Source organism: Cynocephalus volans, chromosome 8, assembly GCF_027409185.1.
Source record: "Cynocephalus volans isolate mCynVol1 chromosome 8, mCynVol1.pri, whole genome shotgun sequence".
NCBI lineage: Eukaryota > Metazoa > Chordata > Mammalia > Dermoptera > Cynocephalidae > Cynocephalus > Cynocephalus volans.
In genome coordinates this window covers 61323021-61395109 of record NC_084467.1, presented here as the reverse complement: position 1 = coordinate 61395109, position 72089 = coordinate 61323021, and the positions used below count along the sequence as shown (strand labels likewise).

Below are 72089 nucleotides of genomic sequence, written 5' to 3'. Positions count from 1 at the left end.
AAATCTCTTTGCCACAAGTAGTTTTGATTTTACTCTCTCTGACTATTAAAAGTATGTATATACAATATATTTATAGATGTGTATCTCACTCAGAGGATGTGTCAGATAGATATGCCTACCCAGAAAAATGATAACATTCACAAGTCAGTTATCGACTTTCCCTTAAAACCCGCTGAGCTGGCTATTTGTCATTTGGCTCACAGCAACATTCCCAGCCTTCTGGAATCTTCTCTGTATCACAAGATGGCTGGGAGCCTGCAAATTACATCTCACAGACTTCCTTGCCAGCTGCTTTCAAGTGAGGTTCTGCCAATGGGAGGTACTGTTGGGGGATTGAAAGGCAGGAGGGGGAAATCTCTGTGTATTTTCTTCTACTTCTGGTAATGCATTGAAGCATTAATGAGAGGCACAGGGCAAGTGCAGGCTCTAGGGTCTGCTCGGGCAGTATAATTCCACAGCAGTGGTGGACATGGTGCTCCATCTGGCTCAGCAGCATGGTGCTTATGGGCTCTGGGTTGAGCAACAACTGCATCCTCTACATCAGGAGACTGTAGACTCCTGGGTTCCTGCAGCTCAGTAGGGGTATGGCTCCTAGATGCCTGCCAAGGGTGGTGATAGCTGCAGGAGCAGCAGCAGCAGTAGCAGCAGCACAACCTCAAAACCTCCCCAGTACAGCAATCCTGGACTCTGAGTAACCCATTTCCTCTACTGCTCTTCCAGCCACACAGAGTAGGTAGAGTAACTTCACTTTCTTCTCTTCACTCTTTCAGTCTTCCAAAAATTTCATAACTAATTTCTTAAATGGTTTCTTAGTTTTCCTGAATAAACACTTATTAAATGTCCTCTCTCTTTCTTGGTAGTCATGAGTAAAGAGAAAACAATACAGACATACATTTTTATTAATTTTTCATATAGCCATGTACATACTTGCTGAATGCTGCAAAATCTGATAATTTAAATAACTTACAGAGGCAGAATTAGTAAATCTCTGAAGTGAAAAACATTAAAATGTTTCAGAATCCAGGTTTAACATGATGGATGAAACACAGACATTCAATCCTGAAATACCACTAAAATAAGACTAAAGGAATAAAGAATGTATAAAACTGTACGGACGAAGAAAATGGAAGAAGGAATGAGACAACACGAATAGCAGACAAGATACCAACAGAATTCTGTAAGATGGAAAGGACATGGACTAGTGGAAATGATCAGCACAGCTCAGAAAGCTGAAGCTAAAAATTCTAGTAGCGAACCCTCAGAAAGGCTCAGGAAAATATAGGAACCAGGTAGCTCTAAAGGCAGCAGTATGGGACAGAGTAGGGCTGAACTTCCCTGTAGTCTTTATGCACTACTAACATACTTTGCAATTTGCATAATATGAAAAGATAAATTTTAGCCCAAGTCAGGGTAAAACTTCTCTTAATTTTGAATTGGGTGAACATCAAATTATTCTGATTACTAACGTATTCTTTTAGATCTTGTTTTGATTATTACTACCACATAATGAATCACACTAGAACATAGTGGCTTAAAACAATGGTAATCATTTTATTATCATCTCTCTCCGTTCTGGGATTCTGGCTTGGGATCTCTCATGAAGTTGTCTTCAAATGACTGCGGTTGCCTAGAGTAATCTCAATGGCTTCTTCATGCCCATGCTTAGCACAGTTGATGCTGGCTGGAGTCTAGGATCTCAAAGGAGGCTGTCAGCCTGAATACTTCTTCATGGCCTTTCCACATGGTCTGGCTTTCTCACAGCATGGCAGTTGGGTTCTATGAGCAAGAATACCAAGTACGCTAGGCAGAGCTTTATCTCCTTTTATGACCTCAGAAGTCACATAGTATCACGTCCTCTATGGTCATGGGTCCCCCAAGTCCAAAGGAAGGAAAAATAGATCCCCACTTCTCAATGGGAGGAGTGTCAATGTCACACTATAACAAGATCATGTGACACAGGAGATCTTGCTGCAACTCTTTTGAAATATGTAATCTGCCTTTGTTCCAATATAGAGAGATCTATATCCAAATAATGTTGAATAACCATTAACTATCTTCAGAAGGAGACATGCTTAGACCAGCAGATTTCAAACTGGGATGTGTGTACTCTGGGTTAAGGAATAATTTTAAGCTCTATATCCTGTTTGTTAATAATAATAATAATAATAATAATAATAATAATAATAATAATAATAATAACAACATTAATAATAATTTCAAGGAAACAATTTCTAGATCCTAAGCTTAAAATGTACTCTTTCATAAAATTTGAGTGCCAGAGAACATTCATACTAGTTGCTCTTATCCTTGTCATGTTTTAAAAAAAAAAAAGATGTGTGCCTGTAGTCCATTTTACCATTTTACTATGGCACATTGACTCTGAATGTAAAGTCACCAGAGTTCCAAACAGTAGGACAAATTCGAAATATTGGTGTTGGTGTTGAAAACGGACAAGACTCTAGTAACCGAATAACAAAATCTGGAATTAGTTTCAATTCTTTGCCTTTAACAAAATTGAAAGAAGACCTAATTGAGATGACAGCTGGTAGATCATTAAAAATAATTTTTGATGATAGATAACTATGTGATTTTTGGCATGTAACTTGGAAGGAGTTCAAATACTTGAGTGGCATTGCTAAAACAAAACTCCTTTCAATCCCATCTACTTATTTATAGGAATACATTTTCTCAAATCTTACATCCATAAAAACAAAAATAAAATAGATTGATGCTGAGCTTTGTCTTCTTCTAGCAATAACACTCGTCGACAGATATGTACCTTTATTGAACAAAAAATAGCCCAACCATCAGAATAGTGAATACACTTCTAATACATTTTATGTTTATTATATCTAAATGTAAAATTATTTCTCTTATTTAGGTTACTTGTGTATTAATAAGTATAATGAAAATTTAATTCAGAAGAAATTTTAGCACTTGGAGTCTCATGGCCACAAATTTTTTAATTACTTTTCTATGTGCATACCTATTTTTATGGCAGGAAAAGGATGATCACTAAAAGACTTTCAGGTAAAAACAATACTTTATACTGGGATAAAATTCCATTAGAAAATGGGTATAGAAATAGGAGTTCGGGAAGAAAAACTAAATAATTACTAACCATTACAGATAAACTTGCTCAACTTTTTAATACGGATTTTGGTAGGAATCAAAATGCAAGTGTTTCAAACAGTGATGAAATTTTTATGTCAATACTTACAATTTGCTTAAACTATATATTTTAATGTGATTTAAGCTTATGATGAGGTCAATTAAAATGTATTAGAGGTCAATTTAAAAATGCATGAGAAGAAATAGAAATTTTCAAAATTTACTTAGACCATTGATTTATAACCTTAAAATAACCACCCAAAATAACATGAAATTTGAGCCTAATTTAATGATATTTTACTTAAGAGTTAGTTTTGTTGTTAGCTGAAAGAAGGAGCTTCTGAACATTTTCATATCCTGTTCAACTCTACAGTTATCTTTATTGTACATTATGCATGTAACTGTGAGACATTGAGTAGCACAATAAAAGAAGAAAATCTTGGTTCATTAAACCTGGCAGAAAATTGGTATGATTGAATTTTACGAGTGTACTTTGAAAAGTTCATGGAAAAGTTCATATTATCTTTCAATTCTATTTGTCCATGAACTTCTTGAACTTTTGCCTAAGATTAATTAGATCTGAGATTTCTGGTTTTACCCAGAAGTTTTTTTTTTATGTACATGAAAGAACATACCTATAATTAAATATCTCTTCACTGTTACATGTTTGAAGAGTATGGGGCATATAGAAACACCAAAATAAATGCTTGTCCATTTCTTTTGGAGATTATTGGTGATGTTTGCCAAATATAAGACCTGGAAATTCAGGTATGTGCTTCTAGCTCTCTTCAGTGTCTCGGTGCCCCCTAGTGGCAAGCTGTTACACCGTGCCTCAGCTACTCTTAATGATATTATTTATCCCAAGGATCATCATAGTGCCTGGCACAGAGTAGATGCTCAATATCTGTTTTTTAAATGAACGAAAGAACTGGGATACATTCATTTAGTGAGTCAATCGGTAAGCCTTTTCCACTTTCAGAAATTCTCTATTAAAGTGTAAATTTGCATTCGAATTACATCATCTGAACCAGTGGTTCCCAAAGTTAGCCTGTACTCTGACTGTTTCAATGTCACCCCGTGTGTGTATTACAAATTTAACTTCCTGAACCCAACCCCATACTACTAAGCTACATACTTGAGGAAGATGAGGTCTGGGAATTTTCATTTTTAAAAGGTTCCCAGTTGATTGTCATACACAAAATTGACAGGAAGGCAGAGAATCTGATTTGGAAACAAGAAAAACAAGAGCAGATTCATTCAGAAAATGAGGAAACAGGAAATTCAGGCAGTCTCAGAGGGAAAATAGTCTGATCAGGGCACCACTGCTGAAAAAAAAACAATGTTAAACATTTGTCACTGTGCTCAAGATTCAAATGTGATGGAAGGAGTGACTGCAAGTCTATCCTGGGTCATGTTGGAAGCCCTTGTTTAATGTGGGGTCAGAGCCATGATCAGTAGTTCCACTAGACTGCATCTGATCAAGAAGAGGTTTTTCCATAAACATAAATCAAAATGCTGCTAGAAATTAGAAATATTTTCTAGGAAGACAAAAATAAAAATTGCAAATACAAGACTACTATACACTATGAAATGGAGTGCTGCCTAAGCATGTACCCTGTCAACAGAGAACCAAACACTAGACTTTCACTCAACCTGAACACTATAGAGAGGATTCCTGCATCAAGAGTGATTAGATAAGCTTGAAATTTTTCTCCCATTCTGAGTGTCTGTGGCTCTGTATTAATAATGGAATTCCAAAATCATCCAACTTGGTTGTTAAAAATCAGTCAAACATTGTTTACAATCCTTTAGAAGAACTAAATAACTGACTATATTTGTAAGTTTTTTGCTGATATAGATTTTAAGTTGTGTCTAATGAAAGAATACTAGGTAATGCCTATTGTAGGAAAGAATAATCAATAATCATCTGCTCAGCTCTTTGTCCTTTTAACCAGCCTGACTCCTTCCACCCATCATGTGCCCACTGTTCCATAAAGGAAAACCTCAGTCATCTTATCCCCTACCATTGTCAAGTGAAGAAATTGCCAAGTAACCACTGTTCACTCCCAAATGGCTTTTGCTCTTTTCATATGCTATTTTTTGACTAAAAATTTTTTTGCCAAATTTTTGGCTCTGCAAATCTAATGTCGTTTCTTTCTTCTAACAGATTTAAAGTTCATATTTGCCATTTCCATGGGCTCACAGCATCCCCATAGTCTTAGGTAAGAATTGCCTACTCTTCACCATCCTAAAACCTAATTAATAAACCCTTTTCTCCAAATTGGTTCATGTGTGCTGGATCATTCTCCAGCCCCCCCCAAAAGCAGGAAAGTTTAATTATGCTCATAAATCTGTGACATGGTTGAATATGGAGATGTTTACTATTTAGTCAGGAAGTAAACATTGAGAAAACATCCAAATAACTAAATAATCGCATACCCACATTATTTTTCAGAAATTTAAATATATATGTGTTCAGCTTTGCTGACTCATGTCATTATTCTTTCAGTGATAGAATGGACATGGTACTCTGCTCTAAGAAAAATACCTCATTACCTTTCACAGTTCTCTGAGTTTCATAGTGTTGCCTAAAAATATCTTTTCACTAGAAGAGCCTAGAACAACACTCGAGAGAGTAGTGTTTTACATCATATTGATCTTAGTCAGTAGACTCCAATGGGTGATTGAGTTGCATGCTGCTAATAAGTCAACAAACATTATACCTGTTCTCACCTGCGTTTTAGTCTTTCGTCTGTGTGCTGAGTGATATTTAATGTTAAGCTAATGTAACTGTTGCCTTTTCTCTCGGGTTTGTTTTGGATTATTTTCTTTAATATATTTACCAATGATCAACCTCTTCAAAAATTCATACATACTGATGATTTATATAATATATCCAGAAAAATAATTTTATTTCTCTCAAGAAAAATGTTACATATGCATTGAGTCAATTCTTAGATTATGATAGAAACCAACTTTTTGACAATATAATTGAGCTGTAGTTGAAGCTTTTATCAGTGCCACAAAGAAGTCAAACGTAAAATAGGCCCGTAATAGAAGCTCACTGGCTATTCACCTGAATCCTGTTTGCACAGGGGGTGATATTGGTTCAAGTATTATCAAAGTAAATGAAAAGAAGATAAAAGGTAAATCTTATTCCATTAGATTAACTACTGAAGATTGGCTGGTTTCAGGTAGTAAATTAACTTGATAATTTTTAGAATCGCTGTTGTCTAATGCCAAGGTATACGTACTTAATATACAGATAATACTCACCTGGCAAGAATATAGTTCCTGATTAACAGATGAAGGATAACAGAAAAATCTACAGCCAGACACAGAATGTAATCAGGGCAGAGGCACTTCCAAATGGCATGGAACCTAGCATTAGATTTGATTTGATCTCCTTCAGGTCAGTGGCTGTGACACTATGAATGTCCTTGAGCCTACATTTTTTGATCTGTAAAATAAAAGTAGTAACACCTCACTCACAGTGTGGGGGGAGAGTAATGGGAAATAATAGATGTAAAAATGCTTTGTAAATTTTAAAGTGGTCTTGAAATATAAGATACTATTACTTCTGTTTCCTATTAGTGCCACACCATAAGCTATCAAGGCATAGTAACTGTCCTGGAAAGTACATATTTAACACAAAACATTTGTCAAAGCAATCCCATTGGAAGAAGCAATATAAACAAACTTAATGAGTAGTCTTATGCTTCTCGATACCATGATAGGTGAAACATGACTAAAGATATTAAACAAAAACCTCTACTAAAAAGGCTGTGCAAAAATGCACATAGAGCCTGTGAGATTCATTCCATAAAAACTCATACAGACAGCTGAGCCCAGCAATGCTTAAACTGTTATCCAAGCACACTGTCTCAAAAATTAATTAATTGGAGTTACTGTTGCAACATCAATACAGGTAACTGTAGTGCAGTGCTGATCCTGGAGCACCTACATATTTTCCAAATTCCTGTGAATGCCCAATTAAACAAAGAACTTGCTACAAAAATGGAAAAGCCACTGCTTCTATCAGTGAGAAATGTCTAGAGATAAAGAAAATGTCTAGAGATAAAGAATTAGTTATAGAGGTGAGCACACAGAATAACTATCACTTTAAAAGCTATGTGGACTTAGGCTTCTCAGAAGTCCCAGACCTGTCATTCTCCTAGCTACTATCACTCCTTACACCAAAGCTGTCAGGTTTGAATAATAGAAAAGATTCTGTTGCTTTCTCTGGATACTAAGTTCACCAAGAGGAAGGCAATTTAACTGTCCTACCATAGTCCTGGCTCTTTCTTTCCTGACAGATTCAACTTCTGAGAATGATCTTCCACAACAATGATGAAAAATGGGAGTTAGAGGGGAAAAATTGTCACAAATTTGAACTAAGGAGCCAGTAAAATAGTTTAATAAGGTGAGTGATATAATTTTAGAGTAAAAACAATTTTCCCGAAACCAGAATTTTCTCCCAACCTTCCTTAGTTGGTTAAGACTCTACTGCTCTTTACAGACAAGCGTGTTTGATCACCCTTACAACATTTATCCCCACAATTCATTAGTTGCCAAAGCTTATTATTTATAGGTAGACTATACGGGAGTGATATCTCATCTTCTACTTTTTAGTCCCTCTGTTAATACTCTATTTAATTTTCACCAAGTAGATTATATTTATAAAATTGTTACAATAGCATCTCAATTGTCCTTTCTCCTCAAATCTTTCTTTCACTCGAATCCATGCTGCACTACCAGATGTATCTCCCCTGTTCATACATTTTCCAACTCAAACTCCTTCAGTGGCTCAGCACTGCATACAAATTTCATAGCCCAAAAGAAGTCAGAAGTCTGAAAATACCAAGTGTTGGAGAGGTTGTGTAGCAACAAGAATTCTCATATATTACTGATGAAAGTATACGGAAAGGATCATTTTGGAAAGCTGATTCACAGTATCTATTAAAGCTAAACATACACATATCTTATAACTCCCAAATTCCACAAAAACAATAGTACTTTGATAAATTGTGGTATATTCATACACTAGCATATCATGAAACAATGAAACTAAATGAACTACAGATACATTCACTGGCATGCATAAATCTCATCAACAGTACTGAGTGAAAGAAAATAGACACAAAATGATATACACTATCTAATGACACATATAGAATTCAAAGTAGGAGGCACTAATTTATAGTGTTAGAAGTCAGTGTAGTTTCCTTCAGGGAGAATGAAAGGTGTAGTGTTTGAGAGGGGTGTGACTAGGGTTTCTGATACGTTGGAAATGTTATATTTTGTGATCTGGATAGTGGTTTCATGGGTGTGTTAACTTTGTAATAATCTATTGGGCTATACGTTTATGTTTTGTGTACCTTTCTGTAGAATTCTTTTTAAATAGAAGTTCTTAGCTTGGCCCGTAAGATTGACCATGATCATCTCCCTGCTTGCTTCTCCAAACTCACCCTCAAGCGTCCTTCCTAAATATTATGCTCCAACTATATTGGTTTATTCATACATCCCAGATAAGATTGTACTATTTTTTATCCTGCTCTTTTGCTTATGCTGTTTCTCACTGTAAATCATTTCTTACATTGCTTTATATCAAAACCCTATCCATTTTTCAAAGCTCAGATATACCTCTTTTACAAAGTCTTCCCTGATTTCAACAAATGCTGTCTCTCCATCCTCTGAGTTACAATGACAACTTGAACCTCTCTTATCAACTTCATTTTACTCATCCCTGTATGACAGATATTTGTTCATTTGTCTTATCTTATAACAGGTGCATAATTAACTGGAGATCCAGGAATTATATCCTATACATTTTGGAATTACTTTCATTACTTCACATACTGCCAGTATATAGTGCTAAATGGGCAATTGGATGAATGTGTAGATAAATGAACAAGCAAATAAGCCATTGAGTCAGTTCATTATAAAACATCTGTAATCTTATAGACCTCCAAGGGGACCCTTGGATCGAGTTTCATCCCAGCTCAGGAGTATGGGTACATCTTCCAGTGCCCTCTAGGTTCTGGCCAACAAACCAGTAGATGAGTGTGGAAAGTTATATAATGTTTTGCATCTTACACACCCCCAAGTAAGAGATGAACACATTGAAAGCCTGGAATTGGTGATAGACTAGCAGCTCAAGGCAAAATTGTAAAATGGTTAGTTGTTTCTTCCCACCTATCCTCCAGTGCTCACGTCTTCCCTCACTGCCACCTCCACCCTGTTTTCTTACTCTCTCCCCTTCATTTTCATTTTCAGAGGTTAACAGAAACAGAACCAAGAGGACGAGTGTGCGTATTTTATATTTATGTGTATTTATATATACACACACACACATGCACATACACACAGAGATTTATTGTAAGAAACAAGCTCACACAATTATGAAACTGAGAAGTTCCAAGATCTGCAGTCAGCAAGCTGGAAACCTAGGAGAGCCAACGGTGTAGTTCCAATCTGAGTCTGAAGGCCTGAGAACCAGGATCAGGCTTGAGACCCAAGAAGAACCAGTGTTTCAGTTTGAGTCCAAAGTCAATAAAAACTGATGTCCCAGCTCAAGAAGTCAGGTAGAAAGAGTTCCCTCTTACTCACAGAAAGGAAAGCTTTTTTTTGTTCTATTCAGTGCTCCAACAAATTGGATAAGGGCTACCTACATTAAGGAGGGCAATATGCTTTATTTGTTGTACTGAGTCAAATGTTAATCCTATCCAAAAACACCCTCACAGATACACCAAGACTAATGTGTGACAAAATATCTGGACACCCTATGGCCCAGTCAATTGATAATTTTATTTTTTAACACATAAAATTAACCATCACAACACCTATAGGATTAAACTTCTTCCCCTCAAAGAAGACCCTATGATAATGATCCAGATATTCCCATTAAAGGAAGACCCTGAAATGATCTGGATATTCTATCCAATTGGCCACAATGCTTGGTACAGAGATGGGAAAGTATCACAAAGTTAATGGGATAATGATAACAATGGGTAAAATATATTGGCCACTTACAATGCCCCAGCACTACTCAAGTAATATTTACGAATATTATCCCTCTTAACTGTCACAAAAACCTATTGGGACATATGCTCCTGAGAAAGAGAAGCTTTTGACTACTCAACTGGATTGGTAACATAAAGACGTGATGACTAGAACTGTCTTATCCATTATGCTCATAAGGAAAGTCAGCCTGGGAATAGAAGTAACCCAAAGGAGGCTCTTGATATCAGTTGACCTCTGAATCAAGGTGCATGTGAAGCCAGCTCACCTGTGAACTTTTCAGTTACATAAACCAAAAGCTTCTCTATTTTGACTGGAGTAAGTTTAAGTTGGGGTTATGTCACTTACAACAGTAAATTTCATAGCTGATGTAAAAATTAACACCAGAAGTAGGGTGTTATAAGTAACAAACCCTAGAATGTAAAAATGACTGAGCCTAGGCAAGCAGTAAGTAGGAAACTGAGAATCCCTAGTTGCCACAGTCATAGGATCAGGGATGTGCATGCCACCCAAGCCAAATTATTACTGTGTGAGGAGATCCTAGCCAGGGCTTCTGAGAAAAAGAAGCTTTGACCCTTCAAACAGGGTTGATGTTAGCCACAGAAAGGAGGCCTGGCTAAGGCGGAGATGACCCAAAGGAAACACAGCCCAGACACTGATCCTGGCAATATCTTTTGAACCCTGAGTCAAAGTGTATCAGTCTGGGTCCAATCAGAAAATAGAAACCAAACAGAGAGACAAGCAGGAGAAGATTAAATAAGGAACTACTGAACTATGATAAGAAAGTAACTGTAAGATATAAGGAAATTTTATATGGTACACTATGGCTAAGGGAGAATACCCAAGGAAAGACAAGTTTGGAAGGAGGCCCCCTCCCCAAGGCTATGGTTCAGACTTTCCTGGAGAAGGTATAGTTTGCAATTAACTGGTTTTCCCATGCAAGAGCTCCCCTGCAGTTGCTGGGCAGTCAGGAAGCAGCTCTCTGGAAGGCAGGTAAAGAGCAAGAAGTCAGTAACCAGTGTAGGTACACAGAGGGGGTGGAAACATTTTGAGCCACAGACAAAGCATGCAGGGCCTACATCAGGAGCAGAGGTGGTTTAGTAAGAAACCTCTGGATCACAGGGACCTACAAAGGGAAATAGGCACTGATGCAGACAGGAAGACTTTGGAGTGCTAATTTCCATGTCAAGAGCACAGCAGGAAGGTTATTGCTAGACCAACAAGCAAGATTGCTGAAGAACCATGTTCTGGCACGTGGCTGAGGTAGAGTTTCACCAGATGTCCTTACACCCACACTGCTGGCCCAGGGAACAACAGACAGACACCACAGGAGAGCCCTTCCTGTTGCAATGTCCCTTTAGTGCCCTCTACTGAGAAAGCATAACACAAGTCTCACTTTAAAAGAGAAATACTAAAAGAAATTGTTATCACAGAACATATATTGAAGAGTGGATTTGGAGCCAAGAGGCAATAGATAACTGGCACACAGGCTGAGTATCAGTTTTGAAAGCCAGTGAATTTTCCTCTAGTTTTAGACATTTTCAGCCGGATTTTTTGAATACTGCAACTAAAAGATTGCTGACATATATATAGGGGCCAGCCCTCAGACTATCTATATAGCTAAGCAGAGTTTTTTATTGATATTTGCATGCTTTTTTGACAGCCTTTCTTCCACCATTTCCCATCAAAATCTTTCTGTCCTGTTCCCTTTTTTTTTTTTTTTTTTCAGACAACATATCTTTATTTGAAATGCCCACATGGCAATTTTACAAAATTGACTGTATATTTGGTCACACACATCAATGAAAATATTAAAAATAGCCAGGCCATATTATCTTTCCTAATGTAATAAAACCATAAATTAATAACAACAAGAAAAAAGCCACTGACTTAAGAACTAAACACACATATACATAACTTTTAAACACTTGTAATTGTGTAAATAAGGAAACAAAAATTAGAAGTCATGAATATCTGACAAATACTCATAAGCAAACATGTATATCAGTAAAGTTAAGATATGACTTTTTTTTTTTTTTTTTTTTTAAATTTATTTATTTATTTTTTTTTAAATTTTATTTTGTCGATATACATTGTAGCTGATTAATGCTCCCCATCACCAAAACCTCCCTCCCTTCTCCCTCCCCCCCTCCCCCCAACAATGTCCTTTCTGTTTGTTTGTTGTATCAACTTCAAATAATTGTGGTTGTTATATCTTCTTCCTCCCCGCCCCCCGGTTTGTGTGTGTATGTGTGTATGTGTGTGTGTGAATTTATATATTAATTTTTAGCTCCCTCCAATAAGTGAGAACATGTGGTATTTCTCTTTCTGTGCCTGACTTGTTTCACTTAATATAATTCTCTCAAGGTCCATCCATGTTGTTGCAAATGGCAGTATTTCATTCATTTTTATAGCTGAGTAGTATTCCATTGTGTAGATGTACCACATTTTCCGTATCCACTCATTTGATGATGGGCATTTGGGCTGGTTCCAACTCTTGGCTATTGTAAAGAGTGCTGCGATGAACATTGGGGAACAGGTATACCTTCGACTTGATGATTTCCATTCCTCTGGGTATATTCCCAACAGTGGGATGGCTGGGTCGTATGGTAGATCTATTTGCAATTGTTTAAGGAACCTCCATACCATTTTCCATAGAGGCTGCACCATTTTGCAGTCCCACCAACAATGTATGAGAGTTCCTTTTTCTCCGCAGCCTCGCCAGCATTTATCGTTCATAGTCTTTTGGATTTTAGCCATCCTAACTGGGGTTAGATGGTATCTCAATGTGGTTTTGATTTGCATTTCCCGGATGCTGAGTGATGTTGAGCATTTTTTCATATGTCTGTTGGCCATTTGGATATCTTCCTTAGAGAAATGCCTACTTAGCTCTTTTGCCCATTTTTTAATTGGGTTGCTTGTTTTCTTCTTGTAAAGTTGTTTGAGTTCCTTATATATTCTGGATATTAATCCTTTGTCAGATGTATATTTTGCAAATATTTTCTCCCACTCTGTTGGTTGTCTTTTAACTCTTTTAATTGTTTCTTTTGCTGTGCAGAAGCTTTTTAGTTTGATATAATCCCATTTGTTTATTTTTCCTTTGGTTGCCCGTGCTTTTGGGGTCGTATTCATGAAGTCTGTGCCCAGTCCTATTTCCTGAAGTGTTTCCCCTATGTTTTCTTTAAGAAGTTTTATTGTTTCAGGGTGTATATTTAAATCCTTAATCCATTTTGAGTTGATTTTAGTATACGGTGAGAGGTATGGATCTAGTTTCATTCTCCTGCATATCGATATCCAGTTATCCCAGCACCACTTGCTGAAGAGGCAGTCCCTTCCCCAGTGAATAGGTTTGGTGCCTTTGTCAAAGATCAGATGGCAGTAAGTGTGTGGGTTGATTTCTGGATTCTCTATTCTATTCCATTGGTCAGTGTGTCTGTTTTTATGCCAGTACCATACTGTTTTGGTTATTATAGCTTTGTAGTATAGCTTAAAGTCAGGTAGTGTTATGCCTCCAGCTTTATTTTTTTTGCTCAGCATTGCTTTGGCTATTCGTGGTCTTTTATTGTTCCATATAAATGTCTGAATAGTTTTTTCCATTTCTGAGAAAAATGTCTTTGGAATTTTGATGGGGATTGCATTGAATTTGTATATCACTTTGGGTAGTATGGACATTTTCACTATGTTGATTCTTCCAATCCAAGAGCATGGAATATCTTTCCATCTTCTTGTATCCTCTCTAATTTCTCTCAGCAGTGGTTTGTAGTTCTCATTATAGAGATTTTTCACCTCCTTGGTTACCTCAATTCCTAAGTATTTTATTTTTTTGGTGGCTATTGTAAATGGGCAGGCTTTCTTGATTTCTCCTTCTGCATGTTCACTATTGGAGAAAAGAAATGCTACTGATTTTTGTGTGTTGATTTTGTATCCTGCTACTGTGCTGAAATCATTGATCAATTCCAACAGTTTTTTTGTAGAGGTTTTAGGCTGTTCGATATATAGGATCATGTCATCTGCAAACAGGGACAGTTTGACTTCATCTTTTCCAATCTGGATGCCCTTTATTTCCTTCTCTTCTCTGATTGCTCTGGCTAGTACTTCCAACACTATGTTGAATAGGAGTGGTGAGAGTGGGCATCCTTGTCTAGTGCCTGTTCTTAAAGGAAAAGCTTTCAGCTTTTCCCCATTCAGGATGATATTGGCAGTGGGTTTGGCATATATGGCTTTAATTATGTTGAGATACTTTCCCTCTATACCTAACTTATAGAGGGTCTTTGTCATGAATGAGTGCTGAACTTTATCAAATGCTTTTTCAGCATCTATAGAGATGATCATATGGTCCTTGTGTTTGAGTTTATTAATATGGTGTATCACATTTATTGATTTGCGTATGTTGAACCAACCTTGCATCCCTGGGATGAATCCCACTTGATCGTGATGAATAATTTTTCGTATGTGTTGCTGTATTCTGTTTGCTAGTATTTTAGTGAGGATTTTTGCATCTATATTCATCAAGGATATCGGCCTGTAGTTTTCTTTTTTGGTTATATCTTTACCTGGTTTTGGTATCAGGATGATGTTTGCTTCATAGAATGAGTTTGGGAGATTTGCGTCCGTTTCAATCTTTTGGAATAGTTTGTAAAGAATCGGTGTCAATTCCTCTTTGAATGTTTGGTAAAATTCTGCTGTGAATCCATCTGGTCCTGGGCTTTTCTTTGTTGGGAGCCTTCTGATAACAGCTTCAATCTCCTTTATTGTTATTGGTCTGTTCAGATTTTCTACGTCTTCACGGTTCAGTTTTGGGAGCTTGTGTGTGTCCAGAAATTTATCCATTTCCTCCAGATTTTCAAATTTGTTGGCGTACAGTTGTTTATAGTAGTCTCGAATGATTCCTTGTATTTCAGATGAATCAGTTGTAATATCGCCTTTTTCATTTCTAATTTTTGTTATTTGAGTCTTCTCTCTTCTTTTTTTTGTTAGCCATGCTAATGGTTTGTCAATTTTATTTATCTTTTCAAAAAACCAACTTTTTGATTCGTTGATCTTTTGAATTGTTTTTTGGTTTTCAATTTCATTCAGTTCTGCTCTGATCTTAATGATTTCTTTCCGTCTGCTAACTTTAGGATTGGATTGTTCTTGTTTTTCTAGTTCTTTAAGGTGAAGTGTTAGGTTGTTCACTTGCCATCTTTCCATTCTTCTGAAGTGAGCATTTAATGCAATAAATTTTCCCCTCAATACTGCTTTTGCAGTATCCCACAGGTTTTGGTATGATGTATCATTGTTTTCATTAGTTTCAATAAACTTTTTGATTTCCTGCTTGATTTCTTCTTGGACCCATATGTCATTAAGTAGAATGCTGTTTAATTTCCATGTGTTTGTATAGTTTCCAGAGTTTTGTTTGTTATTAATTTCTAGTTTTAATCCATTGTGGTCTGAGAAGATACATGGGATAATTCCAATTTTTTTGAATTTACTGAGACTTGATTTGTGACCTAATATGTGATCTATCCTGGAGAATGATCCATGTGCTGATGAGAAGAATGAATATTCTGAGGTTGTTGGGTGGAATGTTCTGTAGATATCTGCCAATTCCAATTGGTCTAGAGTCTTGTTTAGATCTTGTGTTTCTCTACTGATTCTTTGCCTAGATGATCTGTCTAATATTGACAGTGGAGTGTTCAGGTCCCCTGCTATTATGGTATTAGTGTCTATTTCCTTCTTTAGGTCTAATAGAGTTTGTTTTATAAATCTGGCTGCTCCAACATTGGGTGCGTACATATTTATGATTGTTATGTCTTCTTGATGGATCAGTCCTTTTATCATTAAGTAGTGTCCCTCATTGTCTCTTTTTATGGTTTTTAGTTTAAAGTCAATTTTGTCAGATACAAGAATAGCCACTCCAGCTCGTTTTTCTTTTCTGTTTGCATGGTAAATCTTTTTCCATCCTTTCACTCTTAGTCTGTGTGAATCTTTATGGGTGAGGTGGGTCTCTTGTAGGCAGCATATAGTTGGGTCCTGCTTTTTGATCCAGTCAGCCAGTCTGTGTCTTTTAATTGGGGAATTTAAGCCTTTAACATTAAGAGTTGTTATTGAAAGGTGTTGATTTATTCCTAGCATTTTATTGGTTGTTTGGTTGTCTTAGGTGTCTTTTGTTCCTTGCTTTCTGATTTACTGTTTGGTTTCTTTGTTTGTTGGTTCCTTAGGTTGTAGATAGTGTTTTTGTTAGCTTGTTTTCTCTTCATGAATGCCATTTTTATTGTACTAGCGGGTTTAGATTTTTCTTAGGTTTTTATGGCAGTGGTAGTTATTTTTCAGGAACCAAACCCAGTACTCCCTTGAGGATTTCTTGTAAGGGTGGTCTTGTGGTAGTGAACTCCCGCAGTTTTTGTTTGTCTGAGAAATATACTATTTGCCCCTCATTTCGGAAGGATAGCCTTGCAGGGTAGAGTATTCTTGGCTGGCAATCTTTGTCTTTTAGTATTTTGAAAATATCATCCCATTCCTTTCTAGCTTTTAGGGTTTGTGATGAAAAGTCTGATGTTAACCTGATTGGGGCTCCCTTATAGGTGATTTGACGCTTCTCTCTTGCAGCTTTTAAGATTCTCTCTTTGTCTCTGAGTTTTGCCAATTTGACTATGACATGTCTTGGAGAAGGCCTTTTTGGGTTGAATACGTTTGGAGATCGTTGAGCTTCCTGGATCTGAAGATCTGTGATTTTTCCTATACCTGGGAAGTTTTCTGCCACTATTTTGTTGAATAAGTTTTCAATGGAATCTCCATTTTCCTCCCCTTCTGGAATACCCATGACTCGGATATTTGAGCGCTTGAGGTTGTCTGATATCTCTCTCAGATTTTCTTCCATGTCCTTGATTCTTTTTTCTTTCTTTTTGTCTGCTTGTGTTATTTCAAACAGCCCATCTTCAAGTTCCGAGGTTCTCTCTTCAACTTCGACAAGCCTGCTGGTTAAACTCTCCGTTGTGTTTTTTATTTCGCTGAATAACTTCTTCAGTTCAGCAAGTTCTGCTACATTTTTTTTCAGGACATTGATTTCCTTGTATATTTCCTCTTTCAGATCCTGTATACTTTTCCTCATTTCATCATGATGTCTAGCTGAGTTTTCTTGTATCTCATTCAGTTTCCTTAGAATTATCACTCGAAATTCCTTGTCAGTTATTTCAAGGGCTTCTTGTTCTATAGGATCTAGAGTATGAGATTTATTAACTTTTGGTGGTGTACTTTCTTGATTTTTTGTATTTCTGGTGTCTTTTTTTTGGTGTTTATTCATTGTTGCAGGGGGTTTCACAGTCCACCGGTTTAAGACTAATGACTAACTAGGATGTTGCTGTGGTTGCCAATTTGGTATGGCTCCCGCCGTGACTGCTCAGTTGGCCTCTAGTGTCTTGTGTGTGTGGTTGCCTCGGGTCTTGGGCTTCTCCGGGGATCCACCTTTCTGGTCAGCTTGGACTCTGCTGGGCTGGTGGATCACGTACCACAGGGTGTGTGATCTCTGTTGAGCTTTCACTTTCTGTACAGGACTTCTCCCCGTTCCGTGTGCTCTGGCCCAGGCTGTTAGATCGTGCAGTGGCGACCCCACCGGGTGTGTGGTTTCTGTCGAGACTCCGCCTCCCTGGCCGCACGTCTCCCCCCTCTGTGCACACTGTGCTGGGCTGGGGCGTGTCTTCTGCACCCCTCGTCTATCAGCTGGGCCTTCAAGACCCTGCTCAGCACCGCCTCGCCCAGGAAGTCTACCAGGTTTCTGCTAGGCACAGACGACCGGTCTCTCTGGGTGCCTTTGTAGCACTGTGTAGATCTTTCTCGGGTCTTGTTCACCTTTGTATCCCCCCGGTATAAACCGAGTCTAGTGCCCGCCTGCAGCCTGCTCTCCGGCAGGTTCAAGCGGACCTGGGAACTCTCCTACCGCACTATTCCCAACCAGAAATTCGTTAGGCTTTTTTCCAAACTGGTGGTCGCAGAGATGGTATCTGCCTCCCAGTAACAGGAAGTTTACCGGGGCCGGAGTCCAGGGTGTGGTGGAGTGACAGTCGGCCCGCCCGTACTTCCTAGCCCTCCCAAAACTGGTCGGGACGCCCCACACCCCCAGTCCTGCCAGAGAACCGCGGAGGGAGTGGGAGAGGAGGTCGGCCCGCAGGGTCCGGAAAGCCCCGCGCCAGGCCAAGCAAATGGGCTCAGTGATGGCCGAGCAGGGCGGAGCTGCCCGCACCTGGGAAAATGGAGGCAGCACCGGGGCAGTGAGTGGCCTGGTGGTGCAGGCGGAAGCCGCGTGGGCATTCACCCCCCGAAACAGAGCTGTGCCAGGGATGATCACTCACAGTGCTGTGCCAGGTCGGGCGCTCGCTCTGTCTCTGGTTTGTTGCCTTCCGTGTTCTCGGCGCTGCCGCCTCGGGCTGTTCAGTCGCGGCGCCGCTCGGGCGCTCCCAGGAATCTTCTTTAATGGCGGCCTGAAACCTCGAATCCTGAGTAGGGCAGCTGGCCGCCTTCAGCGCGGCCCTGGCCTCCGGGATCCTGGCTGCATCCACAGCAGCCCTGGAGCCGTGTTCCCTGTTTCAAGACTCACTTTTGCAGCTAAGAATCAGTTCTTTTCCTGCTCCACACTTCAAAGCTGTTGCCTGTAAATGAGGCAGCCTCTCCTGCCGGGGGCAAAGTGGCGTTGAGCCCCCACGACCGGCCAGCAGCAGCAGTCCTCCCTTAAGAGATGGCCAGAGGAAGGTCCACAAGTTTTCCGGCTGCCTGAGGCCCAGTGGCCACCTTTTCCACCTCAGCTACTCCGCGCCAGCCGCCGTAGCCGCCGCCATCTTGAAACTCCTCCCTGTTCCCTTTTTTAAAAGAAATTAAAATCCTACTTATTGTCATCAATATATGTTAATAGCCTATCAATAACATTTGTATCTTAATAAGAGCATTATAGAAAATTAGAAGGATAGCAAAGTTTTCAGGTACCTTGAAAAGTTAACAGAATAGATATTGAGCACAACTGGCCTTTCAGGTTCCCCTCAAATAATTATTATCTATAATAATAAAATAAGTCAAAATTTTCCATTCAGTTAAGGTTGCTCTCAAATCTGCCTGGTCATTCTAGAATTTTACAGTGGCAACAAAACATGGCCCAACAAGGAAGCATTTATTTTCAGTAACAAATAAAGAAATCTAAGTAAATAACCATAATAGTCATAGGCTGTTTAGGTAAGAAGTGAGGTATCTGAGGCAAAAGACAATTGTTTTGTTTAAGAAACTGAACTGCTAAGGATTAAGGAAATAAAAATCTTACTCAATATTCTTCATCATCCAAATAATTACTTTATAGAGTATACTCCCAAGGAATGTATAATAAAAGTTCCCAATTAGACAATACAGGCCTTTTGAAAAGTTTGATTTTACGACTTAGGCTAATATATGTTTTTTTGTGGGGAGGGGTTTGTTCTGTTTTTGGGGTTTTTTGGGGTTTTTTGTTTCCTTTTTTTTTTATTTCAGCAATTTCTCGTAAATGCCTCAATAGTCTTATCTTCCTAAAGTTTTATAACCACAAATTTTATCATTAAAAACTTTGAGTTTACCTCAAATACTTTCTGTGCTATTTGGAAGAGGTATCTAGGGGAAAATTCACATAAGAAGAGTAAACCCAATTTAACAGAAAACATGAAAAATTGTTGATGAAGTGCTTTATGTATGCACGTGTTCAGCCCAAAGGAAGCATCGGACTGGCTCTGGAAGTGGGAGGGAGTGAGAAGATGCAGTATCTCCTCCTTTGCCTGCTTGTGTTAGATAAATGGATCATTTTATTGTCAGGTTGGCTGATACTGAATGTCAACATTATGCAGGAAGTTCCCAAAGGTATGCAGCAGAGAGGATGCTATTACATGAACTCATAGTCTGTTAGATAAAAGTTAGATAAACTGAAGGCCAATAAGTACCTAGTTTTATAGCAGTAGTTTAAGTTCAAACTCATCATGAGTTTATGTGTTTCTGTGGAAAGACTGCATCTAAAACAACAGTCTAACAAATGGAATTTACCAGAGAAAACAAGCCCTGTGAATTGCTGTACTGATTGGTAGGTATTTTTCCCTTTCGATAACAATAACGAAATAGTCACTGAGAATGTGTGAACGTTGTAAGCACTAACAATGGATGGTATATTTGATTTTTAGTATCAGAAATGCATTTCATGTTTTTAGCAAATTTTGCCTGTATTACATATAACGAGCACATAACCATGCATTCCACAAAAATGTATTGATTACCTTCTATGTGCCAGGAAACCATAATTTCTGCCTTTGTAAATCTGTCTAGCAAATGAGAAAGCTTTGTTGCTCTAAAAATCTGATTATCATGTGTTAAGTGGGCACCACACTTCAAGCAGGACATAAAAATAAGAATTATTTTTATATAGTGATACAATTTCTAAAGTGCACATGTGCACATACAAACACATGGAGAGAGAGGGAGAGAGAATGGTAATATTCAATACATTTACCAACTGGTAAAGCACAGGCTCCAACAAACCAAAATGCAAATGGAATAAGATTGATTTGGGAAGAAATCTATAGATTCCATAATCTCAACTATTATGCCCACTTATAAGTGTGGTTTAACAAGTTCTCACTGATCCATGGGCAGGACCTTAAAATGGAACCTGTTCCTCACCCCCCACCACAAGTAAGATGCGGGCTAAAAAGAGATCATAATATTGGCAATTAGAGATTTCTCATTAATACATATTTATTACACGCATACTATGTATCAGAAACCATGCTTGGCATTTGATCAAGACTTAAGTCAAGTTGTAGGCTGCTGAGGAGCAAATATGAAGTAAGGAAGAATAAGCAGTGGGTACAGGAGAGCATAATGACTGTGGGAGAAGCAAGGCTGGGGAAAATGTTTATAGGATAGAGAATATTTTTGCATGTTTAGGCTGAGATGAAAGTTGTGGAAAGAGATAGGTTGAAAAAGCAAGTAAGAAAGAGCATAATTATTAGAGTGAGAACTTGCAAGAGGTAGAATATTTGGGGTCAAGGGCAAAGGTGAAAGACAAGAGGAAGAATGACTCTGTGAGAGGAGGGAAGAAGATAAGGGTGGATGAGACTGTACATCAATTCAGAGGTGCAGAAAAAGCAAAATTGGTTTTATGATGATGACAGGAATATGGAAGGAAAGAAAGGGGATGATCCAGAATGAGAAAGAATTAGTGAACTTCAAGGAGAGGTTGTAAGGAAAAGTTTTCCACAGCTATAAGAGCTATTTCCTCTGTGAAGTAGGCAAAGTAATCTGCCAAGGGTAAAGAGTGCAGCATTAAGCACAAAGTTTTAAAAATGGTACCAAAAAAAAAAAATCATCATAAGAAATGGGCAAGGATCTGTAAAGATTCACTAGCAAATATTGAATCCAGCACAGGTTGGAAACTATCAATGTATAAGGCAGGCAATCAACATGGTTATGTGATTTGCTCCAGTATTATTCAATGCCTGGTTTCAGGATCAGAACAGACAGATGGTTAAGTTATTCCAGAATTGAAGATTAGAATCATGAAATGAAAAGAAGGTCATGAGAGTGTTGGGAATTAAGTGTGCCAGTAAGAGAGAGATTTAACTGAGTGGCCATGAGTTTTCAGTTGGATTGAGTAAGGAAATGAAGCCAAAGGAGGCTTACTGATCAAAAACATGAGACAAAGTTCAAGAAGAATCAATGAGAGTGAAGAGCAGTCACTCCCCTAAATAAAACATCTCTAAGGGTGTTCTTCAGCCTAAGATAAAGTTCAATTTACTTTTTATAATATACAAAGCTTTCCATAATCTTAACTACCTCTCAAGCCCATTTCTCATTCCTTCTTCCAAATGTCCCTGGGTATTCAGTATGTCCTGGCATACAAACCAGCTACACTGCTTCCTGCCTTCATGTTATTGCTATTATTTCTGAAGGGCTCCTCTTCTTCTCCTAAACCCACATTCACCTCTCAGCCTTCCAGACTCATCTTGAGCATCTCTTCCTTATTAAAGTCTCTTGTGGTAATTTGTCTGCAAACAAAGAAAAAATAGCTGCCAAAATTTCCTCCCATCCATATACACTTGTGCCATTACTCCCACCAAAACCTCTTGATTCTAGGCAGACCAATAGAATGCTATAGAACTGACAGTGTTCCAGTTCCAGCCTAACCCAACTGCCATGCTGTAAAGAAGTTCCTGCCATACCTGGAGGAATATGAGAAACCATTGCAAGAGAAAAGCCATGGGGAGGAGAGTTGGCATACAGCACATACACTCCAGATGTGTGAGTAAGACCTTGTTGGCACTTCCTGCCCATTCCAGCCACCAGCTGAATGTTGGTGAAGTCCAGCCAACCCTCATAATTGTAAGAAATAATATAATTTCTCTTTTATGCTCCTAAGTTTTGAGGCTTAGTTACTCAGTTATAGATAAAGGATATCTCTCCCATTTTCAACTCAAGTGCAACTGCTCAAACTCTCCACTGTATTACATTACTGCACCTATAATACGCTTCTATTATTTTACTTATCACACTAAAATTACAATTTTTTTTTTTTTTACATATCTGCTCTCTTCATATTCAATGAGATTCTTGAGATTAGGGACAATGTTTCAGTGCTGGGACATGTGCACGTGTGTGGCGTATTTGTTTGTGTGTCCTCAGTCCTAGCTGTATTAGTCTGCTTCTGTTGCTTATAACAAAATACCTGAAACTGAGTGATTTCTAAAGAAATAGAATTTATTTCTTACAGTTTGGGAGGCTGGGAAGTCCAAAGTTATCCAGTGAGGGTCTCGGTGGTGGTGACTCTATAGCAATGCGGGGTATCACATGGTGAAATGGCTGAGCAAGAGAGAGAGAGCTAAGCTTCTCACTTGCTCTCCTTTTAAAGCCATCAAAACAATACCCATTACTCCATGAATGGATCAATCCATTCACAAGAGCATAGTCCTCACAATCTAATCACCTCTTCAAGGCCCCACCTTTCCATTACCATGATAGGAGTTTCTATTCTCTTAACAACTACAGGGAGGATTAAGCATCAATGAGTTTTGGGAGGACATTCAATCCACAGCATGAGCCTGCACAGCATATGATGTATGAGTATATTCAGTAATTGATTTGAACTAGATTAAATATAAATTGAGTTTGTGGGAGAGAGGCAGAGAGAGACATGCGATGCCTGGTCATTGGGATTTCATGGTTAAATATTTCACAAGTGGAGCAGTTTCTGGATTGACATGGAAATGTGTTGGAAGTAAAATTGGCTTAAGTATAGTCTAGGAACTGAGGTGAAGGTGAGGGAATCATCAAGGATGTGGACTTGTAGCCTTACTGTGATTACCAGTAATTTGTATAGAGTGGAATATGACAGTACTAAATGGGAAAAGACTGTGAACTTCAGAAAAGGAGAGGCTGTGCATGACAATTTTTCAGTTATAACAAAGCTCTTAAAAAAGTAGTGGACAATTAAGAAGATGCTGGTCCAACTGTCTGCCAAGTGTAAGCTCAAGGGAGAAAAAATAAGTCTCTGCTTCACAAACTTATGGAAAGCATTAGTATTTAAGGAAGTTTTCCTTTAAGCCATTTGAATGCTCCTTCTCAGTATTCTCCACTAATGCCTTTTGTTCCATTGCCACTGAAAACTTCCTGCACAGTCCTGTTTCTTTCTCACTCTGGACCTATTTTCTGGGTCATCTGAGTCTCGTATGGCTTCAACCATCACATATTCACTGACATCTCCTAGATCTTAACTCTGACTACATTTCCTTCATGAGCTTCAGGACCGTTATTTCCAATTCTCTTCTGAATATCCCCAGTCTGGCCTTCTAGGTACCTTAAATTCAACATGTTAAAGGATAAACTGATTATCCTCCATTCAAAACATGTTTTTTTCTCCTTTACGTCCTAGCCCAATAAATGGCATCAGTGCCAACTCAGTCACTATAAGAAGAAACAGTCATAACGACCATAGTCATTACAAGCTTGGATTCTAGAATTACTCTAACAGAATGTGCTCAAATCTGACCTCCATAAATTATTAACTGTATTGTATCTCTAGTCTGCTTGGACAGCCATTACAAAATACTGGATGGCTTAAACAACAGACATGTATTTCTCACAGTTATACAGGCTAGAAAGTCCAAGATCAGGGTTCCAGCACACTGAGGTTCTGATGAAGGTCCTCTTCCTGGCTTACAGACAGCTGCCTTCTTGCTGTATCCTCACATGGTGGAGAGAGAGAGTGAAAGAGCTCTCTAGTCTCTTCTTATAAGGGCACTAATTCCATCCTGATGACCCCACCCTTATGACCTCATCTAAGCCTAATTATGCCTTAAAGGTCCTACTTCCAAATACCATCACATCAGGGTTCAACATATGAATTTGGGGGGCATACAATTCAGTCCATAGCAGTAACCTTGACGAATTACTTAACTTTTCAGAACTTCATTTTCCTCATCTGTTATAATCTTCAAAACCTTGTGAAGAGGATTAAATAAATACCTACCCAAACCCTCAAAACTAATTATTTCAACTAGACTTCTTAAAGCCATTTTTAACTTCTCCCTTTTCCTTGGTACCTGCCTCTGTCAACCAACGGACTACCAAGTTCTGTCAATTCAGTTTCTAAAATGTGTCTTAATAATTACCTTTGTCTGTTGTCACTTCCACTGAGCTAGTACAGGACCTGAACATACTTTAACCTGCTTAGTCCTGACCTAGTTTAAACCATCTTGCACACCATTGCCAGATATAAATTTCTAAAACTATAAATCAGATCATATCCCTTTCTTCACTTTCAAGTTTTCTCAATAGCTCCCTTTCTCCTACAAGTCATACCTAACCATTTAGCATTTGATTTTCCTGAATTGTCCTTCCAGTACCACTCTGCATCATTTCTCACCATTCTACACTGTCATGATCTGAACATACTCTTCTGCCTACTTGTCTATTTCCTTTCCTACATTCTCAGCCCTAACTTCTCCTCTGAGAAGTCCTGCTTGAACTCCATCACCCAGCTCAAATGTTATCTTCTCTCTGTTGTCTTCACAGAACCCCCAAGTGACATGGGTTGCTCCCTCATTTGTTTTCCCACAGGACTGTATACAAAACCTGTTTAGCCTTTATCATATTACAGTGTAGTTATTAATTTATTTGTCTGTCTTCCCAGTTAGACTCTAAGCTCCTCCTCAGAGGTAGGGATAGTGAAATATTTATTCTTGCATTAACAGTCCCTAACATAGTTCCTGGAATATATCAGTACATGTGATAAGTGTCTGTTGAGAGAATGAATAAATGAAGAAGCTATGTAACTTGCATGGTGCCTGCTATATATTATGTAAATATTAATTAAATCCAAATCTTTTGGGTATATATAAAAAGGAAATCCTTAAAAGTAGGCATTAATTTGAAATAGATTATCTCTAAGCATATTTTCCAACTCCAAAATATTGTAATCTTATTGTGAACTGCACTCCAGGCATATAAGATTAGAATCTTGTCTGAGATAGATTTAAATTTGTAGAATAGGATCTAGTGGTTGTTTAGTGTGTATTTCTAACTTATTCTATCATATTAATTTTAATAAACTGTATTTTATGAATTTTATTCTTTTCAATTAAACAAAATTGAATTAACATGCAATAGTTGATCTTTCAAAATGGTAACATGGTGAAGAAAGTGTTTTTTTCCTAAAATCTTGTCAGCTTGAGTGACATGTGAGTACCCAGCACTAAGCATCTGTTAGGGAAATCTTATTACTCTGTGTCTGTCACTAGAAAATTGGAACAAACATTGCAAGACCTACACACTTAAAATGTTATGATATGTTTTTAAAACTGCTTTCCACAGAAGGCCTTTTATTTTATTAGAAAATTATAAGCAAACAAGCCTTGTTTAATGGCTTTCAAAGTATAAGCACATTTGATGTCAAAATTGTATCACTTTTGGCTGCTTACTTGTGTGAAAAATCTGTCAGGCCCTGGTGCCCAAGAAAATAGGGTACCATAGCAGAAGATTTCCTGCTGAAGGATATAATGTATGCTCAATTAAACCAATATAGTGTGTGTAATGGTCTGATTCCATCTTAGGGAGAACTGTCAGCTTTCTGTTCTGGGATCAGAATTTTCCTAATGCCTGGACTTTTCGGTGAATCTCATATAACAAGTATTGCAGTCTTTGAGCTTGTATCTCAGGAAAGCTTAGGCTCTTATTTTTCTCCTTTTAACATCCAAAAATTCCTGGAAATATTACCTTGTCATTCTGACATCCTATGTGTTTTTGCTCCCTTTCCATCTCTCTCTTACCTTTTAAATTGTTTAAAAATGAAAATATGCATGAATTGCTAAAATTACAGCCAGTTTGTCAGAGGAATCCATTGTTGTGGTGTTATTTTACTTGAGAAACATTCCCATGTCCTTTTTCTTTCAAATATCAAAAAATGCCTACATGTGCTTCAAAATAAATGAGGTGGTAATAAAATACGGTGAAAAAAATTCCTGAAAAATTCTAGTATCCCTTTTATAGTCTGTAGTTTTTGACAAGTTTATAACAATTCTGTTTCTCTAAGCTATCAGAGATCACACACAGAGGTGGAAGATGCTAACTTTTCCACAAAAAAAAATGACAATAAATATATAACATTTAAGGTATATATTTTCCTACATATTCTAAGAAAAGATGAGTTCTAAGCATGAATTCCCCACAATACAAAATGGTATTGTGTGTTACTAAACTGCCATCTACTGGACTTTTTCACCCAGTACACAATGTCATCTTTTACAGACTTTCTTTTTCCAATGAATAAATGATTTTTCCCCAGCTGTTTTTTGACATTTTTTTCTTTCCATTGTTCTAGCGATGTGTGTTCCTAAAGTCCAGGAAAAAAATTGTTTCAACTAATTATAGTCCTACCAAAGCCTTTTACATCATTTAAAGCTTAGATTGATTATTCATAGTTCCATGAAGACATGTCAGTTTAAGACAAGAAGAGGTTTAGAGAGGTTTACACTTTGCAGAGTGCCACCTGTCTCCAAAGGGCACATTCATTAAAAAGCTCCAGGTGCAAGTTGTGGGAGCAAGACAGCATAATGAAGTCCTTTGCCTCCTCATGCACCTTTTGATTAATAACATCCTCCTTCAGTTCCAGCAGATTGCACACTGATGTTTGCTACAAGAACCTGAAACACCAGGCTACTTTTTTATTCTTCTCTGAATAGAGTATATCATCACTTATCTGTGACCAGATCAAAAGAATTAACAAAAATGAGGTATTTCCAGCACCATCAACTTTTATAAGAACAGCTAATAAGCCAACTGAATGATATCTATTTGATAAATAATGTTTAATATCTGTCCTGATCAAATTCTACCTAACCTTCTTTGTCCAATATTCACACATAGAAATCCAATTGATATTTATACTGATAACCTGAAGGGATTGTAAAATTCTGAGTTGTCTCTTGAATCATTAAAATGGGAAAGAAAACCTCTTGAATCATTAAAATGGGAAATAAAACTGGTATTTATCAAATACCTACGATTTACTAGACATTTTCATAGGCACTATCACATTTTATCCACATAACAGCCTGGTCAGGTAGATATTGTTATCCTCATTTTCACCACTGAACGTGATTGAGGCTCAGAGTGATATAAGAGCTAACATTTATTGAGCGCTTACTATTTTCCTGCCGTCATCTTTATTATTTTAGAGAGATTGCTGCAATTAATCCTCAGAACCACATTATGGAAATGATATGATCATGATCATTACCCTCATTTTATTAGAGGTGGCTCTAAGAAGTTAAAAATGTGTCCAAGATCACACAAGTAGTATGCAATAGAACTTGGATATGAACCCAGGCAAACTGGTTTGCTCCAATGCCTGTACCTGTTAACCCCAACATTATACTGTTTATGAGTGTGAGTGTGTGTATACTTCAGTGTTATATGCATTATATTATTTTGTTTTTGAAAACTGGTAATTGTGTATCAGGCAATTTACAAACATTATCTCATTTGAAACTTCATTTTATTTATTTTTTAATTGAAACATAATTCATTATACATATTTATGGGGTATAGAGTTGACTACCAACATTTGTGTACAATATGTGATGATCAAATCAGTATTGTAAGCATGAAATTTATACATATATATATAATATTACCCCATTTTACTTTGATAAAACTAAGGTTTGGAGAATAACAATAGTAAGAATTATCACAGTAAACATTTACATGGCACTTACTATGTGCTAGATACTATTCAGCAAAGAGTTTTAAACAGTACTTATTTAATACTGACAACAACAATATGATACATTATTATTACTATTATACAGTTGAGGAAACTGAGCAGTAGCTCCTTGATCAAGGTTGTAAAGTTAGCGGGAAGCAGAGCAGGAATTCTTATTCCAAAGGTTTATGATTTTAACCACTACTCTAAACAGTGGAACACTTCAATGTAGTCATTACTTATTTATTGCAGCAAATGTCTGCAACATGCGTTTATTATAATAGCATTCATCACAATCAAACATTTTGTTACAAACCAAGTAAAATAATTCTGTACATTTGGTAGAGGGGGGAAGGAATCAAGCATGTACAATTTCACATTGGTCAGGCTTGTGCATAGTTTCAATAATGGTAAAAATAAAATTTCTCTCTTTATTTGTTCTACAAACATTGAATTCCAACCCCAGATTCTGGGGTTATGGAAATAAGATTCATTCCCTATATGTAAAGAATTGGAGATCTATAAAAATAAGTAGGTAATTACAACATAAAGGGAAATTGCTAAAACTGAGTTTTGCTTCCCAAGTCAAAGCCAAAGCTGCAAAACACTATATGTTACCTGGTCACATAGCCCCAAAAGAAGTCACACACAGAGTAAAGCTAGCAAAAGAAGAAGAAGGCAGAAGAACATTCCTTCATAAGTACATAGAGCAAGGTGCTTAAAAATATTGTTATAGGGCCGAGCCCGTGGCGCACTTGGGAGAGTGCGGTGCTGGGAGCGCAGCGACACTCCCGCCGCGGGTTCGGATCCTATATAGGAATGGCTGGTGCACTCACTGGCTGAGTACCAGTCACGAAAAAGACAAAAAAAAAAAAAAAAAAAAAAAAAGAATTGTTATAATAGTTGCAATCTTATCTAAAATTCCAATAATGTTTATGTGTGAACCAGAGGTGGAAGTTCAAAATAGCTTTCTAATACGTATATTCCTTATTTCACATCTGATATTTTATCTCTCAGAACTACTCCTTCCCAGTGGGCTTCCTGGTCCCAGGTTCCCAGGCCTTCCTAGTCTGACACATACCAAATTTCAGCTATAACATGAATCAGAATTCTTGGTTGCAAGTAACAGAAACCTAATGCAATCTAGCTTGAGAAAAAAAAGAACGTGTTGACTTAGCTTGTGTGACTGGGAAGTCCAAGGGATAGACTTGCTTGAGACAGGGCTAAATTCAGTGTTTCAAATGCTATATTCAGAGTTCACTTTCTTTCCCTATCCTTTACCCCTCCTCTCTGTCTTTGATTTTCTCCATCTATCAGCTCTTATTGTCTCTGTTTGACTTTTTGTAGATAAGCTCTCTCACATTCACATTTACCAGCTTAGCAACTTCAATAAAGAGATAATTTCCTCTCTTCCAAAGTTCCTGAATGAAACCTAGGGAATATTGATTCATCCCTCCTGGTTTATATATTCATCCTTCAACCAATCACCATCACCAGGTGAGCAAACACACAGGATTGGATTATCAAATCAGACTCCCAGAAATCAGAGATAGCATCAAGCTTTACTAATAATTTCAAGAATACAGTCAATGAAGAGACAAAGACAGAGCAGAGAAAGGTCTGGGACATTCTTTGTGGCTTGCTAGGTCCTTCTCATCCACTGACCCAGGATAATACATAAGGTCTCAGTGTGGGATCTTGCAGATTATTACCTCACAGAGTGGGAGCATGTAATTTATGAAACATCTCCATTTTATACCTCAGAGAGTTATAAAATCACATGACATTACATCACATTCTCTAGGGAAGCCATGCTCCATAAATCAATAGATTCCAGGTTTATTTGCTAGAAGTAATCCTTACCCAGGGAGATTGCTAAGAGCATTCTGTAGAAAGGTCTCTTCCTCCCATCTAAAATCATTATTCTATTTACCTCAATGTGCAGTTGACAAGGAGATTAGACCAGATCATCTGCCTTCTTTTTTTCCCCCTACTGGTATCCCTCAAGGAAAGGAAGTGAATGGTTCACAGGCCAGCTGCTTTACTCCTTCCTCCCTACCAGGAGACTGGGCATTGTCATTGGACAGCCTGGGACAAGAATCCCAAACTGTACTTGGGGTTAAGGGGAGCACTGTAATTGACAGCCCCCCAGAAGCACCTGGACTATGAAATGGCAATAGGAAAGCACATTGATCAGACATAAACTGTGACTGCTCTTGTTTACTACATTGCTCCTTCTTACAGCAAAAGAACAAACAGTAACAGCAAAGAATGAGAACAACAAGGCCAAATCTTAGGGCCTTTAGGAAAGCAAGCCAAAGGAATATTAAACAAGGCCTCACAAAGAACACTTAAGTGGAGAAAGAATATCCCAAGTAGGTGTTTTCCATCCTAATCTCATGTCTTCACATCCACTTGCCTGCAGAAATCTAAAATTCTAACATAGCAACTGAATTTCTTTAACAGGCAGAGGGCACAAACAAATATCCTACTGACCTAATAATCCAGCAGGCACTTTTGGTTTGGCCAAAACAGCCTTGATTTTTAGGTTGAATTTGAATATCTCATCAGAATGTCCTTTATTCCCTAGTATCTTTCACAGACCTGCTTCATTCATTTATGTTACTTCTGGCCCTTGTAAATATTTGAGTTTTTGACCCATGGTTAAAGACTTGATTTCTGCTAAACTGTAAACTTTAAACGTTTTTTGGTTTTTTTACACCAGTATGAATGAGTTTCTCAATTGTTTTTTATTGGGAAAAAGGAAAAAAATAAAGAAGTTTTTGAAAAAGGATAAGACTGAAGGAATAACAGGATGGGGACAAGGGTGAGCCAGATGCCTAAGACTTAACATTTAAGAAATTTCACTCTCTGGTGATACCTCTGGCTCATCACCTGAGAGAGACTACCTCCTTAAATGTCATGCCTTATATGTCTTGTTTGCCTCACTCTTGTCCCAACCCTTCAAGGATAAAGTTTAACCAGATTTGGTCTCTGTTGCTTGTAAAGAAATAACCTCTATGCATTTCCCTTCTCCACCCATGAACTAGGGGAGTTGTTCCTCCCGGGAACACCCATAATATCCTCTGATTATGCACAACACTGTTTTCTAACCATTTACACATCCATATCCACTAGCACTTTGTGTGCTCCTTAAAGATAGAAACCTTGATATAACCCTCTTTATAGCTGCAATATCTAGCTCTGCACCTGTTGAATGAGTGAATGAATGAATGAATGAATGAATGAGTGTGCTATTAGCATCAAGCATCCTATTCCCCTGACACCTGTAAAATCCTGTGTTAGCTAAAATGTTTTATCCTGGCCATAGATTGATGGCAAACTTCAAAATTTTTTTTTCTAATTATGACATGATTTTTCCCATAAATTTGCATGTCATCTTTGTATTGTTCCTTTTTCTTTTTTTTAATTAAACATATGTGTGCAAGAAAGCACAGCAGTAGATGTGCAACTGACACCTAATACATGCTTTGCCTTTCGGTCTCCAGCAGGGCCAGCCTCCTTGACCTAATTAGACTTCTCTACTCACACATGGCTAGTAAATACTATAATTAATTTATAAAGGACTCTGAAATACCAACTGGCAAAAATTTCCTATTAATGATTTCTACAGAATGAAAGTGCATTTTTTGTAGGAGAGTTGTGATGTGTGTGTGTGTGTGTGTATTCACATCTTTTAATCCACTGAATTCCCAAGAATGTCAAACTGTAAAATGTACTAAGTGAACACTTTTTAATAATTTCTTGTCATTTCTTTAGCACATTTATTTTAAATTGTAGCAAGAAATCTATGTGATGAACTATTCTCAGAAATGTATATTTGGGGTATGTGAGACTTGAATGTCTCTGAATACTCACACACATCCCAAGCACTATTAATAAACTATGTTATTCTTAAAAGAAAGTAAAAGAGAAAAAGGTGGACAAGCAGTTTGTGAAGAATTGCTCAATGCCTTTAGAAAGCAACCACTGTAGTGGCCATCTTTTGGAGTAGAGTAGCCCCCTCTTATCCTCAGAGGACATGTTCCAAGACCCCCAGTAGATGCCTGAAACTGAGGATATATGGTTTTTCCTATACATACATACCTATGATAAAGTTTAACTTACAAATCAGGCACAGTAAGAGATTACCAACAGTAACTACTAATAAAATAGAACAATTGTAACAATATGCCAGCATCACTCCTCTTGCACTTTGGGGCTATTAAGTAAAATAAGGGTTACTAGAACACAAGCACTGTGATACTGTGACAGTCAATCTAATAACTGAAAAGGCTACTAAATGACTATTGGGTGGGAAACATTAACAGTGAGGACATGCTGGACAAAGGGATGATTAACATTCTGGGCAGAAAAACAAGAGATTTCATCATGCTACTCAGAACTGCGGTGCACAATGTAAAACTTATGAATTGTTTACTTCTAGAGTCCTCCATTTATATTTTCAGACTATGGTTAATCATGGGTAACTGAAACCATGGAAATCAAAACTGAGGATAAGGTGGGAATTGTGAACGCTACTCAAGATCCATGGTTGGCAAAATTTTAAGGTGGCTCCCAAGATTTCTGCCCCCTGGCATGCATGCCTATATTATACTCTCCCCTTAAGTATGGGCAGGACCTGTGAATATGATGAAATGTAACTCCTTTGATTAGGTAACAGTATATAGAAAGGTGATGGAATACTTTCTTGTATAATTACATTACATAAGACTGTAGAAATAGTAGCAGCAGCAGGAGGAGCAGACCATAGAGAAATTCTCCTACTGGCTGTGGAGAAATAAACTATGTTTTGAGAGGGCCACATGCTTAGGACCTGAGGGCAGTCTCTAGAAGTTGGGAGAAACCCCTGGTCAATATCTGGCAAGGAAATAGAGATCTCAGTCCTATAGCTACAAGAAATTGAGTTCTGCCAATAACCTGAATAAGCGTGGATGAAGACCCTAAGTTTCAGGTGAGATTGCAGCCCCAGTCTACACCTTGACTGCTACCTGACCAGACCTTAAGCACAGAATCCAACTAAGCCATGTCCAGACTTCTTACTCACAGAAACTGAAACAATAAATATGTGTTGTTTTAAACTGTTAAGTTTGTGGTAATTTGTTACACAGCACTAGAAAACCAATACAAGAACCAACAGCTTTTTCTTTTCTCAGAGCACTGCCCTTTTTCCACAAGGGTGCCTCCTAGAAGCCAGGCTTATACATTACACCATGTCTATGAGCACCTGACACAGCTGACTGGATAAGAGGTACACACCTGATCCAAGCTAGGGCAACTAGAGTCTTTGTCTGCAAACATGAAGTTGCTGCTAAGAGATTCCAGTTGGGAATCTCTTGAATGAAAGAGAAATGGAAACCTGGACACTTTAGCAACACAATCTTCTGTCCAGGGCTGCCCCTAGGGTATTCAAAGCCCTGGGAAAATATCTGAGGAGTTGGGAAGGTGGTGGGGCAGGAGCTATCAATAGCAATAATTTGATTATGAAAGTAATTACAAAAGTCATGGGCCCATGTGAGGTGTCGTAATTTATTGATCAAGATTTAAGGCAAGGAAAATTTTCTAACATAGCTGTTTACTGTCCAATCAGTGCACATGAAAAATTTTTCTAGATGGTTTTCAGGAACCATCTTTGTGTTCTTTATTTTTATCAAGTACACCATTCCTGGCTAAATTCATAACTCCCACTGCAAGGAAAAGGTAGCTACGCTATTATTATTCACAATGCCATGGTTCTTTGGATCCTTTTTTAATTGAAACAGTATAAATCTTCTTGCCTGTGTGGTTTCCTAATGCCATTTATTTAATGCTGATTACATCATTACTCATATAACTGCAACATCTATTGTGCTGCCTATAAATACTGGCTTCTAATGATCCTCAAATGTTGTTAGTGTGCTTTGTTGATAATGACCACAAAAACAAGTCTTACCTAGAGAATGTAGGAAAATGTAAATAACTTTTCGTTTTATGGTCATGTTAAATTTTTTGGTTTTGAATGTTATAGCATTTATTTATAGAATTTATAGCATTAACATAGAACAACACATCTCCCAAATGTCTTCTCTTGATTTTCTAGGCTTTAATTACTGTGTCCCTAGAATGTGACCCTTTTAATATTAACTGCAGTCCTGCCTTCCACACATGGTTACCAGTAGTGAGGATAGGAAAAAGGCCCTGGGCAGATCAAGAAAAGCAGTCCTATTTGGGCAGGCAATATTCATCACTTGTTCCACAGGGCTTAAGACCAACCCAGAACAGGATGCCACCATGTTGATTAAAAGGAAAAACCAAAAATGCAAACATCAATTGAAATGGCCCATTGGCTTTGCATTGCTACAGTCTGGAAAGCCCTGGCAGAGGATAAGCATGGCCATGACAAGAACTGTGTGACATGTGGCATGGAGCTTGCAGAAGGATGATGTGACCACCCTTGCTGCCAGCAACAGTGCAGGGGTGAGGAACCCCAGGATAAAGGATGCCTGCAGCTACCTGTGTCTCCCACACTCAGTTGCTCTCCACCAAAGGTGGCTTCTGGGTTTGAACCCAGACATGAGAGAGCCCGCAAACTGGCTCACATAAGCAGCTCTAGCCCAAGTATCCATGGTAGACAGTGGTAGCTCAAAATCCTGAATTTGTCCTGTATCCAATGTGAGTGAAAATCACCCTCAAATCAGTGAATGAGCATCATGCTGGTGGCCCAAATTTGTACCATCTCATGAAAGAAATACTGCCCTGACCAGTGGAAGCTTTGGCTCCTCAAGCCACCCTTCAGGAACCAGCATGGACGTGCAGCCCTAGGCCACCCCCCAGGTACCAGTCCCAGAGTTCCTGGAGCACCTGGTGGACCCCACACACATTGAGAGGGTAATATGCCTGGGAAGGTTCTGAAGGGGAGACAGGGACTGAGGCCAACAAAGTTCTATCTAAGCTTACGGTGTCCCACCCAAGAAGGCCCTGCTGACCTAGTCCCCACCACCAGGGACAATAGAACATTTCAGGGCTGCCATCATCCTGTACCCATGCAGAACTAGGTTCGGGCTCTGTTGACCTGCTAGATGGTCCCAGACAGCCAAGGGATTTAGAACATTTGGAGGAAGTTTCTCCAACGAGTGTCTGGGTGCGAGGCCAGATTAGAAATCCCATGAAGTATATGTAGAGCAAGTCCACCAAGAGACAAAGAAAACTTGCTGCTTGAATGCAGGAAGTCCCCTTTTAGTCTCTTTCTGAATCTTCATTGCACTCTTGCCCTGGCATTCCATCAAACACCTCTTTCTAATATCCCCCCTATCTGCACCCTGCCACCCCACTTTGTTTTGGTTTAACCCATTTTTATTTGTGTTACTTACAAGCTAAGACAGCCCTACAACACTCAGAGACAGATTCTTAGCTTTGTAGGTTCAGAAACTCAACTTTACCATTTCTACCAGAGCTAATTAACATCTTGATACAAACATGTTAAGAGGACCCAGAAGAAACTGATATGTACCTCAGAATGCCAATTTTTCAATCTACAATGAGAGCTTAGTCTAGAAGAATGACTTGTATGGATAATTCACTCTGGGAATTTTACCGTGGTTGATTAAGAGTGTTTGAGAGAGGGCCGAGCCCGTGGCGCACTCGGGAGAGTACAGCGCTGGGAGCGCAGCGACGCTCCCGCCGCGGGTTCGGATCCTATATAGCAATGGCTGGTGCACTCACTGGCTGAGTACTGGTCACGAAAAAAGACAAAAAATAAATAAATAAAAATAAATAAATAAATAAATAAAAAGAGTGTTTGAGAGAGAAGACAAAATCCTCAATCTAAGGGTAGTATGGTGAGTAAATAATTAGAATTAAGATAATGGGTAGGATTTTTCTTTCAAGTTAGAATAATTTAAAGAAATTCCTTCTCTACTCTAGGAATATTTCCCTTTGAAAAGTCAGTTGTAATCCATGAACTCAAATAACCTTTCCTGGCCATTACCAGACATATTCATACATTTTGTTCACTGTTATCCTAGCTTTTATTGTAGAAGATTTTTCTGTTGACATATGATTGTCCCAGAAAAGTCTTACTAACTACAGTTGATTAACTTTTGTTATATTAACTGCATGTCATTTATCATTATGCCTCACGTCCCCTTCCAGTCACCATCTCTTCCCCACTCTCAAGGGTAACCACTATCCTGGATTAGTTTTGCTGCTTTTGAACCTAATGTAAATAGAATTATATAGCATGTGCATTGGGAAAATAGGATAATTTAGTCAGGACCCCTCACCTTAGGCCCAGTTGGGGGTGGTGCAGCACATTCTTTGTAAATTGTGTGTGGCAGGTGGAGTTAGTGCACTGCGTGGTGCTGTGATTTGGCTGGCATCTGCCTTGGACATCCACCATACACAGCCATGCTCTCCGACCTATGGCTTCCAAGGACCTGGTTGGTGGTTACCTAGCCCATAGACCTGCATGTGAAGGGTCTGGGGACCCAGCCTGGCATGTGAAGGGTCTAGGGACCCAGCCTGGCATATGAGGCATCTGGCCATTCAGCCTGCGTGTGAAGGGTTTGTGACCCAGTCTATGAACAGGCTTGAGGGATCTGTGAGCTCCAGACCCAGCCCTAGCTAAACAATGTGCCATTTTGTGTCTGGCTTTTTCAATTCAATATTGTATTTGTGAGTGATATACACACTGTTCAATATGGTTACAATCTGTTATTCTAATTGTTCTATACAATAATCCCTTGTGTGAATATATGACTATTTATCCAGGCTACCTTTGATAAGCAAGTGGGAAGTTTCCAGTTTGGGATTGTTATGAATAGTGCAGCTATGAACATTATTATACATGTCTTCAGTGAACATATGTACATTTCTGTTGGAAATATACCTAGGAGTGGAATTTCAGCATCATAGTGCATGCATATGTTCAGATTTAATAGATTATGACAAACATTATCCAAAACAGATGTATCAATTGACATGTCTACCGGCAGTGTGTGAGAATTCTAGTTGCTCTACATGCTCTCCAACACTTGACATTGTCTGACCTTTTCATTTTAGTCACTTTAATGCATGTATAGTCATATCACATTACAGTTTTAGGGTTGGCCAGTTAGCTCAGTTGGTTAGAGTGTGGTGCTGATAACACCAAAGTCCAGGGTTTGATCCCTGTACCAGCCAAAAAAAAAAAAAACTCAGTTGGTCATTACGGTTTTAATTTGCATTCCCCTGATTTGCAGTGTCAGCCAAGATGTAGTAAGCCCCGTATAACCTATCTTTTCCATTGATTACAGTGAAAAATCAAGACAAACGACAAAAAGCAACTACCTGAGGACTCAAATGTAAATAGGAACAGGCAGATTGGGGCAAAGAATCAAAATTTAGAGAAATAGTCTGTATGATTTTTTGTTTTTCCTATTTTCTCTCACAGCTTTGACCTGAGGCCCAACACCTAGTGAAACTGTGGTGGCAGCACAGGCTACAAAACCTAAGAGAAATGCCGAATTCCTAGCCAAATGAATGGCGAAGAGGGATTCCTGTGAGCCAGAAGTTTGTAGGAGAATACCTAGCTTCCCCCCCCCCCCATTTTTCCCTCTCTAGGCATTAACCCAAGGGTAAGGGCCTATGCTTGGACATCTGCAACACTAAGAAAAACCCCGTCTTCCTATACAAAGGAACTGGGAAAGAAGGGCTCTGTGGTCTGAAATGTGTGGAAGGAATCCACATTTTTTTTCTCTTTTCTCTCACCACTTTGCCCCAGCGTAGGCCCTAGTCAACTGATGTAGCTATGTGGCAGGCAGCTAAAACTCCAAGAGAAATCTCATAGTTCTGGCAAGAGAAACAGGAAAAGGGTACTTTGCAAGAAAAAGCATAAGAAGAACATAAAAAAGGAGAGAGCTGAAGAAGGAAGTCCCTTAATTTTATATATGAACCCACACAAGTTCCTGAACTGAGGATGTACAGGACAGACACAAAGCAGAATTGCAAACGATTTGTGAACTAAACTACAATTTAAGCTACTGCCCAAGTCCCAAAATAATCCCTGACTGTTGTATGGATAGGATAGCTCCAAGGCAGCACAGCAAAGGCTTTGAAGATGCAACGAATGGAACCAGTACTCACAGAAGGTGAGAATGAAATTGTGATCTGAACTAAACTGGATTGATTGCTTCCTAAAACAAAACAAAAATATCAGCATTCCCCAAAGGCTTTAACAGAACAGTCTATGCAACATAATACTTAAAATGTCCAGGATAAAATCCTCATTACATAATATAAAAGAACTGGGAAAATGTGACCAATTCTCAAGGGAAAATATAATCATCAGGTGCCAACTCCTAGATCACCAAGATGTTACAATTATCAAAGATTTTAAAGCAGCTGTTATAACTAGGAGGTAGTTGAACAATTTCTCTCCTAAATGTATGCTGTATTATAGAAAACTTCTTGCATTTAAGTATCAGAAGCCATACAAAAAAAATGCTCATACTAGCGTTGTTTGTAATGGCAAAACCTGATCAATAGAAGGGATAAACCGTCACAAAACGGAATGTCACCATTATATGGCAGTGAAAATAAAGGAACCACAGCTGCACGTAACTACATGAAACCACCTAGGATGAATTTATAAGCATAATGTTGAATTAAAAAAATATATAAAAGATTACATAACAATAAACTATCCTTATGTAGCTCAACAGTTTATCAAATTAAACATGCACGTACATAAACTAAGTTTTTACAAAGCAAGAGAATAAATCCAAAATACAGGAGAGTGTCATCTCTGGAACAAGGTAATATTATGTGATAAGAAACGATACTGGTAATTTTAACAATATTGGCAATATCTTTGTTCTAAAATTACCGGTTGGTTCCCATGTGTACATTGCTTATTTGGGTGTATCAAAAGCAACAGGTTTTTAAACGACATGCCATCTGTATAATGAAGGAAGAGAACTCCTTTACTAATATGACTTCTCCAGAAACTTGAACCCACCCCACCATATTCCCTAAACGTACTCGTCTCAACCCGCCGTTCCACGCCTCTGAACTGATCACAGTCACTTCCGCTCCCACCTCCCTAGCTCCGCCCATCTAAGCGGAAGTACTTTCTTTTTGGGTCCTCCCGCCTGTAGGGGGCTCTCCGAGGCTTCCAGTGCCACGAAGGCCTCCTGCCTGGGCTGTCCCTTCGGCGCCTGTTAGTTTAGCCTTAACAAAGATATTTGTATTATAACTTTTTCGGTCAGGAAACAATCGCACAGGCATCTTAGTCTGGATAGTAACGTTCAAACTCAACCCCTGCCTTCTGACCTCATTATCAAATCCTGAAGCAGTAGTGGGCGGGAGTCAGGCGGTGTGGGGACAGCTCCGAGGTGCCGAAAGTCCCCGGCTCGCTTCCTCCTGTGAAGACGTCGCTGCGGGTGGCTGTGGTGGTGTCGTCCAACATGTCGACCAAGAATTTCCGAGTCAGTGACGGAGACTGGATTTGCCCTGATAAAAAGTGAGTTCATGAGGGGTCCCAAATTGGGGCGGGGTTTATCGGTGGAGTCTTTCTCAGGTCGGTTCGGCATTTTCCGTTTTTACGATCTCCTCTCGTGCCTCAAGCCAGGTTGAGGCGGCGAACCGCAGGCTCCCGGGCGGGAAGGAGGCTCCCAGTCTTCTCAGGAGAGACGTCTTTCGGAGACCCTTTGTTTTGGATATGTCGCCAGCATTTCCTCCGCATTATCTCTCCAAGTAGTCTCTCTTTTTCGGTAGTGCGCGGTGGCCTGCCCTTTTGCCCCCACCCCTCACCCCGCCCAGGCCAGGTTTCAGCGATAGGAGATCTTCCCCGCCGGGGCCAGCCTGGTGTTGGATCTCCCCCACGTGACTTTTCCCTGTAGAACTTTATTCTTGTTCACGGAAAGGGTTGTTTTCTTGCCCTCGTCCATTTGCTTCTCAGAGTTCACCTCATTTTGTTGTGGATTTTTAATGGAACTTTTCCTCAATGTTATTTATTTTTCCCAAATCCTACCCCTCTTTGGTTTAGGAAATTCAGACTTATTTTTTTTTCACTGACCCTTAGTTTCTTCACAAGAATTGAGCTTTTCGCCACCTTAGGCTGAAAGGCAAGAGGCCAGTGTTTTTGCCTGCTCAGTCTTGAGGATGCCAGCAGTAGAGAAGCACGTGTGTTGGTGGCTCTGCTTTTTGATATTGTGGCTAACGTCAGTGTGCTCCCGTAAATTGTTAGATCTTACCGAAGGGTGCACAAGTAGTATACCTATTTGGAAATATATGGAAATTTCAAAAATATTTTAATGCACAACTCATGTCAAATAAAAACCCTTATTTCTTGTCCGTTAGCCCCATGTTCATGGTAGTAAAGAACAAAATCTTTGGAACTTAGGTTTAGTTCCAGTTCTTTTACTTACAAACTAGATAAGTAGATTATTTAACTTTGCTAAAAAAAAAAAAAATAGGCATAGAATTGCTCACTTGTATTAAATATATGAAAAAACATGGACAGTGTGTGTGTGTGTAGAGCGGTGAAATGTGGCAAATACTAATTAGTAACTTTTGGTAGATTAATATTAAGATGACCTAAAGGAACTCAAGTCTAACCATTATATTGAATAGAGCAAGAGTTATGTGTTATGAATAGCATTGCTCTGAGTGGTAAGACATTATTGAAAACATTCAAAAGATGTAGAACAACTTCTGATTTTTGTGTAGTTGCTCATCTGTAGAATAATATGCTTTAGTGTGTCGTTAATGAAAAGACACCCAAACATTTGAGGTAGGACTATAAGAGAGTGCATTTCAACTTATTTTCAAATATATGAATAGGTTGTTACTTATACAATATATACAAATCCAGGAAACATTTTTAGAACATATTTTCAACGCTTACTGGAGTCATAGGGAATATTTTTAGAGAGGGAAATGTAACCAAAAAACTATCTGGAGTGTTTCAGTTTAGTGTCATCTCATATTTCGCATCTTTATTTTATTCTAATATAACACCTTAAAAATCACCTTTTTAAAATGTAAGCATTGCTTGTTTTTACCAATATGTACATGCACTGCTAAGGTCATGTGAGTAAATTGATAATTTTTTAGTTTTAAGGTTTTTGAGTATAAACATAAAGTGATACTGTATTATTCCATATGTTCAGATTGTTGGTTGTGATTGTTGTGTCATTTATTTCATCTAGGTCTCAGAGGATTAGTAATACCCCATAAAATTCAGTTTCCTTATAATTATTGAACCTATTTATATTTTAGTTAGTGCAACCCATCTTCCTTCCTTACTTACCATCTCACTTCGTACCTGTAAAAAGAGTGTTTTATCAAGATCCATAAAGCTCTCCCTGATTTATCAATTTTCTCTGTATGGTCTACCCTAGGATATTGTATTTCTTATAATATTTACCATATTTATGTATATGTCTTGCGATTTTATGTACCGAGAGTTATTTTGGAGTGTAGTTTTTGTTTTTAAGCTCCCTGGTGTCTTGTCAGTAATTATTGAAGTGGAGTCCAGTCTCACTTCAACTTTGTAGAGGGATTTCAGTATAATTGATGGTATGTGCCAATATTAGGACACCGAGGCACAGAGATTCTGAGTGAGTTAACCAGTATAGCTTAACTAGTAAATGGAAGATTGGAATTTCTTATCCTGAATTTGAGACTCCAAATCTAATATCTTTTTCCACTAAGTTTTCAAAACTTTTGTATTCACTAAATTGTGGAGTTTTTTGTAGTTAATGTTGATGTTAACATGACTGAGATGGATCTAGACTCCAGGTATGTGGTGAGGACACATTAAAATTTGAACATTTTACAGATTTGAAAGATATTTTTCTAAATGTTTTATTTTATTTTCAGATGTGGAAATGTAAACTTTGCTAGAAGAACCAGCTGTAATCGATGTGGTCGGGGTAAGTATTAGGAAGATTTTATTAATACTGTGTATACAGGTAACTTTTGTTTTCCCAGATTCATATTGCATTATTTTTCTGTTTTCAGAGAAAACAACTGAGGCCAAGATGATGAAAGCTGGTGGCACTGAAATAGGAAAGACACTTGCAGAAAAGAGCCGAGGTCTATTCAGTGCAAATGACTGGCAGTGTAAAACGTATGTATTTCAAATTATTGTCCACTCTTCCTTCTGTAGTAATATATCCAGCTACTACTTGTTACTATTGTCAGTTCTTATTAGTCACATTGACAAGCCAGAGTAACTTTTTAAATCAAAGATCTCTTGATTGTTATTTAGCATGTATCTCATATTTAAGTATACTGTAAAGAAATTTCAAATTCTTTTTTTCTTTTTTTTTTTGCATTTTTTAATGGTAATATTTGTTACTGTGATGGATTGTTTATCCAGTGAACAAATGCTTAAGGTAATCTAACATCCAAAGGGGTGGGGAGATGTATTTAAAAGTATTAAGGCCTGTTTCTTTCTATTATTGAAAAATCTCAAAAATGTTTAGTCTCTACCATTAATATGAAATACACCACAAAATTTATTTTGCCTGTTTAAAAAGTAATTTTAGAATCACAAGTTACATGCCAGAAATAATTATTCCTAATTAGGTAGGTTTCTTAATATTTTTGATTTTCAAGTGTAGATTTAATTTTGTATTGATTTTCCAACTTCCATCTTTTCCTCTATGTAGACAATTCCTATATATGTGAAAGAGGATTAAATCAGAAAAGGGTCCCACATAAATTTCTTATCCTATTATTGTAGATAATAAAATTTGTGTTGGAAAATTTTCCAGTAGCAGATTTAAGTCACTGGATTTGGTATGCTATGGAACTCAGTGTTTGAGCTGATTTCTGAACCAAAAAAAAAAAAATTATTTGGAGGGTATAACCTTATTTTTCTTTGAGGTAAATTGGGAGACTGAGAGATTTAGTGGAACCTAAAAAGTAATGGTTTTCCCTCTAAGCCATCAGACTATAGTTTTAATTTGTCACTTATTTCTCATTAAATTACAAAGGGACTCTCCATTTGTATATGTTTTGCTTCTCTTCTTCAGCAGTTCAGTATGGAGTTGGAACCCACATTCTCTCTTCAGACCAGAGTACATTTTCTTTTGTTTCTATTACCCCTTAATAAACATTGCTTTATGATTGTGATCTCTCCTAATTTTTATTTTAAAATTCTAGAATACCTAAAAATTTAGTATTTTTTTAGTATTGTGTTATGTCCTACTAATTTGATATTTTTCACTTCTAAAGTTGCAGTAATGTGAATTGGGCCAGAAGATCAGAGTGTAACATGTGTAATACTCCAAAGTATGCTAAATTAGAAGAAAGAACAGGTATGATACAACCACATTTTACTAAGTGATTTTAAAAGAACTAAAAATTGAATTCAGAATTCAATTGATAGTTATATCACCATACTCATAAGAACAGAGTTATAATCAAGAATTCTGTCTATTCTGCTCTTAACAGTTTTTACTGGGATTTCTCCCTCCACCTCCCCAAAAAACCAAAAAAGTCTTGTTTCATAATTTTACAATTTATAAAGTACAGTGTTAGACCACCTTCACTGTGTATTTGATTTCTGGAGATCAGAGACCCACTGATGAATGTTTTGGACCTAGGCCTTCCAAACTGCACCAGAAATTCTACTTTTATTCCAACCCCCTTTTCAAAAAATTTATATTCTCACCTGTGAGAACATTGTAACCTAGCATTCTAAGTAGAGATAGATAAATAGATGGGGTTTTTTTCAGTCCTCAAATCCCTTTTTTACTCAGGAATTGTTTTTGCCTCCTACTAATTAGATAAATTAAGACCTTTCAACAAGGGTTGTCATCTTTTTTCTTCCCTCACCTCTCTAAGCTGTAAATCCCCCCGTATCTCTGGTTGTTTATTCTGTCTCCTTTGTAGGTTCATCCTCTTACCTTCTACCTGGTCACTGACTGTTGAGATTCCTCAGGGTCCAGTCCCTGGGCCCTCTTTCTTTCCTCTATTTTCTAGATTTTTTTCTTCTAAACCCAAAGTTAAAGTAACTATCTGCACACCATGATACCCAATTCTGTGTCCCCGGCTCAAACTATTTCTTTGACCCATATATCCAGCTGCCTCTTAAACATTGCCATGCAAATGTCAAATTCATCATATCCCAACTGAATTTGTGATTTCTCTCCCAGGATCTGGCCCACTTCCAGTGATCTCTTTCTCATGATCAGTACCATCCACTATACACGTGTTACATAAGCCAGAGACTGAGATGTCCTTCTTATCCTAGACAGCTCCTTCTGCATCTCTCCCGTACATCCCAAAAAAGTCTTTCCCATCACCACCTTAGACAAAGATACCATCATGTCTTATCATGGAGAAAAGTAGCCACTTAGCTGGTGTCTTCATAGTCCCTCTACCGAGTCACAGCCAGAGGTTTTTTGTTTTGCTTTATTTTTTTCCTCCAAACTAAAAACTTCTTTTGTTTAAAACCCTTTTGATTGCTTTTAGAATCAAGTCCAAAATCCTTAACAGTTTTAAAAATTGTAGCCTAAAAGGCTTTTTCTGTTTTCACATTGTCCTTAACTTATTTCATGACTCCTTCATTAACTAGTTTCACTATTGCAAGAGCTATCGTCTAACAATCTGAAGTCAGGAAAGGTTATGTTTGATACTTTCTCACTTTCTTTTATTCATTATTTTCTTTCCATCATTCTGGTGTCTTGAACCTTTTCCACTTCTCTGGCTACAGGTAATTGTCTTTGCTGGTAACAGTTGAAGGAGTAACTTACTCTGTTCCTCTCCAGTTTTTCTTAGCTGTTTGTAATAAAGCAGTACAAGTTTCCCAGGAGCATTTTCTAAGCTTGGGACAGGATGGCAATAAAAGAAGACTTGACACATTACTTCTTAAAGGTTGCTGACTACTACTGCATAATGCCATAAAATTGTTGTACAGTAATTTACTATAGCCATTCTCCAGTTTTGGATTTAGGGTTACTTCTTTTTGTGGTGCTTTTTCTTTTTCTTTTTTCTTTTTTTAAAACTATTAAGGGTTACTGCATTGATATAATCTTAGTACATTGTGACTTTTATTCTTTTGGATTATTTCCTTAGAATAAGTTTTCAGGAGTTGAATTAATTGTTCAGAATGGAGAATCAAATAATTTTTAAGTTGGTTTCTTAGTTCTTCCTTTGAAGTACATGTTATATTCATCCTTTCTTCTCTCTTCATTTTCTTCATTTTCATTGTCACAACCCTAATCTAAACTCTTTTTAAACCTGTGTTTGATTCTTTACTGGCCCTTGCTCAACTTTTTACATTTTACAGTAAGACAAATTCAAAAATACTTTTCTCTTTAGACTTTTACTAAAAAACTATAGAGATTCTTGGTTGCTTATTTTATCTAAACTCCGGGATTTTAAAGCCTTCTAAAGAAACAAATTCTTTAAATGGTACCAGAATTGTATGTTTTCTATGTTTATTTCATTGAAGAAATATTTATAGGCCGCTCTGCTGGGAATACCTGGGTGAGCAAAATAGATAGGTTGAGCCAAAGATTAATCAAATCCTCTTTGAGAAAGCTAGATTTAAGCTAAGAAGTGAAAGATGAGTTATGCAAGTTATGTATGAGAAAAGATCATTCCAAGCAAGATGAAACCACTTTTGTGAAGTCCGTGAGACTTGAAAGAATTTAGCGTATTGGAGGACCTCCTGCTTAGCTCCAGAAAACACTTAACATGGCAAAGACCATGTAAGTCATGGTAAGGAGTTTATATCTTGTTGTTAACATGGTTGGAAGTATGTGAAGGATTTTTAACAGGGAAGAGACATAATCTAAAGACTAGTAATTTTTTAGATGGATAGGCAACTGTCATTGATTAGATTGTTTTTCTCTGCTTGGAGGTGATTTGTACATAATGTTTTTGTTATTTAAATAAAATAAATTTAAATAAATTAAAAAAATTTTTTTAACAATTGTCATTGTTATACTATGACAATTTAAATAAATTGTCATAGTATAACAATTCATGCTCTCTTTTTAGGATATGGTGGTGGTTTTAATGAAAGAGAAAATGTTGAATATATAGAAAGAGAAGAATCTGATGGTGAATATGATGAGGTAAGTTGTATATTTGTATGCAGTTAGAGTACAAATTAGAAAAGTATATGTTAGAAGATATCTTAAATGTAAAGGAAAATTTTTAAATGTATCCTATATTTGTAAGTACCATTTGAATCTATTACAGCAACTTACCATTTTATGAGAATTCATAACTGAATTAAATATACAAAAATAATTTCTTAAACATCTATTAATTTAGAAAATATATTAATTTTAATGCATTTTCAGCTGACAAATATTTTGAAACTGTTTTTCTCTAGTTTGGACGTAAAAAGAAAAAATACAGAGGGAAGGCAGTTGGTCCTGCATCTATATTAAAGGAAGTTGAAGATAAAGAATCAGAGGGAGAAGAAGAGGATGAGGATGAAGATCTTTCTAAATATAAGTTAGATGAGGTAATTGATTTCCTTGTCCTATTTGTCTTATTTGGACTGTGACATAACATAAATGCTTTTCACAACCTTGGACGCTTGGTGAAGATATGTTCTGTGTATTCATTCATTCTCACAAAAGGTTTTAAGTTTCCACTCTGCCAAGCACTATTTTATTCTGGAAATACAAATGTGACCAAGTTAGAACCACCCTTCTCTTGGGGAAGATATACGTGGACAAGGTAATTTAGATAACAGTAATTTATAAAGACACATCATAATTAAAAGAGCTACTTTGGTTTTAGTGGGTGAGTAATTTCTGAGGAGGTGAAATTTGAGCTGAGGCTAAAATGATATGAGGAGCCAGATATAAGAGTTTGGATGTGAGCACATTCAGGCACAGAGAACAGAAAATACAGATTCCCTAAGTATGAAATAAGCCAGCAACTTTCAAAAAGTTATGTATAGACTAGAGTGATTAGAGCAGGAGCTGGGGGAGAATGTGACGGAGAGAGACAACACCCACTTCAGGTCTGGTGGTGTTTCTTCTGTGGGACCAAAGTGTAAGTTTTATGTAGATCCAGATCAAGGGTACTTTGGAGTCTGAGCATAAGAGGACCTGAAATGCAACTAAAGAAGTAAACATGGAGCCAATTTGTGCCAATCTGAAGCCTGATTTGATTTAATGAGGTATATTTACCTGACAAATGAGGTATATTTATCTTACCTGTGATTCAGTATGATGACTGTAAGTATATTGAGATATTGGAGAGGCAGAATGGATTTCCAAAGTTAGGGAGACCAGCTAAGAGGTCACTATAATATACGGTCATTCATTACTTAACGATAGGTATGCACATGAGTTGCTAGTCAATTTTGTTGTGCAAAAGTGTATTATGAAAGAGAACAGCAATGAGTTTTTCTATCATGCAATTGGCCACTAGTTCCATGAGTGTGGCCCCTCTAATTGTCTCTCTCTGCCTCACTTTCCTCATCATGTTAAATGGGGATTAGAATAATACCACCCCCACAGAGTTATGAAAATTAAATTATAGGTAGGGATTGTGCCTGGCACTCAGCAAGCATTCACTGAGTGTTAGCTAACTGTTATTGACTGTTATTTTGCCATAGGGATGGACGGGAATTATTTTAAAATGCAAGAATTCTAAAGTAGGCAACAATCCATTCATTTGGGGTCAGGCCTAGTGTGTCAAATGTTTGGCTTGCCGTCTTAAAGGTCTGAGCTACCTTTGAGAGGATCACTCTGAGTAAGCTAGGCACTCAGCATATTTTGCGATAAATTTGTTTAGACCAGTGTCTTAGACACATGAGTAATATGTCATACTACAATGTTAGGGCAACTGCAGCAGTCTCTAAACAATAGGAATTTTTCAGCTGCAATGTAATCTTATGGGACTGCCATCAAATATGCTATCCTTTGTTGTCTGAATTGCCTTTATGTGACACATGACTGTAAAGGAACAAAGTTCCAAATTGAGACTAAGAGAGTAGATTCAAGGATTGAAAATTCTTAACAGCTAATTTGGTAATGTATTATAACAGAAAAAGTGGAAATGAGTGGGACTTCTAGGTTAATGACTAAAATATCTGAGACAGTTGTCAAGTTTGTTTAGCTGAGATGAGGGATTTAATAGATGAATTTAAGAATTGAGGGTGAATTTCCTGGAGGTATTGGTGAATGTGTATGGATTTATCCAGTTCAAAGAACTATTTACCATTCTTAGCAGGTAACATTAATATCTAAATGTAATTGACTTTTTGTTAGGATGAGGATGAAGATGATGCTGATCTTTCAAAATATAATCTTGATGCCAGTGAAGAAGAAGATAGTAATAAAAAGAAATCTAATAGACGAAGTCGTTCAAAGTCTCGATCTTCACATTCACGATCTTCATCACGCTCATCCTCCCCCTCAAGTTCAAGGTCTAGGTCCAGGTAAACGGGCACAGGTCAAGGGTAACACCAGTCAAAATGTCAGTATCTAACTTCTTTATTTATAAATTTTGTTTTTCTTCACTAAACAAGCTTTCTTTATTTTGAAGATTTAATTCACTTCACCTTTTAAAAGGATTTTTATGTCTTAGTGCCACACAATTGTTGTTCAGTATTTTAAAAAATGGAAAATCTTAAGAAGAAAATTCCTTAGTCTATTTTAGCATATCTTTTATTAAGGTAGACTTAAAAACTCAATTATTACATATAGTGACATTTAATTATCTGAGTAGATAGCTTACATTTTGAAATTTTTAAGTAAACTGAAGATTTGTATTTTCATCCAAGATGTTAAAGGCTATTACACAAATTTTCTAGGAATTACTCCATTGCTTGTTATAAAATGTTTTAATAATTTACTTTGGTATCAGTATTCTGAATAAAAGAGCAAATTCAGCCATATTTTTACTGACTTAATGCTTATAATTTTGAGATGTCTAGGAATAAATTTAATGGAAGACCCAGTTGGTGTTTTGTAATTGAATATTCTTGTGTTTGGTAATGTTAAATATATATTCTCTGATTTTATAGTTAATGATACTTTAGGTGAGAAAAAGCAATTCCTTAAGTAAGCAATATTGTCTTGAAAAACCCTATTCACGGTTAAATGGTACCATGGGCCATGAACTTTAGTCACATTTAGGAGTATAGTATTAACTGAGTACTTAACAATTAGATATGCATTAATTGAGTACTATAAAGCCTGAAAGCTTAAAAATGTGATTTTATAAAGAATAATTTTGAGATAAAAATGTAATTATCTTTTTCTACAGGTTAAGGGACAAATTAAAGCTGTGAATTAGATTAATGAATTTTATTTCATTTGAAATGTTAAGAATTCATATGGACGGTATCTCCCCTTATGCCGTATTTTTCAATAATATAATTGCCTAAAACAATGACAGAATTATTACATATTTTCTCTTTAATTCTCTAAGCTTTAAGTTTATAGAAAAATCACAGTGGTCATATATACACATAAACATATAAATATTCATACTAGCTAGAAACTGAGGAAATAAGGGTTTTATAAGAGAAAGCGATTTCAGAGAAGTTAAATATAAACTGCAGTATCCTGTCTTCTTGGATGTGTTAGTAGTCCTGGATGACTTCTAATTATTTGTGGACCATAAAGTATTCAGTGTCTTTCCAATAAACGCTCAGTGTATGTACAATTGAGTTATTTAGAATAATTTAATCAAACTTGGAAAGAGATAGTTGATTTTTTTTTCTTTTAGTTAACCTTAAGTTTTCTTAAAACAAAATTAAAAGTTTATTTAATTTAAATTACTGTTTTGAAAATATGTATCTTATATAGTTACCTTTTTATGTGAAAATGAACTCTAATGCATATCTTTCTTTCAGTGTTCATATCACAAAGTTCAATTAAGTGGTCCTGGAAAAAAAAATCCTTCCATGTTGTTCCAGGTCCCGTTCAAGAAGTTCTTCCAGTTCGCAGTCAAGATCTCGTTCCAGTTCCAGAGAACGTTCGAGATCTCGTGGGTCGAAATCAAGGTGAATGAGGTAGCATCTCTCTGTAAAGCAGAGAGAAAAAATATTTAAAGGCTGCAGAAGATTTTGCTGCTTTCCACCCCCCTTATTTTGCTTCTACTTGTCAATTTTATTTTAGCATTAGAAAACTAATGCACTTGCCTCAGCTTAATTTTCTCACCATGAAATGTTTTCATTGCCAGCAATGTGCCAAGACATTCCCATGATTGAATTAAGAAGGCTATTTTGCATTATGGAAGCTTTGTTGTTTGGGTGCTAAAATGTAATAAAGTAAGAGGATGAAGCCAACTAAGTCTTATTACCAAATCTCTAATATATTAAGATTATGTTTGCAATAGTAGTTCAAATAAAATTAGATATGCAAATGAAAGGATTACTCCATTAATAAGAGGAAGAAAAATAATCCTGCCTCAAACCAGGTTTTGTTTTGTAAGGCAATTGTTTCAATATTCACAGAAGCAACTTTGCCATTTATATCAGATAAAGTTTCTAGGGAACGCTGTGTACTTAATCTTACTTCTCTCAAATGTAAGTCAGAATATTTTAAACAGTATTTGTAAAACAGATACCCCTCTTAAAACTAAATCAAGAAGTATGATTGGTTAGTTTAGGTAGTATGTGGTCTTAACTAAGCATTGTTGTAAGCTCTCAGGTTGCATTTAGTCATACCTTTAGAGGGAAACATAATTTGTAAAGAAGTAAATGCAACACTAGTTTTTGCTCCTTTGCAAAGTTTTTCCGTATTTAGTTAAAATGTGCTGACTTTGTTTTTCAGTTAATTTATTGATGATCTACTAAAGATATCTAACATAAATAAGGAAAAGACTAAATTCCACTTGTGTGGAAATGCAAACTGCCTCTTTTGATAAGAAATCCTTATTTACTGGCTTGTTCAAGACAAATCTAACATTAGAGGGCAACTGCAATTTAACCACATTAAGGAGAAAAGAATGATACGGACACTTGTATTGAGCCAGTACAAAACAGAGAACAAGTGCATTTCTTATGTATTATCAATATTTTAGTCTTTTTATTTTAGTGCTTTTTAGGTGAAGATCCTTAGGTTCTGGTACTCCCTTTGATAACCACTGTAGTTAAGGTTTACAGAACAGCCTTCATATTTTTTCAAAACATTTTTCATTGCTTGTAACTTTCCAAAGAATTCTTCTTTTGGGCTTTCTGGTGTTATTTTAAGCCCAAAGGTGAATTTTTTGGGAAGTTTGAGCTAAGTTCCTTCAACAAAAATATATAAATGAAGAAAAAAAAATTGCATTAAAGCATTTGCATATTTTCCATTTACTTCTTCCTGAAACATGTGAATGTCAACACTTCATACTTCATGAATAGTGGTCCTTCATAAAAATAGGTATTGTAAATATAAACCAAGTTTTAAAGTTACTCATTTTATTTTGCTTTCAAAATTTAGCAATTTATACAGTTGCTGTTCTTTCTTATTCCTGACCCATATCCCTGGTTTTTCTCTAGCAGCTTAACTAATGACTTGCATAATTCCACAAGGAATTGTTATGTTTAATTTACTCAGGAAGTTGTATTTTAGACATATATTTTCTCCCCAATGGAAGGATGTATTTTCTAAACATAAAGTTGTGCAAATGCAGTTACCTTTTGATTTTACAATTTATGTATACTTTAAATTGAAAAATCTTAAGTTAAACAAAAAAAAATTCTTTTTTAATACAGTAAGCTTGTTTTTAATTAACAAATAATGAATACTTATCTTATAATTTTTAAAAGAGATGAAATTAAAATAATTGTATTTAAATAGAATGTTTTCATGGTTGATCCAGAAGTCTTCTGTTGAGTAAGCAGTAAGTATTCCTTCTTATAAAATATTCATAGTTAAAAATCCTGTTTGTTTATATTTGGAACTATCTGTTAACTAAACAATTTTCCTCATTTCTTCTTTTAATGAAATGTTTGATTTGTTTCTCAATCAATGAAGATCCAGCTCCAGGTCCCACAGGGGCTCTTCTTCCCCAAGAAAAAGATCTTATTCAAGTTCATCATCTTCTCCTGAGAGGAACAGAAAGAGAAGTCGTTCTAGATCTTCTTCATCTGGTGATCGCAAAAAAAGACGAACAAGATCACGGTCACCCGAAAGGTTTGGGTTTCTGTAGAAATAAGAATGGGTGTTCTTAAATGTGTTTAGTAGATAAACTAAACTTCCTTACGCAAGGGTTAGTTTTTTGTTATCTCCTTTGTTCCAACTTTAAATTACTTTCAACTTTGAACTTCAAAAAAACATTGCTTTGTTTTAGCCTTTTTACTTTGATCAGGTTGTTGAGAAAAACTGTGGATCAGACCACTCTGATCATTTTATTGCTTAAATCTTTATTTCCGTATATACCTATTATAGCCAACTCTCGGTTATTTCTGTCTCTTAGATTACAGTTCAGAAGCTGTATGTTGAAGTAATTTACAGGTTGATTATTATATTAATTTATGCTGTTTTAAATTAAATATTAGAAATCTTAGGAATTCTAGAGTATCTAACAAAAAATTAACTTGCAGATCATTAAGAATCTGCCCTCATTTAAATATCTGTAAATGCATTTTCACGGCAAATTGTTTTATACCCTTTATCTATAAGGAAATTATTCCTTGTAGATACTACATTTTTTTATCCTGTAGTCCAAATCTGTTGTTTTTATTTATTTATTTATTTATTTTGAAAAAGACCTTTACTGGGTTACTTTATCTGTATCAACATTTTTTACAATTTGAAGATTGCAATTGTCATCTCCCAGCCTTTTCTGCAGGAAGCTAGTTACTCAATTTCATTAACCTTGGTTCTCAATGTTTAATTGTATAGTCATTTTAATGGCTTCATTTGTAATCATTGCACATTTCCTATGTCCAATTAGTTTGTGTAAATAAGGATTATGTAAAGTCTGATAATTGCTGGGTTCAGTAGTAGGATTTCCTCATGATTCCTACTTATACAGAATGATTAGTTTTGCTTCCTCACATTTTGAAGTTTAAATATTAAGATTACACACAATTAGTCTTAACTTCTGTGCATTTGTTTCTTTGTAAGAAAATTACTCTGTACTTGAATGAAATGCATTCTGTTGCTTTCTTACCACTTCTGCAAATTTTTATCTTAGCCACATATAATCCCCCTAGTTTGTTGTCATCTAAACTTAATGAACATGTTCTCTATTCCATAAGCCAGGTGATTGGTGAAAACACTAAACAACCCTGAGCCCAGGGCCAACCCCTACGGAACACCACTACTTTACCCAGGTTGATATTGACTTATTCGTATTAGCTGCATGAATATAATAACCCTATAATTAATTGTGCAATCATTTTGTGTGGCCTAGATTTCCAAAACTTAATTATTTATGAATATATTTTCTTATACACTATCAGAAGCCTTGCTGTGTATCTGTTTTACATAGAGTTACTGCACTTTCTACGGTGTATCAACGAGATTGGTTTAGTTACACTTCATTACCAAGTTTATATGCCTGTTTTGTACATTATCTGTACTTCTACACATTTTTTGCAAGGCTTTCCTTCACTACCTTAAATAATTGAGAGGTGGCTATATTTTGAAATGAGAAGATATTTTTAAATTATAGAGAATTTTAAACTATATGTATGTCATTACTGGGCTCACATCCAAAGTCTAAACACCAAATAATTTTATGTGTGTTAAGTTTGTATCTTAGTTTTTAATTAATCCTTTTGCCAGCATCATGGTGTTTAGTGTTTTGGGGGTTTTTTTGGGTTTTTTCTTTTTGTATTTTCAGTCTTAAGAATGAATGCTGAAATCTACCTCTAACTTACTAGATTGCCTGCTTTCTCCTTTATGTCTTACAGGCGCCACAGGTCATCTTCTGGATCGTCCCATTCTGATTCCCGTTCAAGTTCAAAAAAGAAATAATGTATTAAAATTTACATCTTTAAAAAAAAAATTCAGTACAGTGCATGAAGCATATTTTTTAAGAAGTTGGTGTCTTACTTGGTCAGAAGTGCTAAATCTGCTAGTAGAGGTGCATGCCTTTCATTGCTTTTCAAAACAATACAGCTGTGTTTATTTGTGAAATTAAATAGCATTTTAAGCCATAATGTCCCAAATGCTTAATTTGTCCTTCGTTATTTACAACCATTTGCTTCATTTGAAACCATCTTAATTTTAACAAAGTACTTTATTTCCTAATTTAAATTCTTGTTTTTCTCATTTCCAAATATATCCTGTGTATTGGATAAGACAGAACTACCTTGACTTGCCTGAATTTGGGGCATGGAGGCAAGACTGTGGTAAACTCGTTGGAAACAACCTGTTCATGTTAATCTGGGGAAAGAAGTCAACCTGTTTATGTTGTTAATCTATGTCAAAGTAATTCTTACCAGAAAAAGCTAAACTGAGTTGTAAAACAGCCTCCTGGAAACTGCTTTATTTTGAAATTCCTTGTGCTAAGGGTGCCTTAGAATTATTGTCTCTCTTTTATCCAGCTTTATACTTTTTTGCATTATCACACTTAATGCAAAAGAGTCTTGTGAATTGCAGAAGGAAAGTGTTATTTTTCTTTCTGACACATAATTTGGGACAAGAAAGAAAGTCTGTTTATCTCTTCTCTACTGATATGGTTGCCTAATAAGAAAAAAATCTTATTTCAAAATGTTTATCTTACTGTTTTAAGAATTTTTGTGTGATATCCTGAAAATCCAGTTATTAAATATGATAGGGTAGAACAGGCTAAATCATAGTTAATGAGCAAATTGAAGAAAGCTTTTGAAGTATATTTCTCTTTTGGTAAAAGGCCAACAAACGTGAATTTAAGTGAACATTTGCCTTGAGATGTTTAATTGTAAACACTGCATAAAATTTTCTTCTGAATAACAAATGAATGCTTATTTCTGCATGATGTAAGCAAAAAATCATTATTTTTCTTATTTACTTGAAATAATTTATGGCTTAAAATGCTTTCAGAGTTTGTTTTATTTCTAAAAATCTGGTCACTTGAGCTCCATTTTGTCTTCTGGTTTAAAAATAAAGAGATTTCTCTTAACAGTATCTTCAATGACAATGCAAGGTAAGTATATTGAAGGAAATCAACAATTGTGCTTGGGAACTTTTTGTTATGGAGTATTGATTTCTTTTTATTGTTTTTCTTCTTCCCCCCATCCCCCTACATTGTCTGCTGCAATTTAAATAAAAATTGAAACATTTTAAAGTATTTAGTAGATAGACCAAACAAAATTATATTTGTTTTTTATTTTGAAGTGTTTTTCTCTTCAACTGATCTAAAAGTGAAAACAAAGTATCTTATGTAGAAATATTTTGATAATATTTTTACAGTGAGCTTTCCCATGTTTTTATGTCTTAATTTTCTTTGCTACGTTATTGTAGGTTGCACAAGAACTTTTACTCTCTTGTAATTGTGCCTCAGACTTTTTGAAAGTCTACCTTCTAAATTGCCCAGATGATCTTCTAGATTCTACATGTTACCATTGGTTTATTCTTGTGCTTTCTGTATTTAGAACTTTGGCTGTACTAAGCAAATATAAGGTTATAAATTTAGCTAATAGTAGTTTACAGACAATTCAGATGATTATGATTTGATTTGGTTTAACTAAGTTGTACTAGTTCATTTCATAAGGAAATGATGCTGTAGACAAATGTAAATAAAGTCTGTAAGTCAAGCATCAAGTGGTGTTTGTTAGAAATAAACTAGAGATTTTTAAGCTCTGATCTAATGTTTATTTTTAAGCTAATTACAATTTTGTTTGTTACTTCTGGTTATTTATTTATCAAGCTCTTTGTATTCACTTACATTCTATATATGAGTGCTTGATTTGAAACATTCCAGGGGTGGGGGAGGGAGAAGGAGGTTAGGGATTAATTGGGTAGGAGACACGGGGAATAATTGCAATTTGTGGTAATGGGCGTGCTGATAGTATTGACTTGGCCATCACATCTTGGGCACAAGTAGTGACAGTCAGCTTTGTACCCCGTGAGTATGCAAAACCAATAAAAAGAAAAAAAATAGATTATAACCCAGAGGATAAAATAAATATCTATGAATCCATACAGAAAGAACAAGGGGAATAGAAAAGTCACCCTCAGGACACCACAGCAATAATTGCTTCAGGCAAGATTAACTGACGTGTATGCATATGTCAAAATTCATCAAATTTTACACTATACATATGTGCAATTTATTGTACATCAATTATACCTTAATAAAGGTGGAAAATGCAAAAAGTTAAAAATAAAAAGTTTTCCAAAGCCATGATCATGATCACTGCAACCTTGGGTATTCAGAATTTTTAATTGTGACTTTTTTTTTAATGAGTTCTCTCAAATTAGTTGACTGTTTCCTACCAGAACATTACGTACCTTATTCCATGCAGTAAAATAGCATATCATAGTGTGCTTCCTGAATTATTTAACTTTTACTTTATAGTACTCAAAAACTGCCCATTTAACAGCTAAGTTCTAGGGTTCCATTTGGAATCCTTTTATCTAAACAATATTGAAAGATATCCGGTAATAGACCAAGGTCAGAGCAATCTCTAAATACAAGACCATCTCTAGGCACAATTACAAAGGTTAATTAGGTCTTTGTTTACCATCTCATCGCCCTTTTTTGCTGTCCGGCATCAATAGCCAGTGTGGTAGATGTTGAGAAAAAAGAAGGGAATTTCTCCACTCTGCCCCCTATGTTTCACTTAAGTATTTGTTAAATGTTTTTTAAAATAAAATTCCCTCAAAGCTTTCCTGACCTAGAAATTATTTTTTATTTCTGGAAAATAGAGTGGACAGTTTTAATTAAAAGATAGTTGAATATATAGAATAAGTGATATAAAGGCATTATCTTTTGTGATTCTATGATTCTGTGAGGTTAATTTACTATTGCATAATCTGCTGGTTTACAAAAAGAAGGCTTAAAGCACAAGGAAGTTAAAAACTTGCCAAAGGGAGCCACAAGAGTAGCTAAGTGGGTATTCACTTGCCCAAGGGAGCCACAGGAGTATTCTCTCAGTATATGTCTAATAAAAATCAAATAACCTCTTGGGAAAAATAAATGTGAAATTGTTAAGTCTAATAGTCAGATTTTTTTAATGTAGTTATTTGGTAGAGAGGGTATAGTTTCAGTTAATTATAGGGAGATAGGTAAACAGACACACTATTTGGAATAAATTTATACTTACAGAAAAGTTACAAAGATTTTCTGTAGAGTTGTCATATACCCCAACTCAGTTTCCACTGTCGTTCACATCTTATATTGCCATGTGTATTTGTCAAAACTAAGAAACCAACATTGGTATATTACTATTAATTACATTCCAGATTTTATTTGATTTTTATCTTCTTTTTTTTTTTTTTTTTTTTTTTAGTGTATCTGTTCCATGATGCAATCTAAGAGTATCTCACATTGTATGAACTGTCATATCTCCCCAATCTCTTCTGGTCTCCAATAGTTTTTTATTCTTTCCTTGCTTTTGATGGCTTTGACAGTCTCAAGGAATACTGGCCAGGTATCCTGTAGAATGTCCCCTACCCCATTCTGGATTTGGCTCATTTTTCTTGTCATTAGACTGGGGTTATGGGTTTCGGAAAGAACACCACAGAGGAAAAGTGCCTTTCTTATCACATCCTATGAGAGCTATTTGATATCCATATGACATCATTGGGTATGTTAATCTTCATCACTTGGTGGGGTTTGCCTGGATTCACAATTGTACTTACAATTTTTCCTTTACCCTATTCTTTTGTAGCCAGTTTTACTAACTATAGCTCACCTTCAGAGTAGGAATGGGGGAATTAACCTCCACTTCCTGTTGGGGGTCAGTATCTACGCATATTTGTGATGCTGTAAGAAAGATTTGTGTCTTTCCATTTGTTTGTATCTGTATGTACTCATGTTTATTTATTTTACACTTGTTATTTATTAAGTTACTCAAATTGTTCCAGCTTTGGCTATTACGAGTTCTTTCAGATTGGCTCCTGTATCCACTGACCTGCCTCCATTCTCCAATAGGAGGGAAAGTAATAGGAGAGGGAATGGGATCTATAGCTATGGTGCAGTTCAGAGCTTGAACCTTAAATAGGACCCTTGACAGTTATATTATCAGGAGGGATGGGTTCAGGTAGCATTAGAGCCAAGTTTACAGTCACCGAGAATGACCGGTAAACACTTCATTATTTTTTTCCCAGCCACATTGAATTACATGTGTGCTTAGATAAGGGTGGAGGGTGTTATAGTATTACACACAGATAAAAAAAAAAAAAAAAAAAAAGTATTAAGTCATACTTCCTAAATGTCTACCAAAATGAAAAGTACTGGAGTAAAAACTTCACAGTAACTAGGTAAAATACTAAATACTTCAATGAATAATTAAAAAATATAAAAAGACTTTGAGGAAAGCTATACAACTTAAGGAAGTAAAAAAGTACATGGACTTGAAGCTAAAACTATATGATAACCCCTTAACTTCAGTTTAGTGGGGGAAAACTCTTGTAAAATTCTTCAGGTTAGACATAAGTCTGATAAAATGGAAACAACCAGTCTTTCCTTAATGAGAGGCAAACTCCAGGAAATTGACTTGGCAGTCTTGAAGGACAAGTTTATAAATGAGTAGGTGAGCTAAGGGTATTCTCTGCAAAAACTGAAGATTTGATCATGTTTTTAGGGAATCAAAAGTGCTGTGGCTGTGGGAAACCTTGGAGTAAGAGAAGGAACTTCCTAATAAAGCCTAATACTGTTGGATTTAAACTGGAACGTATTGAACACCGAAAGCAGTGATTAAAGACCTTAGTGTCGAATTCAGAACAAAGGGAGTTTTGTGTCTCCCCCTAAATGAAACATATGTTGTCCGCTGTCAGTAAGGTCATCACAAAGACAGTACCTCCAACCTGAATGTAATATGAAGTAAAGCTTGGTTTAATGGATATTATCCAGTGGTAGAGATGGCATGACATTTAATTTCTGTCTGTTCTACTGGAGTCAAAGTGCCTGACTTGAACTTTTAGTTAATGGTATGACCCTGGGGTTGTTCACAAGATTGCATTGCTGTATGTCCTACTCAAATCATGTCTCCTACTCATTGTTACTGATGCATTGGAATCACAGGAAAGGAAAAGTCAAAAAAATTTAGTTCATTCTGTACTGGAAATGAAGACCACATCGGTACTTCTCAGGCTGCATTCCCAGTGCTGCAGTACCTGTGGTATTAAAACCCTAGAATAAAAGACTCGTAAGAAGGAAGAAATAATAGAATAATGAAATAGTTATTGTTTTGGTTTTCCCCAAATTAATGATAATGATAATGGGTTTAAACTCAGCTGTCTCAAAGCATTTTATACCATAGTGTCTAAGGCAAGTACCTGACCATGATCATCTACATTTTGAGGCAAATGATAACTGACATGAAAAATAAATTTTAACGTAAGTTTGGTAAACTAATTGGATAGTAGCAAACCTATATTTTCTCTACATTTGAAAGACTGTCAGCAAAGGGAGGGAGGAGAACAAATGTCAGGGTTTATAGTTAATTCAGATGCAAAAGAAAATGGTTCAGGGATTTCGAAGACATTATTTAGCACTCTGTTAAGCACACTGGGAATTCATTTTAGGCACTACTGTTTTCTGTATCACTAGTCAATGCCATTTTTATTTTATTTGCTGGAGCTGTTTGAATCAATATGATCTATGTTAATAAAATTTTTTTATCAAAGAGCACAATACTTATAGAAGGTAATTTGGCAGTATATGAATAATTAGAATGTTAGCAGTGTCAACATTCAGAACACACAAAAGAGTTAATTCATGCTAGGTAGTGAACGAATTAGTGATTAGGTAGTGAAATAGGTATTTTAATGGATAACTTGAAACGGAAACAATTACAGTTTTGTGCTATGACGGGAGTAAAAGATGTAGGGGTGGGTAGATACTACTCTAGTCAGGGTGGTGAGTGGAAGACCTAAGGGTCAGGCAAATTATCTTTAGGAGCAGAATTCATAAAAGATCTGTGGCATGATAGAGTAATCCAGTAATTAGAGATAATAGGGGACAGTTCATAATGATAAAAGTTTATTTTAATAGATAATAATCATAGACTTGTAAGTACTTAATAACAGAACTTAAGAATCTTGATGAAACTGAAAGGACAAGTAGACCTACATAGAAATCATAAATAACATGTCTCAGTAATTAAAAACAAAACAATATGGAGCTTACACAATATCATCTGAATAGTGTAATTGACCAATTTGATTTAATAGGTGATTATTAAACTCTACAACCAACAATTGCATAGGGAACATTTAAATTTAGGCCCTATGTTGGGCCATAAAGCATTCTGAACAAATCTCAAAGGATTTACGTCAAAGAATACATTCTCTGACCGCAGTGGAATTAAATTGGGAATCAGTAACAAAACTAAAAATTAAAAATCTGGAATTAAATATCCCCATGAGTTGAAGAATAAATGACGACAAATTTTTTTAATGAATGAAAGTAAAAATACTACTTAACACCTGTGGGATTCAGCTAAAGCAGTGTTTGGGAATGTGTGGCTTTGAAAGCCTGTATTTGGAAACATTAAATCAATGAAGCTTCCATTTTAAGAATACGGAAAATAGCAGATGAAACACAAAATAGAGGATAAGAAATAAAATAAGAGCAGACTACTGCTTCCGGCCAAGATTTACCCTTCCACCTGAAACAAACTACACGAAATATATTAAACCTCATTCTTTAGTATACTGGACGTAAGGCTGTGGAGGTCAGTGACATCTGAGAAAGGGAAACAAGCAAGGTGAACTCTATTAATGCAATCAGCTTGTAGGTTGCTACCTGGATGGACCCCTTCAATCTCCATTGATTTGAGATGAATCGGGGAGGACAAAGCCCAAGGCCACTAAAGTTCATATGGAGAACCAGAGAAGAAAGGTTCTCAGATGTCTGTCAGCCTAGTATATATACTCAGTGCAAATATCTTTCCATAATACAGGGGAAATATAAATTTCATTTTCTCAAAATCTGAAATATCAACATCTCTAATACAAAAGATACTGAAGTATGTACTTTTGGTGTAAGAAAACATACTAGATCGCAATGTGGGTCTACACAAAGTAAGCCGGAGAAAATTGGTAAGGGACACAGAATAATTACAACTTGTAATGATGCAATGCTAGTAATATTGATTCGATCATCACGTACACGAATACTGATAGTCATTAATATGTATAATCAATTATGTTTCAATTAAAAAATAAAACAGGAAATGGTGACTGGAGAAATATAAAGTTCTGCCTAAATCTTTTTGAAAGGTAGTGGAAGCAAATACAATAATATGTTGTAAGTACTTGTATGTTCAAGTAAAATATACAGCAGCAATAGTACATAGGCCAAGATGGGAGAAATGGAAGTGTACTTTTGTAGTTGTTACGCTATAAACAGTGTATTGCACCTCATCTTGAATGTTAACATAATTTAAGATATATACTGTAAACCCCAAAGCAACCTCTACATTGTAATCCTTTGAAGCAGGGAAAAAATGAAATCATAAATACCCAATCCAAAAGAAGCCAGAAAAAGGAAACAAAAACCAAATGGGACAAATAGAGAACAAATAGTAAGGTGGTAGGTTTAAACCCCCATATCAATGATTACGCTAAAAGTAAATGATCAAACACCCCAATTACAGACAGTGATTGTTACGCTGGATAAAAGAAGACCTATATGCTCTTATAAGAAACCCATGGAAACAAAGGCTTATAGGTTAAAAATAAAAGGATAGGAAAATAAAACGTGGTATCAGAAGATCTGAAGAAATCAAAAGAAATCTGGAGTGGTTATATTAATTTTAGAAAAGGAGATTGGAGAGCAAAAAATACTAGGGATAAAGAAGGTCCTTTCGTAATGATAGAAGAATCAATTGATCACGAAAGTGTAACAGTCTTAAACATTTATACACCTATTAAGCTTAAAAATATGCAAAGCAAAAACAGGTAATACTGCATGGCAAAAATAGAAAAATCCACAGAATTATAGTCACAATTATAGTCTCTCAGTATTTGATTTAATAAGTATCGGTTCTTGGCTTTTTGGCTAAGATCAACCATAATAATTGATGTAATAAGTAGAAAATAAGGATAGAGAAGACTTGAAAAGCAGTATCAACCAATTTGACGTAATCAATATTTGTAGAACATTTAATCTAACAATACACATTCTTTTCAAGTACACATGGAACATTTATGGAGATAGACCATATCCAGGACACAAACAAGAACATACTGTGTGATTCCATTTATGTGAAGTTTGAAAGCAGACAACATTTAGCTATTGTCATAGAAGTCAAAATAGTGATGACCTCTTGGGGTCATAGTGGTGGTTGTTGATTAGGTTGGGACACAAGAAACCTTGATTATTAGAATTGTATTTATCAATCGTTGGTTACAATTTTGTGCACACATGTAGAATTATCACTGAGCTATACAATTAACATTTTTGCACTTTGCTGTATGAATGTTACACTCCAAAACAAACAATATAATAGTACCTACCTAGAAATACAGGTAATCTAGTGGAATCGAATAAGAAAATATGGAAAAGAATTCAAGTCTTTACAGGAATTTTTAAAAACTTTAGTTTTGGAATAATTTTAGGTTTACAGAAAAGTTCCAAAGGTAACAGAGTTCTCCTGTACACCTCATCCAGTTTTCCGTATTGTTAATATTTTATATTGCCGTAGTACATTTGTAGAAAATTAAGAAATCAGTATTTGTACATTAACTAAACTCCAGATTTTACTTGAATTTCACCAATTTTTCCACCTATATATTCTATTTTAGGATCCAGTAAGGATACCACATTGCATTTAGTTGTCATGTCTTCCATTGTCTTCCAATTGTCTGTGACAATTTCTTATTCACGTTTTCATGACCTTGATGATCTTGAGGAGTATTTGGCTGGGTATCCTGTAGAATGACACTAATTCTGGATTTATTTTTGTGATTAGACTGGGAATATGAGTTTGGGGAAGGATCACTACAAGAGTGAAGTGCCTTTTCTCATCATACCATATCAGGGAACACGTAATATTCACATGGCATCACTTGTGACGTTAACCATCACTTGGTTAAGATGGTGTTTGCCAGGTTTCTCTACTATAAAGTTACTAAATTTATTATTTTTCCCTTTTCATATTATATTCTTTGGAAGTAATTCACAAAGTCTAGCATACCCTCAAGAGGGGAAGGGGAGATAAGATCCACTTCCGAGGGGGGGGTAGGATTTATATATATGGATTTGTCTCTTCTTTCCCATTTATCTATTCAATTATTTATATCAGTATGGACTCCTATATGTTTATTTTATATTTGGGTTATAATTCAGTACTACATTATATATATTGTTCAAATTGTTCCAAGTTTGGCTTTTGGGATTTCTTTCAAGTTGGCTTCTGTGTCCCTTTGACATATCCCTATCTTTTTGTCTTCTGAGCACTTCTTTAAATTCTGGCAGTACAAGATGCTCTAGGCTCATCTTGTGTCTTTCCTGCCACAGCTATAGTATTGGCCATTTCTCCAGGGAGCCCTGGTTTCTCTTATTAAAGAATGGGTTCTAGAAACCAAGATCTAGTTAGAAATATCTGGCTAGATAGAAATTTACTATATGACAAAGTAGGATTTCAGTTAAGATGAGAATTATGATTTACTTAATAAATGGTGTTAGCTATCTGTGTGGTAATTCATAAAAAAGAAATTAAACCTTACCTTATTCCTATTTGCTAAAAAATTAAAAAACCATTTGGATTAAACATACGAATGCGAAAGCAAAAATGGGCATAGGAATTAAGGAGAGACCTTAATCAAACAGGAATCCTTAAAACCATAAATGAAAAAAAGTATTTTTCTGAACAAATGTTTTACATATGGTAATAAACATGACACAAAAAGTAAAAAGGCAATTGACAAGGTGGGAAAATAAGAATCTAACTATACAAAGAGCTCCTACAAATTAATAACAATGATAATCCAATAGAAAATGTATAAAATTCAGTTAATAGAAGAGGAAGTTATTTAACTCCACTAGTAGGGAAATACAAATTAAAGAAACAATAAAATATGCTTCACCTATCAGATTGTAAATATTTTAATAATATACAGGACTGGTAAACATTAGAGAAGCAGAAATACATGCATTCTGAGTGAAAATACCTTTGTATGAGCATAGAGAAAAGCCTGAAAGAATACACTCCGACTAATATTAGTTAATTTGGAAGTGAAAATGAAGAGGGGTGAAAAGGAGATAATTAATATTTTAAAATATAATCTAAATGTTCTTTAAACTTTAATTTGTAACAATAAACGTAGTTTAAAATTAGAAAATCAAGGCAATTGAAAAACTGTTGCAACAGATTAGGTAAAAGATTGTAGTAACCTGTTCCAGAGAAGTGGCTGTAGAGATAGAAACAAGTGAATGTATGTGAGATACATTTTGGAATTAGAATCAATATTACTGAATGATGGATTGGAAGACAGAGATAATGGAAAAGGGAGAGACAGGATGAACATTGAATTTCTGACTTGAATAAGTGGATGATAGTATATATTGAGAGGGGGAAGACTCAGGTAGAATCACGATTGGGAAGAAAGATTTGCAGTTCTATCTGAACATTTTGTCAAATAGCTTGTTAATATGATGACAAATAATTGACTATTTGTCATCTTATTTGTCTATGGGATGACAAATTGTCAGTTGGATATATGAGTATGGCATTTAAAGGAGAAGTGTAGGCTACAGATACAAATTTGGGAATCATCAGCATAAAGCAGTCCACATGTAAGAATTTGCCATGTAAAAATAAGTCCACAAATGTACACACCCATATATATACAAATATATGTACAAGAATGTTATTGAACCACTGTTTCTTTCAGAAAAAACCCAAACATTCAGAAAGAGTTGGTTGGATTATTCTTGGTATTTAAGAAGAATGAAGAATTTCTATGCCTAGTGACGAAAAGAGAGAATCACATGTTGTTAAATGCAAAAAAAAAAAAAAAAAAAAAAAAGAGGAGGGGGGGTTTGCAGGAGTACTTCCAATAATGATGGCGGAGTAAAGAGGTCACAAGTATTTTTCTCCTGTTTTAATCTAGAAGATTTATCGTTTTAACATGTACATTAAGTCTGTGGTCCATTTTGTGTGTAGTGTGAGTTAAGGTTTGTGTTCGTTTTATTTCCATACACGTATCTAGTTTTTCCAGCACCATTTGTGGAAAAGACTGTTGTCTATTGAACTACCTTAACACCTTCGCAAAAATCGATTGAATTTGGATATATGGATGTATGGATGTGTTTATGTACATATCTATATGTATCTCTCATTTATATGTGTGTATAATACTTGCTGTAGTCTCTTTCATTGATCTATATGTCTTAGTCTGTTTTGTGCTGCTACAACATAATAACACAGATGTAATGGGTAATTTATAAAGAACAGAAATTTAATTCTCACAGTTCTAGAGTCTTGGAATTTTAAGATCAGGGGACCAGTATCTGGTGTCTGGTAAGAGTCTTTCTGTTGCATCCTCATGTGGTGGAAGGCAGAAGGGCAAGAAAGGGATCAACTCCCTCTGTCAAGCCCTTTTAAGAGCACCTGCTATGGATTGAATTGTGTCTCCGAAAGTTTCATGTATTAGAAACTCAGTCCCCACTGTGACAGTATTAAGAGAGTGGGAAGTCCTATTATGGTCACTGAAAGGCGGAGATTTAAGAAGTGGTTAGACCATAGTGAATGGATTGATCCATCCATGGAGTAAGGGGTGTGGTTCTGATGGCTTTCAAAGGAGAGGGAGTGAAGAGTTAGCTCTCTCTTAGCCATTTAGACCTGTGATACCCTGCATCATTGTACAGCCACCACCAAGAACAAGGCCCTCACCAGATGTGTTCCCTGGACTTTGGACTTCCCAGCTTGTGAAACTGTAAGCAATAAATAGTGCTTCTTTACATCTTACCCAGTTTCAGGTATTTCTGCTATAAGCAACCAAAATGGACTAATACAGCACCTAATACCATTCATGAGGGAGGAACCCTTATGGTCTAATCACCTCTTAAAGTCCCCAACACTTAATACCATCATATTAGCCATTAAGTTTCAAAATCTGAATTTGGGAGGAGAAACATTCAAACCATAGCAATGTCTGTCTTGATGCCAGTATCACACTGCCCTGAAGATAGCAATAAAATGTGGTTAAAACTTTTAAAATATAACTACATTCTATTAAACTATTAAATTCATTGGAAAGCAAAAGCATGCAAAAATCAGAAAAGAGATTATCTCAAGAAAACTGCCCCTGAAAGGAATAATAATTAAGACTTACTGGCCTTTTGGACTGAGGTTGCTGCCCAACCTTCATGACTATGGCTGTGGGAAGTGGTTGGGAAAAATTCACAGCTTTACGGGCAAAAAGTGCTAGAGATTGGAGTTGAAGCCACTGCAAATTTAAGTAGGAGATCCTGGCAGGGAGAACCACAGAAAAAATTAGATAGAACTGCTCAAATCTATGTCTGACAGCTAAACTATGCATAAGTGAGAGAGACCCCAGGAAACCTGGGGGAAAAGCAAGCAGAGACCAGACAGCAATCTAGTCCTAAAAGGTAAAATTATTTAGGATTATATCTGTGACTTTGATGCTTTTCTTAAAGGAGTGCATTCAACACTGGTGCACCTTACATGGAAAGCTAAAGCTTTACAAGCTTGAAATGTCAGAGCATAGCCCTAAGCTGGCAGGGAAGCTAGAAGAGAATCCCTAGAATCTAAGAAATCACAGAGGGAAAAAATCTAGGAAATCACAGAGAATCCCACAGAAGCTAGAAAGAGAATCTCTAGACTCAAGGAAATCACAGAGGGGGTGATCACCATGTCAGACAGACCCGTACATTATACAGGCATAGGGGAAATCAATCCACAGGGAACTGGGCTAAAAAAAAAAAATAAATGGGAAACCAGGAGAATAGAGCAGAGATATCAACAGCTGCAAAGCACAATGGAAGCAATATTGGCAGTTTGAATTCAGACAAGCTAATTGTGAAACAGAACAAACAAATCAATAATTATCAGAAGAAAATAATGGACTCCAGATCACTATATTATATTAAATATAATGTCTACTTTTCAATTAAAAATTCTAGGCATTCAAAGAAACTGGTAGAAAAGGCAGGGGAAAAGGTAGTCATAGTAAGGAACTCTTGAGCATACCCAGATGTTCAATTTAGCAAAGACTTTAAAGCATTGTCTCTTTTTTGTTGCTGTGGTAATTACATTGATTGATGTTTGAATATTAAATCTAACTTCCATTCCTGAAATAAGTTGCACCTGATCATAAAAACTTTACATAACTTTTTTTAGTTTTACATGTAAACTATATATTTAAAATTGGGTTTCATATAAGATCACACTTCCTTGACAAATCATTCTGAGAAGACAAAAGCCACTGAGATCAGTGGTCTTTCTTCTGTTATATGGAATTTAAAAAGTCAAGAGTTTTGTACTAAAACATAAACTCCATAAATACAGAGATTTTTATGTGTTGCTTTTGTATCTAATGACTAGAACAGAATCTGACATAGACTAGGTGCTCAATAAATATTTATTGAATCAATGACTGACTGAAAAATATACTGAAATTCACAGTTAACTTCATGGAAAGGTAACTGCAGATGTCTTCCATCCAGGATGAGACAATCAAGGGACTGATTGTGTGAAACTGGTTATTAATCTTGTTCTGTATCCATGTTTATTTTAAAATTTCTTCATAGAAGTTCAATAAATGTAAGTAGCAAAATAAATTCATCAGCACTAGCTAAATATTGGTATATGCTGTGAATTTAAAACTATACAGGAAGAGTACAATTAATTTGTGATTTAAAAACATTTCTAGGGCAGAATTTCAATTAAAATAATAGGTGCTTATATATTTAAAAAAATTTTTTTAAAAACATTTGACTATGTGGTCTTTAATCCTCCACTGGCTTATTCATTAAGCAGAGATGCCAGTTTATGAACTGAAAGAAAAACAAAGTCACCACAGTTATTTTTTTTAATTTTTATTAAAATATATTGGTTGCACATATTTATGGGGTACCGAGTAATATTTCAATACATGAATACAATGTGTAATAATCAAATCAGGGTAATTAGCATATTCATCATTGCAAAACTTAATCATTTCTTTGTGATGTGGACATTTGATCTCCTCTCCTCTAGCCTTTTGATAAAATGAAATAAATTATTGTTAATTATCAATGCCTCCTCTAGTGTACACCAGTAGAACTTATTTTTCCTAGCTGGCTGTAATTTTGTCTGTTAACCAACCTCTTCCAATCTAGAGACAAAAAATTTGTTACTTTCAGTATGATATACTAGCACACCAATATTTCTGCTGAAAACATCTAGAAGCAATGAATAAATTACAAAATCAGAAAAGCATAATCAAAATATTTGTCTTGATTTCTGTTCTTATTTAGTATTGTATGTGTTTTTTAAAGGGAAATTCCCTTACGAAATTAACAAATTATTTAGATAAGTGTTGGCAGAAATTATAGAACAAGTTTCCAGAATTTTTTACTTAGAGCTCTAGGAAAGAAATCAGAGGTTCCCTTTTTAAAAGCATACCTTTTAAAAGTTATTATTATTTTAAATTGTATTTTGTTTTTAATTGACAAATAATAATTGTATATATTTATGGGGTACAGTGTGATGTTATGATACATGTATACATTGTGGAATGATTAAATAAAGCTAATTAACATATGTAAGGGTTCGTGGAAAGATTTGTCTTTTAATTCTATTTTTCCACGATCTTTTTGAAGTACCCTTGCACCTCACCTCACATACTTATCATTACTTTGTAATGAGAACATTTAAAATCTACTCTTTTCGCAATTTTGATACATTTTTATTAACTATAGTTACCATGCTGTGCAGTAGATCACTAGAACTTACTCATCCTGTCTAACTGAACTTTGAACACTTTCACTAAAATCTTTCCTTTCCCCATCCACTCTCCCCGACCCCAGGTCTCTGATAACTACTATTCTACTCTTTACATCTACAGGTTAGACTTTTTGGGATTCCACATACAAGTGAGCTCGTGCAGTATTTGCCTTTCTGTGCCTGACTTATTTTAAGCAAATCATACATTGATTATTTAGAAATTCTCTTTAATATGTACAGCATACAGTATGTTATTAGCCACTAGAGGGTGGTGTTGTTTCAGACCAACACAATTTAGACTATTTCTGTAGTAACTGACCAAAAGTGCCAACTAGAATCCAGCTGCCAGCTTTATATTATGTGACTCCTCAGATCCTCAAAGTCACTTGTTTACAGGGTGAATAGCTACAAAGCAAACAACTTAGCATAGAATGAAGCAAAATGCTGAAAGAAGAGCAGTGTTACACAAAAGATATGAAATACAAAACATTTAGTACATTGATGTAGAGGTGTGTAAAAGAGGCTAATGTTAATTCTTTTCTCATACATGTCCTGATGTTTGTCATTTCTATGAAGTCCAATTAGCCCCATCATGCACTACAATGGGAGAAGTAAAAATTTCAAGGAATTGGTAAAGGGCCACAAAAAATCAACTACATTCTAAAAAATAAATAAGTAACAAGAAAATAAATAAAAATAAAATATTTGTAAATAAAAATAAGAATAATTTTTTGATATAACTGGACAGAGATCAGCTTTGCTGTCTTTATGAATAACGAAATGGTCTTAACATTTTAAATATATAATTACATTAGAATTTTATTAATTGCTGAAAAATTATATTTGATATCTACTTTCATCCAAATATTTTGGATTTAAGCTTATATCTAAGAATAACACCAAATACTGTTCTACTTTTTAAATGACATTATTCTAGAAAAACACTTTTCCAAGTATGGGTTTAAGATTAAAGTAATATGACAAAAGTTTTGGGAAAATTTAAAAAGCATACCACATGACAATTCCTTCATAGCTGCTGTTGTCACTGTAAACACGATATTTTAATAAATAACACTCGAAAGTACAAAAGATTTTTAAATGATATCAGAACACAAATTAAAGTGAAATTAGTGTTGTGATTAATTCATGATGTTAAAATGGAGTTTAAATTATATTTTTGTTTTTCCTTCTTTAACCACTATATGAGTTTAACCCTAAAATGATTTTTTTCAGTCTCTCACACAGTATCAAAACAATAGCACAGAAAGAAAGAATGCAGAGGGACATATCCCATTCTCATCTCTTTAACACTCATTTACACTCAAACATCAGAACATCAGCTCAGTTAAGTCAGCAAAAAACTGACCAGACTTATTCTGAAAGTCAGTAATTCATAATGCTATGATGATTACATCTAATTTCCTAAATATGAGGAAAGGTGAAGCTTGTACATAATTTTAAAAATCTTTTCATTTCCTTGACAATGTAAATAGGCAGAAAAACTAGGCCCTCCCAAGATTTCGGAAAAACTGGTCTTCCTGTTAATTTTCATCTGCTGTGAGCAGTTATGATACACATGTAAAGAACATTGTGCTTCAAATAAGACGACAGGACTGTAAATTGCTGAGAGATCTTGGGCACATCCTTTATCTTCATGAAGGCTCAGTTAATTCAAAAGGGGAGTAATAATAGTAATAGTACCTTGGAGGATCTTTGAGATAAGAAAATGCTTGGGAAAATACATAACACACTATAAAAATACATAAAATATTGGCTTACTGAAAGATGTTACTAGGCAATTACGCCTATTTTCACTGGGTGTGTATTATTTCAAAAGCAAATTTTCCACCTAGATTGAGGCCTTCGTAACATCTAAATACAGTTTCTAGTTCAAATTGTATGAGGATGAGCAAAGGGTGGAGAAGGATAGTTGGAGGTTTCATAAGAGAATGCTTCTCTTCCCTGCCGTCCTCTCACTTCCATAGGCTAGCAGCAGTTTATTCACTACCTGGCATATGCAAGTGGCTGCCACCTGTCTCTAGCCATCTTTGCCCTATCTGATTTTTGGGGTGAGTAGGGGCAGGATTAGGTGAGGGGTTGTAGTTGAGATTTCTGTCTTTGAATTTGGTCATCCAAGTTTTTGTTTCCCTGTGGCTATTTTCTTAAATCTCCAGGCACTGTCTATTCATTTTATGGTTACAGTGGTGTGCCGGGGGCAGCAGGAAAGCTTGTCCTTTCCACGATCATTCTAGACTCTCAAAGTAGGAAGGAAAAAAAGTACATGCTTAGCTATGCAAAGGAATGTGGCTGGAATAGATTGCTTAAGGACAGGTGATTTACACCTGCCAGAGTCACAAAAGTACTTCAGGAGAAGGATCCGTCCCCTGTGAGAGAGCGTCTCCGGATGGGGAAGGAGGGCGGGCGCTCAGGTCCACCTTGGCAGCTTGCCTGGGTGGAGAAGCCGAGTGAGACTATTTAGCTGCTCGCCGCCCACGGACCCTCCTCTGGCGGAGAACGGGAGGAGGCGCGGTGCAGGGCAGGGCTGCGAGTGGGCGTCCCGTCCGGCCAGGAGCCGGGGCATTTCAGGAGCAGTTCGCCTAGGGGTTTTCCAGCCTAAGCGGCCAGGGGAGCCGGCAGGCAGCAGCCAAGAGAGGCGCTCAGTTGCTTCTCCACCCTCCCGCCACCTCACTTCTGCCCACACCCACGGGCGCCCCGCCTCCCTCGGCCTTATAGAGAGGGCCGGACACCTCGGCACGCCTCGGA

At 36.3% G+C, this 72089-nt stretch overlaps 1 protein-coding gene across 1 annotated transcript; it reads left to right on the top strand.

The window, feature by feature from the left end:
* The first annotated feature begins 39531 nt into the window (after positions 1-39531).
* On the top strand, positions 39532-56057 carry ZRANB2 (zinc finger RANBP2-type containing 2). Its single transcript, XM_063104763.1, has 11 exons — positions 39532-39863; positions 42227-42279; positions 42368-42476; positions 43589-43671; positions 46364-46440; positions 46704-46838; positions 48601-48770; positions 50256-50342; positions 52303-52461; positions 53532-53606; positions 54189-56057. Exons 1-10 carry the CDS (start codon positions 39808-39810, stop codon positions 53563-53565), a joined length of 963 nt encoding a protein of 320 aa, XP_062960833.1. The 5' UTR covers positions 39532-39807; the 3' UTR covers positions 53566-53606; positions 54189-56057.
* The last annotated feature ends 16032 nt before the right edge of the window (positions 56058-72089 follow it).

What these genes read in the sequence shown, in the direction of transcription:
- ZRANB2 (XM_063104763.1), top strand. Translation starts at nt 39,808, where the DNA reads ATGTCGACCAAGAATTTCCGAGTCAGTGACGGAGACTGGATTTGCCCT. An exon ending in CTGTAATCGATGTGGTCGGG is followed by an intron (nt 42,280 to 42,367) that starts GTAAGTATTAGG and finishes TTCTGTTTTCAG; the next exon opens with AGAAAACAACTGAGGCCAAG. An exon ending in TCTCGTGGGTCGAAATCAAG is followed by an intron (nt 50,343 to 52,302) that starts GTGAATGAGGTA and finishes CAATCAATGAAG; the next exon opens with ATCCAGCTCCAGGTCCCACA.